The 72,089-nt window shown below is 39.6% G+C and overlaps 3 protein-coding genes across 4 annotated transcripts; all 3 read left to right on the top strand.

Annotated features, from left to right (window-relative positions):
- The first annotated feature begins 2,590 nt into the window (after positions 1 to 2,590).
- On the top strand, positions 2,591 to 32,328 carry VWA5A (von Willebrand factor A domain containing 5A). 2 transcript variants are annotated; one of them, XM_086385103.1, is made up of 19 exons: positions 2,591 to 2,620; positions 3,592 to 3,636; positions 5,986 to 6,043; positions 6,147 to 6,349; positions 6,938 to 7,160; positions 7,282 to 7,457; positions 7,746 to 7,860; positions 12,381 to 12,550; positions 12,805 to 12,893; positions 13,535 to 13,679; positions 17,282 to 17,361; positions 21,956 to 22,070; positions 22,825 to 22,989; positions 23,266 to 23,366; positions 23,618 to 23,883; positions 26,276 to 26,404; positions 28,624 to 28,754; positions 30,333 to 30,459; positions 30,982 to 32,328. In XM_086385103.1, exons 3-19 carry the CDS (start codon positions 6,001 to 6,003, stop codon positions 31,059 to 31,061), a joined length of 2,358 nt encoding a protein of 785 aa, XP_086241229.1. In that variant the 5' UTR covers positions 2,591 to 2,620; positions 3,592 to 3,636; positions 5,986 to 6,000; the 3' UTR covers positions 31,062 to 32,328. The 2 variants fall into 2 exon arrangements, with proteins under 2 accessions (XP_086241229.1, XP_086241230.1); XM_086385104.1 differs by having other exon boundaries at positions 2,597 to 2,748.
- Positions 32,329 to 42,407: 10,079 nt separating this feature from the next.
- Positions 42,408 to 43,343, top strand: LOC147342364 (olfactory receptor 10D1B-like). Its single transcript, XM_086385102.1, has one exon. The coding sequence runs from the start codon at positions 42,408 to 42,410 to the stop codon at positions 43,341 to 43,343; it is 936 nt and encodes a 311-aa protein (XP_086241228.1).
- A 22,531-nt stretch (positions 43,344 to 65,874) lies between these two features.
- Positions 65,875 to 68,093, top strand: LOC147342363 (olfactory receptor 10D3-like). The gene has a single exon (XM_086385101.1). It carries the CDS (start codon positions 66,118 to 66,120, stop codon positions 67,168 to 67,170), a length of 1,053 nt encoding a protein of 350 aa, XP_086241227.1. The 5' UTR covers positions 65,875 to 66,117; the 3' UTR covers positions 67,171 to 68,093.
- The last annotated feature ends 3,996 nt before the right edge of the window (positions 68,094 to 72,089 follow it).

Below are 72,089 nucleotides of genomic sequence, written 5' to 3'. Positions count from 1 at the left end.
GCAGGAGGAGAAGGGGACGACAGAGAATGATATGGCTGGATGGCACCACCGACTCGATGGATGTGAGTTTGAGTGAACTCCGGGAGTTGGTGATGGACAGGGAGGCCTGGCGTGCTGCGATTCATGGGGTTGCAAAGAGTCGGACACGACTGAGCGACTGAACTGAACTACATATAAAAATAGATAAACAACAAGGACCTACCATATAACACAGAGACCTATACTCAATATTCAATATCTTGTAATAATTTATAAAGGAAAACAATGTGAAAAAGAAAGCATACATATATGTATATAACTGAATAACTTTACTGTATACTTGAAACTGATACAACATTGCAAATTAACTACATGTCAACAAAAATTTTTAAGGGAGAAAGAATAGTTATATAATTTTGGGGTAGGAATAAATTTATGTAATATTTGAATTATTCTTATATTTTTTAAATTAAAACTTTATCCACGTCTTACTTAAAAAATATGACTGGAAATATACCACTATAGTTTAAAACACTTAAGAGAATATTACATTCTTTCTTTTACACATTCTATTTCTTCATCATTTTGTTCTAAATATGTATCTGATATTAGGCTATATTAATTGCATTGTTCAAGAAATATGATATTACACAGGTTTCCACTTGTAAAAAGAATATTAGAGGATATATTCTTACAAATATTCAGGCCACTAAACCCCAGAAATCAGAATTCCTTGAGGGACACTTGCTTTCATATTTCTCGGCATAAAATACTTGAACTGAGAACAGAAGTCACATTCATTTAAACCTGCTTCTTAATGTAAAGATGAAAAGGAATAACTGACATCTTTCCTCTTAAAATGATGAGATTAGGGAAAGAAAAGATACTCAGCTAGTTTCAGAGGAGGAAGGTGAGTTTCATAGTCACAATGTTCATGTTGTACAGGAATTAAAACAAAAAGATTCTAAATTAACTCCTGATTTTCCCGTAAGCTAGAGGTTCTGATGTTTGCAGGCCACCGAGCCACAGGAGTGGAGAGAAGAGCCTGTGGACACCTGTCTTAAACTCAGATGTGTAGTGTCCACTTAATGCTTAGTTAAGTCCCGTAGTGTCTAATGTGTGAATTAGTGTGTGACATCATCAGCCTCTAAAATAGAAATTTTAATACTAGAAATATTTTTATACACAATGGACAATGCACAAAATGTCGTGTTTAATTTGTATGGCAATTCTTAGAAGTATTTATTACTTATTTTTTACAGGTTAAAACATGAGCTTAGAGAGCCTCTCTGATGGATCAGATGGTACCCTGTGTACTGAAACAAAAGGTATTTGACTCGTGATTCAGTGCTGTTTCTGCCACTTCTGTGTTAATGGCTCCCTTCTTTAAAAGGGGGCAATTATTTGACAGTCAACTTTGATTTTTAAAAAATTATATTCTAGACCCGTGCTGTTGGATATTATAGTCACTAGCTAAGTGTGGTCACTGAGCATTTACAATGTAGTATGATTTTAGGTATAGTGTAAATATAAATACATTATTAATTTCAAAAATTTGTACACAAAAATGCAAAATGCTTCATAAGGAGTTTTACATCATTATATGTTAAAATATAAGTTTTTGTATATACCATATTAAATACAGCATTAAATTGATTTCAGTTACTTTTTTTTTCTTTGCTTTTAAAAAATGGGCTTCTAGGACATTATAATCACTCATGTGACTGTATTATCTTTCCTTTTCTAATTTTTTTTTTCTTTTTAGTTTTTGGCCATGTGGTATGTGGGATCTTAGTTCCCTGGCCCTGGCACATCACACCTGCACATCTTACACTGGAAGGGTGGTGTCTTAACCACTAGACCACCAGGAAAGACCCTGCATTATCTTTCTATTGAGCAATCATGATCTAGACTTCACTTTTGAAAAAATACTTTTCAATTCTCATAGTTTTAATAGTAGTATGTAGTACATGGAAATGTTTAAAAATGTAGCTTTTAAATTGCTAAATTGCTTTTGAATTCCAAAATGCACCTAAGGCCTGAATGAGCACAAATATTCTCAGTTATTTGCACTGTTAGCCCCCAGCATTTGATTTTATAGTCAGAATGAAAAACCCACAAGTAACTCATGACTGGAAGACTTGGTCTGTGGGTGCCTTTCCTTGGCTCCTCATTTTCCCCACATATTGTAGGAGGGGATACAATCTTGGAACAAATGACTCAAATGAAAAGTGAATCAATGATATAAAACCAATATAGTTTGGGGCCTAGCACAGTAAGAATGAAGAAATGCTAATTCAGTCTATTACAAAAACATGTAATTTTTGATGTTAATGTAGTTTCTTACAGTGTTTTCATTAAAAAAAAAAAAGAAAAATCCCTTCCCTTTGCCTCTCCTCTGATTGTTCCTTCACTGAGACCAGACAAGGAAAAAGAAAAGAAAACAAACGTTCCAGGGTTGAGGACTTGAACCAGAGAGAAGTGAAATTTTCAATATTCTGTGTAAGAATTTTCCATCGATCCCTTAGTCACGTAGTCACTACCTTACATCCGGTCCCTAGGAGGGGGCGTGGCTTCCTGAAAATTCTGTCTGCAGCTGTTTTCTGCCTGCAGCGACGCAGAGTGCTGGGAACAGCTGGAGGTAAGTGACTAGGGTGCCCGCGCCGGCGCTGAATGGCACCCTTGCTCCTGAGGATTGAGACCTGCCTCTTCCAACTCCCTTTCCCCATCTTTAAATCTTTCGGGGCTCGTTTTAACTGCAAGCCCAGGGTAGGGAACTTAGTCCTAGAGTGCGATGCCTTGAGGGTATCTGTGGGTTTGGTGGTTCTGGGGAATCTTGCTGAATGTGGAAGGGGGATGTAGCCATCTCCGGATAATCCCAAGACCCCTCTTTCTACCTCACTTCTCTTTTACTTCATTTTACTTTTGGTCAGCTTCTCTCGTTCTTTCTTCCTTCCTTTGTTTCCTGTGGACACTTGATGCTTTGTCAATTTTATGTGATTTTATGCTGGGGAAATGGAGCTTCAAGCCCTCTCTCTCCAAGTCCCCCCACTCCCCGCCCCCCACCCCCTCCCCAGTCGTATTGCAGCCCCTAAAGCTTTCTATATAAAAATTCAGATCCCTTCCGTTAGTATTTGGATGCTGAAATTTTAGGACTGAATAAGGACTCAGTCACTCTCCGTTTCTAGAGGAGTCCCGCTTTCACCCACTCCCCCGGATTCCGGGTTCTCCACTTCTCCCCTGCAGCAGGCTGCAGGGGTGTGACCCACTGCGCCACCGCCCGCTGCTCCTTCCCGCCCCCGCTCTGCCGGGGCTCCTGCATTCCAGAGGGTCCGCCTAGCATGAGGCCCCCCGCCCCCGGCTCAGTGAGCCATCCTCTGCTCTCCCTGCTGCCTGGGATTCAAGGCTTTGACCTTGGCCAGCCCCTGTGGCCAGTCTGCCTACCTGTTGCTGGGTGCATTTCTGAAGTGCCTTCTTGAAGGAAGAACTAATTCTGACGCAGCATCATTTATTTGGGGAAGGGTAGGGGAGAGGGTTCAGGAAATCAAATGTCTGGCAAAGAGGGATTTGATCTGGGGTCATAATCAGAAAATAGTGTTGTTTTCTTTATAGGAGACGTCTCTCTGCTTCTCTCAACCCATCTGAAAACCACCCTGGGTGAGTATCACCTAATTTTGGAGCATGGGCGGCCTGACATCTGACGCAGTTTCTTCAGCTGTTGTACCCGGTGTCGGTGTCCTTCTCCTGCTTTAAGCTCCCTGCTGGTGTGGTTAGAAATTCTTCCTGCCCCCAGCTCCAGCCTGTTCTACCAGGGAATTTAGCCCAGTCAGGAGTCTGCCTGGAAACCTCTCCTCCCTCACAGCTGCTACTGCGCTCTGTGTTTCTCTGTCAGATAGTGTGCTATTTTACCATGCTCAGTTTTTACTCAGTTCCTCAAAATAAAAACAGACACGGAAGGAAGAGCCTGTTTTATTGGCTCTGATTTTTGAGGAGGGGCACCATGATAAGAAACAGGATTGCTATCATCTGGAGGGGCAATCTGGACTTTGCTCTGGATTGTGGATAGTGTGTGATATATTTTAAATGGTGATTGGGATGAGCATAGATGGCCTCGAATACTTACAGGCAATCTCACAAATGCTTGGGTTCAGAAAAGTTCCAGGGCATCTTCAATGGTAGAACCAGCTCCACCTGTTACTTCTCTGCATAAAGGAATCATAATGTAAATCACAGTATATGTAAATACATTGATTTCTTTGTTAACATGTCACATGAAATGGTTGTCTAAGGTTATAGTAAAACTTGGAAGATATGTTTAGAATGGCCTGATTTAAAATAGAGGACATGCTACATGTAGCATGAAATATACATATATATATATACACATATATATATATACTATATATATACACACACACACAACAAATAGGTGATTCCCAGGTGGCTCAGTTATAAAGGATCACCACTATCAATTCAGGAGATGCAGGAGACAAGGATCCTTGGGTGGGGAAGATCCCCTGGAGAAGGAAATAGCAACCCACTCCAGTATTCTTGCTTGGAAAATTCCATGGACAGAGGAGCCTGGCGGGCTACAGTCCAAAGCACTGGACACAACTGGGCACAAACATGTGTACAAACCACACACACACAAACAAATGTATCATCAACAGGAGAATCCATCAGCAATTTCAATGATGAGCCACAAAAGAAAAGCTATAAGGTAATTGCTCCAAATTGTAAGGGGGTCCATTTTGAATTTGGCAGCTTCCTACTTGTCTGAATAGCATGATCAAAGTAACAGCAGAGGTCTATTTAATAGTAGTAAAAGGAATAATAGAAACAATACTTATGTCTATTAACATTGATTAACTGTTTCCTATAAGTCAGGCACTGTTCTAGGAACTTCACACATACTAATTCATATGTGCATATATGATATACAGGTATTATGGTTTTCATTTTAGCAAGAGAATACTGAGATTCAGAGGGGTTAAACTAATTACACTGATTCAATATATCTAACAAGTGGTGTATTAAATATGCTTTGGAAAAAACTGGAGCTAGCCTTTGAACAAGCCTCAGGGTTTTTCAGAGATTTCCTATTTAGTATATACTCAAGGCAATGGCACCCCACTCCGGTACTTTTGCCTGGAAAATCCCATGGACGGAGGAGCCTGGTAGGCGGCAGTCCATGGGGTTGCTAGAGTCGGCCACGACTGAGCAACTTCACTTTCATTTTTCACTTTCATGCACTGGAGAAGGAAATGGCAACCCACTTCAGTGTTCTTGCCTGGAGAATCCCAGGGACGAGGAAGCCTGGTGGGCTGCCGTTTATGGGATTGCACAGAGTTGGACACGACTGAAGCGACTTAGCAGCAGCAGCACTGAACCTTACAGGTTCCCCACCTGGGTCTGACATTTAGAAGGAGCCTTACTACTGGGTTTTCTCCAGTGGTTTAGATGGTAGATAATCAGCCTGCAATGCAGAAGACTTGGGTTCCATTCCTGGGTCAGGAAGATCCCCTGGAGAAGGGAATGGCAACCCACTCCAGAAGGGGTTGCCTAAAGGGTTCCATAGATAGAGCAGCCTGGTGGACTACAGTCCATGGGGTCACAAAGAGTCAGACACAACTGAGCAACTGACTCTTTTCTTACTATTAGCAACTTTTTCACCTATCCAGTCTTTTTTCTAGGCTCCTTCCTCCACCATTATGCCAGAGAGAAGCAAATATAATGCTGGTACTTGAGTGATTGGGCTTGTCTGGTGGCTCATCTGATAAAGAATCAGCCTGCAATGTGGGAGACCTGGGTTCGATCCCTGGATTGGGAAGATCCCCTGGAGAAGAGAACAGCTACCCATTCCAGTATTCTGGCCTGGAGAATTCCATGGATTATATAGTCCATGGGGTCACAAAGAGTAAAAACGACTGAGCGACTTTCACTTTCATTTTCTGAGTGAATAGTTCCCAGCATGTTACTCTGTTTATCATGTGTTTTTTTCCACAGTATCCCTGTGTCACCATGGTGCACCCAGGAGGCCTCCTAACCCCCCGGGAGAAGCCAGGTAAGTCTGACTCATAACTCTTACTTGCCTTTGTACCTAACCTGGCCTACAGGAGGCATTCAATTACATTCTGTTGAACTCTTGAACTCTGGTCTGTCTCCAGTGCCACTGAAGAGCATCTCTGTGACCTTGTCCATCTGTGAGTTTGTGGCTGGTGTGTCTGCAACCTTAAACTACAAGAATGAGGAGGAAGTTCCTTTGGAGGCTTTCTTTATATTCCCCATGGATGAAGACTCAGCTGTCTACAGCTTCGAGGCCATGGTGGATGGAAAGAAAATTAAAGCAGAATTACAGGACAAGATGACGGTACTGAGGATAAGTATATTACCTCCTTCCTCCTTTCCCTAATGCATACTCTTCAGGGTCTCTAGCAAATGCAACTTCACAGAAAATGCTGATGTTGAATGCTCTTTCCTCTATTCCCCTCTAACTGCTATTTTCCTAAAATCATTTGGAGGGAAAGTCAATAAGAGTCACTTAAGGTACAGCTGTGGGGATTTCCCTGGTGGCACAGTGGATAACAATCTGCTTGCCAATGCACGGTCATGGGTTCAATCTCCGGTCTGGGAAGATTCCACACGCCACGGGGCAACTAAGCCCATAAGCTGCAAGTACTGAAGCCCACATGCGAGCCTGTGCTCCACAAGAGAAGCCACCACACTGAGAAGCCCAAGCACCACAGTGAAGAGTAGTCCCTACTCACCACAATTAGAGAAAGCCCGAGCAGGCAACAAAGACCCACTGAAACCAAAAATAAAAGCAAATAATAAAATTTAAAAACAAAGTACAGGTGTGAACTTGGCAATACCAGTCACCGTTTCTCCCTGCTAGTCTTTGTCTTCTGTACCCTGTGTACCTTCACCGACTGTGTTGGCTTTCTTTCTCTGTCCTCAGGCACACACCAACTATGAGAACGCCATCATCCGTGGCCACCAAGCCTTTCTGTTAGAGGAGGACATGTGCTCCAGGGATGTGTTCTGTTGTAACGTGGGGAACCTCCTCCCCGGGTCGCAGGCAGAACTCACCTTGAAGTATGTGCAGGAGCTGCCCCTGGAAGCAGACGGGGCTCTGCGCTACGTGCTCCCTGCTATCCTGAATCCTCGGTACCAACTCTCTGGTCAGTCTCCTCTCCCTCCAAATACTCCTGGGGGAGTTGATGTAATTGGGGAAACCCCTTCAAGGCTGTAGGGTGCTAGAAAGTGTGGGAGGGAACACAGAACTAAAATAACTTTTTTTAGGATGTTCCGAGGACAGTTGCCTTAATATGAAGACTCCTGTAGTCTCTTTGGAGGACCTGCCCTACACAATCAGCATGGTGGCGACCATCAGTTCCCAGCATGGCATTGACAGGATTCAATCCAACTGCTCCTTGAGTCCTATTGAGTACCTTGGAGATAACAAGACTTCTGCTCAGGTAATTCACAAGAGAGCATTATCATTGCTGGTACCCTTTTCCTTTAGATCCTGACCTTGGTCCTCACTCACTTCTTCCTCCTTATTTTTTCTTATTAACCCAGAGGGGATCACACTGTGCTTCCTCCTCACCACCCTCCTTTAATCTCCCTAGCCTTCTCTCTGTTCTTGCTCCTGCTCTGTGTTGTTCTCCTTCGTGGAAGAAGCCTGTAGCCCTCAGCACTGACCTCAGCCCTGGGCAGAGGCAGCGATAGTCCTAACATGGCATCTTTGTCTGTTCCCAATTCAGGTTTCCTTGGCCGATGGACACAAGTTTGATAGGGATGTGGAGTTCCTGATTTACTACAGAGCAGTGCACACCCCTAGTGTAGTCGTGGAGATGGGAGAATCTACCACAAAGTCAGGTATTGTCTTTCTCTCTCGGCGGGTACCTCCTGAGGAGTAACTTGCTGATTTGGAATTATCTTCAAATTATCCTCAGTTTTATTGCCTTCTATCCAGTAGTGGGTGAAACATTGAAACAGCTTACATTATGATGTGAAAGAAATGGTTAAGTTCAATGAATATCTTGTGGTTATATCTTTTAGGGAAATCTAAGTACATCAGTACATAATTGAACCGAGGACATGAACAAATAATTCCCCAGAGGAAACACTAGTTTACAAACATGTGACGATGATCAGTCTCTACAAAGGCAAATAAAAATAAAAGTAATAATGTGACATTTTCACTTTTCAAGTTATCAGAGATTTCCAAATGATGCTTTAAAAGGTGTGGTGAATTTGGTACTCAGAGATTGCCTGAACCAAAATAATTTGGTATCAAGCTTTTGAGGGGAAATGTGGCCATAAGCGTCAAAATAAATGTTTATTTTGGTAATTCTAGGTTTGGGAATCTTACATATGAAAATAAATCTAAATATAAGTAAAAATATGGATTGAAAAGTTCTCTTCTCTTTTAATTTAATCATATCAAAGACCGGTAAGCAATCAAAATGTCTTACAGTGGTTAAATTCACTATGCTAGGTATATTTGATGAGTTACCATGTAACTACTAAAATAATACACATCAACAGATTGAAATAATATGCAAATAAGGTTTCCAAACATTGTTAAAGTAAAAATGAGTTGTAGAAGTAGATTACCACTAGGAAATAATCTATGCATGGGGAAAAACCATTTTAAAACAGAGAAAGTATGCAAGAAGTAATTGTGATTAGTTTAAAAGTAAGTTTACTTTTTAGATCTAACAGTTTCTCTTGGTTTTGATTCATATACCTTCACGTAATCTCACCTGGAATTCTTTTTTTTTTTTTTGTGGTAAATTTATATAATCAACTTTACCTTTGTAACTATTTTTAAGTATAAAATCCCATTGCCTTGCATACATTCACCTTGCTGTTCAACCATTACCACCATCCATCTGCAGATATTTTTCATCTTGTCCTAGTTACTTAATTTCTGAGACTATGTTTAGTTTCTTACTGCTTAGTTATTATTATTATATTATAATATATTATATACAAATTATTATTGTAATTTCTTTAATGTGTCTTCTTTGGGGGACTTCCTTTGTGGTCTAGTAATTAAGACTTTGCCTTCCAATGTAAGGGGTGTGGGTTTGACCCCTAGTCAGGGAGCTAAGATCCTACATGCCTCGTGCCCCAAAAACAAAAATATGAAACAGAATCTATGTTGTAACAAATTCAGTAAAGTCTTTAAAATGGTCCATATAAAAAAAAATCTTTAAAAAATATTAATAGCAATTTATCTTATTTTCTAAATTTTTCTTAATATATGTGTACTTTTCCTTATAATTATAACTGGTATAACCCATATCCATCTCTTGTTCTGTGGGGCCTTCTTGGGCTGCCAGGCCACTGGATTGCAGGGACCTCAAAGAGGTCTACAGCAGCTCCTCTTCCAGGAAGCTCTGTGCTCCATCTTTGTACATTAGTTGCCTGGCTTTGTCCTTTCCTTTTGGGGAGTTCCCCCTTGAGTGCCCCTGAAATTCTCCTGCAACAGTGACCTGGTCTTTGTGTGAGTATGTGTATGCTCATATGCTCAGTTGTGTCTGATTCTTTTCAACCCCAGAGACTGTAGCCTGCCAGGCTCCTCTGTTCATGAAATTTCCCGGGCAAGCATACTGGGAAATTCATTTCCTTCTCCAAGCTATCTACCTGACCCAGGGATTGAACCCACCCATGACTCCTGTGTTGACAGAGGGATTCTTTACTAATGAACCACCTGGGAAGCTGGACCTCATCTTTACTCAGTTATTTTAATCCCCTGGAGAAAGTTCTATGATGTTGAATCTCAAGTGATAAGGATTGAAATGTCAAGCCCTCTTCTTGCAAGCTCTATTAGCCATAGGAGGACTTCAGGGGACGCTTTACAAGTCTAGAGAATCCCGTCCAGCAGGGCCATTCACATCTTGCTTTCTAGATCATGTATTTGATCAAGATGACATGCTATTTCCATCCATACAAAGAAGCAAATGACAACTGACTGGTTGACTCACTAAAACAGTTTGTAGTTCGACCAAATGAAGCATACCACTAGATGACAGAAATGCATAGGCTGTACTTTCCATATTAAGAACATGATATTTTTAAAAATAGGATGTATAATGTAATAAAAATAATCACATAAAACAATTTATAAATAATTTTATAAAACTATTCTTAATCTAAGTTGAACCATAGGCTGAGTTCCTTAAGGGTATTACATCAGACTTCCCTCACTTAACTCTTAAAATAATATTAAAAAATTTTTTTATTGGAGTATAATTGATTTACAATGTTGTGTTTCAGGTATACAGCAAAGTGAGTCAGTTACACATACACATATATACACTCTTTTTTTGGATTCTTTTCCCATATGGGCCATTACAGAGTACTGAGCACATTTCCCTGTGCTATACAGCAGGTTCTTATTAGCCATCTATTTTATATATGGTAGTGTGTATGTGTCAATCCCAGTCTCCCAGTTTATCTATCTCCCCCACCTTATCCCCTGGTAGACATAAGTTTGTTTTCTACATCCATGACTCTACTCATGTTTCTTAAAATAATCTTGAGGCAGGTATTACTACTTTGATTTCACAGGAAACAGGATAGCAAGCAGAGGAGCTAGGATTTGAAATGCCTCATTTAAAAAAGAGGAACTTGAGACTCTGGAGATGAAAATAATTTGAGCCATGACGAAAGAATAATGGTAAATGAAATATATATATAGTATTTCCTATGTGTCTGGCATTGTTCTAAAGTTATATATTGACTCATTTCATTGTTGTGGTAACCTCTCTGACCTCTTAGTACAGTGCCAGTCCCACTGTAAAGAGTTGTCTCTCAGAATGGAAAGTAATCTACCTTGCTCATTAAAAAAAAAAAAAAAAAAAGCTACTCCTTTATATCCAGAGATCCAGGATTGTATAAAAGTTATTTTTGAATCAGTGCTCTATCAAGTATTTGCTGAGCCACACCCATTTTATTTGGAAGCCATTTTGGTTATTGAGATATCTCAGAGGTAAGAGGTTAAACTGAACCAGATCTTGTTAACATTCTGAATCCTGGGGTACTGATAATTTAAAACTGTAATCCTAGAATCACTTTATAAAAATGGGATGCTGGAATTTAATTCTGTGTCTTTTTATATTCTCTGAACAGTAAAACTAGAGTTGGTATAACCCACCCATTCTTATTTCATCTCCTGTATCTGTTTTCACTTGTTCCTCAAAATAGAATCACAGCTCTGGCTTTTGCAACTTGGTAACATAGGCTAGACGCCCATGATCTCTTCCATACCATTATTTGGATGATGCTAGTATTAGAGTGCAACACACATTTACGTACCTCTCTTTCTTTGTTCTGGAGAGTATCATAAGTGCTTTGTACCCAAATGAAGCACAGATGGATTTCCTTGTCCTGTATGACACTCATTACACTCTCAGCTCTTGTAAATTGTCAGCATAAAAATTATCCACACAGTCATCATTGTTTTTTTTCAAAGCTGTAATTAAGAATTAAGGACAGGCTTTCCTGGGGGCTCAGATGGTAAAGACTCTGCCTGCAATGCCAGGAGACCTGGGTTCGATCCCTGGTTGGGAAGATCCCCTGGAAAAGGAAATGACAGCCCACTCCAGTATTCTCACCTGGAGAATTCCATGGACAGAGAAGCCTGGCAGGTTACAGTCCATGGGGTGGCATAGAGTCGGAGACAACTCAGCGACCAAAAGTTTCTTTTCCCTGGTGGCTCAGTGAAAGAATCGACCTGCCAATCAGAAGATACCAGTTTGATCCCTGGTCCAGGAAGATTCCACAAGCCACAAAGCAACTAAGCCCATGTGCCACGCTATTGACCTTGTGCTACAGCTATTGACCTTGTGCTTTAGAGCCTGGTAACTGCAGCTACTGGGCCTGCACACCCTAGAGCCCATGCTGGGCAACAAAAGGAGCCACTGCAAGAAGTCCATGCACCACAACTAGAGAAGGCCCACGTGCAGCAGCCAAGACCCACACAGCCAAAAATAAATAAAAAAGTTATTTAGAAAAAATAGAATTAAGGACCCCATGTAAATAAATTTCCCTTTGATTTGATGTGAAGATATCAAATAAATTAGCCTGATTCCTCTGACAAATCCTGGGACATTTTAACGATGTATTTCATTCCCAACTGCTAGGCGATTTACATCCAGATATAGTATTTTAATATTGCTTGTATATAGTAAATTCTACCCTCTTTCATATCTGTAACACATCTGTATCTTTTATATGTTTGTAACTCACCTCAAACTCTTTGCCAGCAGATATGGTATAAAGATTAAGCTGTTTTAGATTTGTGTTTTCTTAGCTCCTTAGGTAACTCACTACAATTGATTCTTGAGTTCCCTTTTTCTTACCACGTCTTTATTCTTTCTGAGTAGATGGTGTGTTGGGAGATCCAGCTGCAATGGTGACTTTCTACCCGAATATCCCAGAAGCTCAGCCATCAATTGCCTGCGGAGAATTTATCTTCCTCATGGACTGCTCAGGAAGCATGCAGAGCCCCATAAGTAAACAGAGTAAATCTCAGCTGCGCATAGATGTAGCCAAGGTAAAAGTAGTTTCTTTCTTTTCCTGGTCACTTGCTCAAGTGGGAGTGAATCTTGGGGATTAAATTAGGGTCCATTGGAGCTATAGGTCTGTTCCCCATCTGAGTTACGGTTAACATGACTACTCTGAGGTTAGCCTTGGAATAGAAGGGTCTGGGGGAATGAAAGGGTGAAGACACATTCCTGAGTTAGATTAGCAGAGTCATGTGATTGAGAGGATCCTTTCTTACTGTCTTCTCACATGGTCTTCCTTCAGGAAACACTGATTTTGCTTCTGAAGAGTTTGCCTCTAGGCTGTTATTTCAACATCTATGAATTTGGATCTACTTATGAGGCATTCTTTCCGTAAGTTTCCAGAAAGTCCATAGAGAATTCAAAAAGCTACTTTATACAATGAAATATTACTGAAAAGGAACAGATTTGAGTCAGTTGTTGTGACTCCTTTCTCCCCTTACACTGAGTAAAGTAAGTCAGATAAACAAGTATCATATATTGATACATATGGAGTCTAGAAAAATGATATTGATGAACCTAGTAGGGAACAGATTTGTGGACACAGTGAGGGAAGGTGAGGGAGGGATGAATTGAGAAAGTAGCATTGACAGTATATACAACATCATGTGTAAAATGGATAGTCGGAAGTTTCTATGTAACACAGGGAGCCCAGCCTGGCACTCTTTGATGGGTGGTATGGAGACAGGGGAGGGAGGGTTAAGAGGGAGAGGATATATATATATAAAACTATGACTGATTCATGTCGTATGTCAGAAACCAACACAACATCAACGCAATTTTCCATCAATTAAAAAATAAATAAAAAATTTAAAAAGGCTACTTTAAAGAAAGGACTAAATTGTTAAAGGGGTTGCTGCAGAATTGACTTTGGCTTTGGAGATTTCAAGTTAAAGTTGTTTACAGTTCAGGGACTTAATACTGGGCTATGTCCACCAGCCTTCATTTCACTGGGGAGTGTTTGTTTTTCTCAGGAATAGTGTGAAGTATGCTCAGAGTACCGTGGAGGAGGCACTGCGGAGAGTTAAGCTTATGAGGGCTAACCTCAGGGGTACGGAAATCTTGACAGCACTCCAACACATTTACAAGCAGCCTTCTGTCCCAGGCCACCCCCTGCAGGTAAGAGTTGAAACAGAGATCAAAAAAGGGATGGAATGGAATCCCTGTTCAAGAATCCATAGCTCTGGGCTTCATCACAGGATTGTTGAAAAGTGGTAGTCATTTAGCCGTGGGCTTCCCAGGTGAAATGGTATAGAATCATTGGTGGTAGAGCCTCAGTGGTATAGAATCCACCTGCTAATGCAGGAGGCTTGGGTTCAAACTCTGGGTCAGGAAGATGCCCTGGAGATGGAATTAGCAACCCACTCCCGTATCCTTGCCTGAGAAATCCTGTAGACAGAGGAGCCTGGCTGGCTATAATCCTTGGGGTCACAGAAGAGTTGGACACGACTTAACGACTAAACAACAACAAAATTTAGCTTTATGTCCTGTAATAAAGAGACTAAGACGAGGCATTTGATGGAATTCCTCTCCCTTAGCTCCATGCTATGGACAATGGATGAAGGAAGCTCTTTTGGGAAGTGCGACAGAAGCCTTACATGAAACTAGCAGAGGAGATGATGAATATTCTCAGGGTTCTGATCAGACCATGTGAGGGATGTGAACATTAGGAACCTCATACCTGTCTGAATCACAAAAACCATAATCACAGAAAGACTAGCCAATCTGATCACATGAACCACACCTTGTCTAACTCAACGAAACTAAGCCATGCTGTGTGGGTCATGGTGGAGAGGTCTGACAGAATGTGGTCCACTGGAGAAGGGAATGGCAAACCACTTCAGTATTCTTGCCTTGAGAACCCCATGAATAGTATGAAAAGGCAAAATGATAGGATACTGAAAGAGGAACTCCCCAGGTCAGTAGGTGCCCAGTATGCTACTGGAGATTAGAGGAGAAGTAACTCCAGAAAGAATGAAGGGATGGAGCCAAAGAAAAAACAATACCCAGTTGTGGATGTGACTGGTGATAGAAGCAAGGTCCAGTGCTATAAAGAGCAATATTGCATAGGAACCTGGAATGTCAGGTCCAGGAATCAAGGCAAATTGGAAGTGGTCAAACAGGAGATGGCAAGAGTGAACGTCAACATTCTAGGAATCAGCAAACTAAAATGGACTGGAATGGGTGAATTTAACTCAGATGACCATTATATCTACTACTGTGGGCAGGAATCTCTTAGAAGAAATGGAGTAGCCATCATGGTCAACAAAAGAGTGAAATGCAGTACTTGGATGCAATCTCAAAAATGACAGAATGATCTCTGTTCGTTTCCAAGGCAAACCATTCAATATCACAGTAATCCAAGTCTATGCCCCAACCAGTAACGCTGAAAAGCTGCTGTTGAATGGTTCTATGAAGACTTACAAGACCTTTTTGAACTAACACCCAAAAAAGATATCCTTTTCATTACAGGGAACTGGAATGCAAAAGTAGGAAGTCAAGAAACACTTGGAGTAACAGGCAAATTTGGCCTTGGAGTACGGAATGAAGCAGGGCAAAGGCTAATAGAGTTTTGCCAAGAGAATACACTGGTCATAACAAACACTGTCTTCCAACGACATAAGAGAAGACTCTACACATGGACATCACCAGGTGGTCAACCCCGAAATCAGATTGATTATCTTTTTGTAGCCAAAGATGGGGAAGCTGTATACAGTCAGCAAAAACAAGACCGGGAGCTGACTGTGGCTCAGATTGTGAACTCCTTATTACCAAATTCAGACTTAAATTGAAGAAAGTGGGGAAAACCACTGGACCATTCAGATATGACCTAAATCAAATCCCTTATGATTATACAGTGTAAGTGACAAATAGATTTAAGGGACTATATCTGATAGACAGTGCCTGATGAACTATGTGACATTGTACAGGAGACAGGGATCAAGACTATCCCCCTGGAAAAGAAATGCAAAAAAGCAAAATGGCTGTCTGAGGAGGCCTTACAAATAGCTGTGAAAAGAAGAGAAGTGAAAAGCAAAGGAGAAAAGGACAGATATAAGCATCTGAATGCAGAGTTCCAAAGAATAGCAAGGAGAGATAAGAAAGCCCTCCTCAGCGATCAGTGCAAAAAAATAGAGGAAAACAACAGAATGGGAAAGACTAGAGATTTCTTCAAGAAAATTAGGGATACCAAGGGAACATTTCATGTAAAGATGGGCTCAATAAAGGACAGAAATGGTATGGACCTAACAGAAGCAGAAGATTTTAAGAAGAGGTGGCAAGAATACACAGAAAAACTGTACAAAAAAAGATCTTCACTACTAAGATAATCACGATGGTGTGATCACTCTTCTAGAGCCAGACATCCTGGAATGTGAAGTCAAGTGGGCCTTAGAAAACATCACTACAAACAAAGCTAGTGGAGGTGATGGAATTCCAGTTGAGCTCTTTCAAATCCTGAAAGATGATGCTGTGAAAATCCTGCACTCAATATGCCAGCAAATTTGGAAAACTCAGCAGTGGCCACAGGACTGGAAAAGGTCAGTTTTCATTCCAGTCCCAAAGAAAGGCAATGCCAAAGAATGCTCAAACTACTGCACAATTGCACTCATTTCACACGCTAGTATAGTAATGTTCAAAATTCTCTAAGCTAGGCTTCAGCAGTATGTGACTGCGAACTTCCAGATGTTCAATCTGGTTTTAGAAAAGGCAGAGGAACCAGAGATCAAATTGCCAACATCTGTTGGATCATCAAAAAAGCAAGAGAGTTCCAGAAAAACATCTATTTCTGCTTTATTGACTATGCCAAAGCCTTTGACTGTGTGGATCACAATAAACTCGTGGAAAATTCTGAAAGAGATGGGAATATTGAAGAGGAACTAAAAAGCCTGTTGATGAAAGTGAAAGAGGGGAGTGAAAAAGTTGTCTTAAAGCTCAACATTCAGAAAACGAAGATCATGGCATCTGGTCCTATCACTTCATGGGAAATAGGTGGGGAAACAGCAGAAACAGTGTCAGACTTTATTTTTGGGGGATTCAAAATCACTGCCGATGGTGAAATCAGCCATGAAATTAAAAGATGCTTACTTCTTGAAAGGAAAGCTGTGATCAACCTAGATAGTATATTGAAAAGCGGACATATTACTTTGCCAACAAAGGTCCGTCTAGTCAAGGCCATGGTTTTTCCAGTGGTCATGTATGGATGTGAGAGTTGGACTATGAAGAAAGCTGAGCACTGAAGAATTGATGCTTTTCTACTGTGGTGTTGGAGAAGACTCTTGAGAGTCCCTTGGACTGCAAGGAGATCCAACCAGTCCATTCTAAAGGAGATCAGTCCTCGGTGTTCATTGTAAGGAGTGATGTTGAAGCTGAAACTCCAGTACTTTGGCCACCTCATGTGAAGAGTTGACTCACTGGAAAAGACCCTGATGCTGGAAGGGATTAGGGGCAGGATGAGAAGGGGACGACAGAGAATGGCATCACTGACTCGACAGACATGAGTCTGGGTGAACTCTGGGAGTTGGTGATGGACAGGGAGGCCTGGCGTGCTGCGATTCATGGGGTCGCAAAGAGTCTGACATGACTGAGCAACTGAACTGAACTGAACTGACCTGTCTAAAGTGACATGAGTCTCTGGAATGAAATAGTTGAGGTTTTTGAAGGGCAAGTTCTGGTGTCTTTAAATATACTTCAGAGACTTGATGGATGTTTTCTTTCTACAGGTTTTTGTCTTCACGGATGGAGAAGTTACTGATACATTTACTGTCGTTAGAGAAGTTAAGAGCCACCGTCTAAGGCACAGGTATGACTTAATGTGCCTGGACCCACATAATGTCACATGCAATCTAGTGCCACCTATTAACAGTGTTCATATTCCTTTCAGACGACAGAATGATTCAAGTATTTTAGTTTTAATAGTGAAAATATTTTTCTATTTAATCTACTTCTTACTAAAAGAAAAAAGTAGTTTTCTAAATAATATCAACAACACAATGAAATCGTTATCTTGTGGTGTCTCTAAACCACAATGGAAACAAAAACTGAACAGTAGGATTTTTTCTTTATTATAAACATTGCAATCAAAATAGTACAGAAAATTACACAACTTTAAATATACAGCTGGGTGAATTATCAGAGCGACACACATGTGTAACCACCACACAAGTCTAGACCCAGAATGGTTCCTACTTCTTTATCCATTTCCATCACATCCTAATTTTATTCTCTACTCATTTTTTTCCTCTCCAAAGAGGAAATAAAATAACACTGTGGATTATTTTTGCTTGTTTTTGAATGAAAATAAATGAGTTATGCAGTATGTTTTTGTTTTTTTTTCCCTTTTTTTAAATTATTATTATTATTTTTACTTTACAATATTGTATTGGTTTTGCCATACATTAACATGCATCTGCCACAGGTGTACACGTGTTCCCCATGTATGTTTTTTATTTCTGTGTATCTGGCTTTGTTCCCTCAGCTGTGTGTTGAGATTCATGCATATTTTGCATGGAGCCATAATTTTCATTGGTATATAGTATCCCATAGGGTGATTATACCATAATTTATTTATTGATTCTACTGCTGATAGTCTTTGGTTTAGTTGTTAAAAATTAGACTTCTTTGAACATTCTTTAATTCTTTTACATGCATTTTTTGGACACGAACATGTGTATACATATATATGAATACATACATACATATCTATGCTCATATAATATAGAATTCAAACACACTGACATAGTTGTGAAATTTTGGGGGTATACCAAATAGTTTTCCAAGTTATTGTGCTAATATAATACATACCAGCATTGTATCAGGGTTCCAGTTGCCTCTTTACTTGTCCAAAATTTGGCATTATTTGTCTGTTAAAACTGTAACTGTTTTTGTGGGTGTGTATAGTACTATCTTATCATGGTTTTAATTTACATTTTCCTAATTAATGAAGTTGAGCACATTTTCATATTTATTGACCACTTGGATGTCCTTTTGTGATCTTCAAGTCTCTTTCCAATTTTTTTCTATTAGATTTTCTTTTTTTTAAATTGATCTGTAGTTCATTCTATGGTCTAGGTACAAACACTTTTTGACAAGTTCTAGAAATATAGTATTCTGTTTTATGGCTTTCCCTCAAGAGGGTATCTTTTGATTAATAATTGTTCTTAATTTGATATATTTTTCCCTTTTAGTAATTTGCTTTATGATTAGTATTTTTTTCTATTCTGTTATAAAGTCTTCTGTTATCCAAGGTCTTCAAGCTATTTGCCTTTGTCATTTTCTTGAAGATTTATTGTATTTTCTTTCACAGTTAGAATCACAGTTGATCTGAAATTTATTTTTGTGAATTGTATGAGTCAGGGGTCAGGGTTCTTTTCTCTCTCTCTCTTTATTTTTCATGTGGATATTATGTTGACCTTGTATCTTTTATTTAAAAGTTTGTCCCTTCCTCAGTGATGTACAGAGCCATTTTGTCACAAACAAGCATCTATACATGTGTGGTTTGTTTCTGGATCCTCTGTTGGTCTGTTTATTTGGACATGTGCCAGCAATACACTGTATAAATTAATGTTACTTTCTGATAAATTTTCATTTCTAGTAGAGTAAGTCCTCAGCTTTGCTCTTTTTCAAGACCTAGTCATTCTTGGATTTTTTGTATTTTATGATTAGCTTGTCAGTTTTTACCAAAAGAGGAAACATGTTTGGATATTGACTAGAATTGTATTCTCTTTATAAGTCAGTTTTGGGAGAACTTTAGTATTTGCTGTATCAAACATTTCCTCTATCTACATGATATGTCCTTCCTTTCATTTGGGTCTTTCTTTATTTTTTCTAAATATGTGTTTCCTATGTATTGTTTTGAAAGATTTACCAAACCTAGCAAATAGTTGCAAGAATAAAGCAATAGATGTTCATATACCGTTCACCCACATCCACCAGTTATCAACATTTTAACATATTGATTTCACTTAATTTTTTTTTGTCTGAAATAGTTGAAAGCAAGCCACAGATGCCATGACTTTTCTTATGCATATCATTTTGCATTCATCTTCTAAGAACTAAGAATATCTAACAAATAGCCAGAATAAAACTGCTTGGGCTTCCTTGGTGGCTCAGAGGTAAAGAAAACACCTGCCAATGCAGGAGACATGGGTTCAATCCCTGATCCAGGAAGATCCCACATGCCACAGAGCAACTAAGCCCATGGGCTACAACTCTTGAGCCAGTGCTCTAGAGCCCGGGAGCTACAACTCCTGAGCCCACATGCCACAACTCCTGAAGCCTGTGTGCCCTAGAGCCTGCACTCCACAGCAAAAGAAGCCGCTCCAGTGAGGAGCCCACACACCACAGCTGGAGAGTAGCCCCTTCTCACTGCAACTAGAGGAGAGTACACACAGCAACAAAGACTTAGCACAGCCAAAAAGAAATAAGTAAATTAAAAAAACCAATACTCAATTCAGGATATTTAGTTTTTATATAATACATTATTTAAATATAGGTCATTTTGCCAATTTTTTAATAATGTCATATAGAATTTTGTTTGTTTTTTTATTTTTGTTCAGGAGGAAATCCAATAATAAGTATTTTATTTAGTTATTATGCCTCTTTAATCTCTCTTCCTCTAGAGTAGTTTCTTGGCTTTTCATTATCTTTAATGACACTGATATTTTAAAAGAGTACTAGCTAGTTATTTTTGTAAAATTTCAATTATGTTTGTTTGACTATTTAAGTTTATGTTTAGATTAATATTAAATATTTTTGCAAAAAATATTCCAAAGTGAATTTGGGCCTGGCTGTGAATTTTGTCACTTAGTTAAAGGTGATATCTGACATATAACTTTGACATTTTTGTAAACATCTTGTTTTCAGCCAATGTTTACCCAGTAGTTTTAGTATTCACTGACGATTATTGCCCAGATTGCTGTTAGTGGTTACAAAATGGTGATTTTTTCAATTCTGTCAACTTTTCCATATTTTTTCCATATTCCATTACTTGGCATCCTACTGTAAAGAGGAATTTTCTCTTCCTGACTACCTTTGTCCACCCTCCGACCACCTTTTTTGTTGTTGTTGTATCAATGTGTACTTTTGGATTCTTCTATTATTTTTCATTTTTTAAAGATTCATTGCTCTCATTATCTATTTAGATTCTCAGAATTTCTAGGTTTGGTCAGTGGAAGCCCTTTTAACTTGCTCCTGTGTCTTTTTTCACATGTCTGTGTTTTGTGAATATGTTCTTTCTTACGAAAAACAACAACAAAAAAAACCCAATTTAGAGTTCATGTTGAGAATTTGAAGAAGATAATACCAGTATGCTGGCAGGCTGTGATCTCCGGAGGGCTTGATCACAGTTAGATTCCTACAGTTGGATGTCGGGTTCTTAGATCTCCATGTTTAGAGCGTTAATCTTGAGGCTGATATCACTAGATATGGGGATGATGACTCCCATTAACCTGATTAAAAAGAGATGGATATATAGGCCAAAATTATAGTGCATTAATTTCATATAATGATAACTTTTTTTGTCACACCCTTAAAAATGCTTGTATTTGTAGTGTCTCTGTTTATAGACAGTCTTATTTGGAAATCTGTTTGTGATTTAAAAGCTATTTGGTGCACATCGACAAGGGTGGGGAGAGGACCCTCCAGTTAAAAGAGCAGGAGGCACTTTTTTTCTGGTGGCTCAGATGGTAAAGAATCTGCCTGCAGTGCAGGAGACCAGGGTTTGATCCCTGAATCAGGAGGCTCTCCTGGAGAAGGGAATGGCAACCCACTCCAGTATGCTTGCCTGGAGAATTCCATGGACAGAGGAGCCTGGCGGGTTATGGTCCATGGGGTTGCAAAGAGTCGGATATGACTAAACAACTGACACTTTCCCTTCTCGTAAGACTAGCCTTTTGAGGGCAGATGTGGTTTCGGTACAGTGTTAGTCAAGCACTGATGGCAGTGTCTGTTTTTCCTAATTTCTGATTTCTGATTCATTCTTTGGATTGATTATTAAAATAATTGATGAGGATGCAGTCCTATTTGTTTTTTTCTGCTTCTAGAATCAGTGTAATATATAATGGTTTGCCGGGAGCATCATATGACCAGAATAGTGCTCAATGCAATTTCTGCTTTTTTGTAGATATGTGATCTTGGATATGTTTTTTAAGTTCTTCGGGCCTTAGCTCCTTACCTGCAAAAATGAGATATTAGCCTATCTCTTAGGAACATTGTGATGATTCAATTGCATCATTAATTTAAGGCATCTGGTCCCCTGAAATATGCTCCATAAATGGTAGCTCATACTTTTGGTCAAGGAAGAAAACTATCTCTTTATGTATTTTTCATCATTTTGTGTTAATTTTATAAATTCACTTTTTAGTGCCTGTCTCTAACATCTTCTTTTATAATTCCAGATGTTTTTCATTTGGTATTGGTGAAGGAGTCTCCACCAGCCTCGTAAAAGGCATTGCCCGGGCGTCACGGGGCACTTCAGAATTTATCACAGGCAAGGAGAGAATGCAGGCCAAGGTGAGGGACAGGCCTTGTGTCTAGAGGTGGCAGTATCAGCAGAGTGTGGAGCAGAGTGCGGCAACAACTCCCTGCCAGCATTCGTTTTCTTATATCCCCAAGAACTTGGGCTATATACTTAATGGGACTACTTTCAGCCTTATGCAGAAGGAGCCCAGGATATAGTTTTGGGAGAAATGGCATCTGGTTCTAGTAGTTGGAAGCCCAGAGCCAAGATGCTGGAATAGGTTAGGGCTTTAGGTTTAAGACCTAAAACAGAGAAACTGAATTTTGAATGTCATGACTGAGATTCTAGGTGTTTGCTTTAGGGCCTCTTTTGGTATTGTACCCCATCCTTTGTACAAATACTACAAAGTAAAGATGAAAGAACAGCAGTAATAGGTCTGGTAGTTTGGAAGAGGTGGTAGATTGATAGTCCATTTGCTTCATATCCACAAGGGAAGGCATCTTCCACCTCTGGTTATATTTCTAAATTCCTCTTTCCCAGATCTCTTATCTAATCCCTACCTCTCCTGGGTCTCCTTTCCCAGACATTTCCTTCCTTCCTTCATAATTATGTCATTCAATCTCTCAATGTTAGTTTCCTCATTTGTAAAGAAAGAGTAATAATGCCCATGTCCTGGTGTAGATGGTATTAAGGAATGGGTGTATCATGTATTGCATTGCATAACACCTGGCATGTGATATTCAGTTAGTAGTAGTATTGTTGCTGTTTCTATGTTTTGTGCTTATTCTGGTCTTTTTCCTTCCCCAGGCACTTAGAGCCCTGAAACGTTCTCTGCAGCCCGTGGTAGACGATGTTTCTCTGAGCTGGGATTTGCCTGATGGTCTGTCTGCTAAAATGCTTTCCCCAGAACAGACTGTCCTCTTTAGGGGTCAGAGATTAATCCTCTATGCCCAGTTGACTGGGACAATGCCGGTGAGTTCTCATTCTTGTCTGTTCCTCTAGTCAGAGTAGCTATTGTCCTAACTCTGCTCTGGGCAAGTCCATGAAAGCTGGTAGAGTTTCATCAAGAGATTTCCCTTGCCAGGTGGAGTCAGCCCGGCCCTTCTCTATTATTTCAAGTCTCTGACTTCTTGAATTGCCTGGTTCCCTATCAGAAATTTAATGGGTTGGGTTGGGGAGCTGCCCCATATCTATCCTTTCTTTTGGTAATCTCTTCCTTTGCCATTTTTACCCTTCTCTAATTTGTAGCCAGCAGAGGCAACAGGAGAAGTTTGCCTCAAGTACACACTCCAAGGAGAGAGTCTGGAGAATAAAGTGACATTTTCCCTCCAACCCAAGCTTGATGCCAAGTGAGAATTCAGTGTTCCTTTGCTATTTTCTTTCTTTCTTGTTTGGTCTCTGCCATCCTTCAGGGTTGATTTCCTTCTCTTATTTTGGGGTTCAGTAGTGGCCCTACCATCACTTCTCCTTCCTAACCCATTTGTCTCTTTTTCTTCCCCTAATGTGGTTTTTCCCTCCTTTTCAGCCTTAACTTTTGAGGGTCCTGTACAACTGACTTTTGTGTGCTTGTCCCTAAATCACAGGATTTTTTTTTTTTTAGCCTCACCATTCACCGACTTGGAGCCAAATCCTTTCTGCAGACCAAGGACATGGGCCTCAGGGAAACTGCAGCAGGTGATAAAAAAGATGTGTTGAAAGTTAGCATGGAGTGTGGAGTCATAAGCTCCCACACAGCTTTCATTGCTGTCAACAAGGATCTCAACAAGCCAATTCAGGGGCCACTGGCTCCTAGGGATGTTCCAAGGCCAATGCTGATGTATGCTGCCCCAGTGATGCAATCCTTGTCACCACCGAGGTGTGGAACTGGTAAGTTTTACCCCATTCAAACTCATGCAAAAGAAGGGCCTCTGGACATCTGAACACAGCATTTAAAGAAAAAGTTTATGAAAGGTCCTTGTTGTTCAGTTACTGAGACATGTCCGATTCTTTGCAATCCCATGGACTAGGTATCCCAAGTATCTAGGGATAGATGGCAGAGGATTTTCCAAATGAAATTAAGAAGAAATTTAATGGGAAGATAATAAATGAATGTGTATTCAAAACAAAGGATATTCAGATGGGGTCATCAAAATATTAGACACTGCAGAAAAGTCAAGGTAAAAGCTGAAAAAGAGCTACTGGATAAATATCAAAGAAGCCCTTGTCAATCTAATGAAGAACAGTTTTATTGGCTTGGATCAGGAAGCAGTCCATATTACAGGATGACAAAGGGTATAAGTGAGGCTCCTTTGATGACTCAGTGGTTAAGAATCCACCTGCCAGTGTAGGAGACCGGGGTTTGATCCCTGGTCCAGGAAGATCACACATGCTGTGAAGCAACTAAGCCTATGAGCCGCGACCACTGAACCTGTGCTCTAGAACTCAGGAGCTTCAACCACTGAGCCCATGTGCTGCAACTACTGAAGCCTGCTCATCCTGGAATCCACAACAAGAGAAACTACTGCAATGAGAAGCCTGCGTGCTGCAACTTGAGAAAACCTACACACAGCAATGGAGACTCAGCACGGTGTTGAAGGTCCAGTTTAGTTTTGATTCTTTGACTTTTTTAGTGGCACCAGACTACTAAAAGGAATCAGGAGCTTTGGTATAAGAATGAAGCAGGTAGACTGTTGGCTTATACTGCGGTTGGGGTTTTGTCAGATGGGTGTGATGAAAAGGAAATTAGGGACATAGAGTTGATATTGATAAGAGAGTAGTATAGTGTTGGACCTGAGATTTAGGCTAAATGGGGAAGAAAGTAAAGATAGAAGGAAGTGTTACATTGGAAAAAAAATAGAGGAAACAGATTTAGAATCCAGATGAGGTCAAAGACATAGAGCCTGTTATACAGAGTGGAGTAAGTCAGAAAGAGAAAAACAAATATCACTATGTTAATGCATATATGTGGAATCTAGAAAAACAGTACTGATGGATCTATTTGCAGGGCAGGAATAGAGACGTAGATGTAGAGAATGGACATAATAGACACAGGAAGGGAAGGAGAGTGTGGATCAAGTTGAGAAAGTAGCATTGCCATATATACACTACCATGTGTAAGATAGCTACCTGCTGCATAGCACAGGGAAGCCAGCCCGGTGCTCTGCGATGACCTAGAGGGGTGGAATAGTGGGTGAGGGAGGCTCCAGATGTAGGAGATACATACGTATACACACACGGTTACAACTGAATTGAATTGTTGTACAGCAGGAACCAACACAACATTCTAAAGCATTTATTCTCCAATTAAAAAACATAATCAATAAAAAAGAAAAGAAACTGGAAGAACTGGATCCTGTATTTTAAAAGTAGAATATTTTTAAAGTTTATTTTGTATAAGTGGAACAATTTGCTTGATAATAAGATTCTGACTTGGGAGGGAGTGGTGAAGTAAAGGGGAGGCTGAAGCCATTTGATTGAAGAAGTCAAGAAGTTTTAAATTAGGTGTTGGACAGGTTATCTGCATAGATAGGTGTTGACATCTCTCAAGGTGATGCAGCCTGCAATGAAGTGCAAGTCTGTGATCTTTCAGACACTCCAGTGGGTGATGGGAAGTGACAGAGAGGTTGGAGGTTGCCAGCAGCAAGGATATGAGGAGGGTAACCCAGGTGAGATTGGCAGACTGGTGACCTGGCTGCAACGATTGGGACTGAAGTGGTTTCCACCCACACCTCCCAAACCTGGGAACTTGGGATATGGCACCTCGAGCAATTTGAGGGGGTAGGGCAAGAACAGGTTTTAACAGTTTTAAGTTAAGATAAATAGTCGGAAGAAGCCTCTTGTGATGAAACTTAAGATGCAAAAGAGGTCTTTGTCCTGTGTCAAGAGTTCCAGAAGACAAAGTACAAAGCGCTCAGAGGGTGATGTTGTGTGCAGTAAGTGGGCTCATCATAGAAGAAAAAATGCACAGTAGAGACAGTGGCTGAACTGATCTGGATAGGAGGGTCTCAAATTATCCAGGGCCTTTGGCTACACCCGAACATAGAGGGCGCCTTGGTCTTTATGTCTTCACTGGTGTTTTTCAGCTCATTCAGAGGCCTTGTCCTACTTCCATCTTCCTTCTTGTCCCACTGATCATCACTCATTACTGCGGGGTATCCCACCAGCAGAATAATTGTGCTCCTGATCCTTTTAAGCCTGTGATTAAACAGAGCCTGTTATCTCTACGTGAGCATCTTTCCAGGGACTTTTTCTGACCAGTGTTTGTCTACTACCTGTATAGGACGAAGAACACACCTGGGTCTTGGTCATAGAAAAGAGAAGAAATGCACTTCCTTATCAGAGGCCCGTCTTGAGAAGCCAAAGTCTCGTGCTTGTGCCAAAAAGACCAATGTGGAAACTCATGGTCCAGGTGAGATGGGCCTCAGTCTTATCCTCTTTTCTATGGGAACTGAAGAACAGATCTTCAATTCTCTGCTATCTTGTGGCTTTCTTTGTTGTTGTTATTTAGTCGCTCAGTTGTGTCTGACTCTTTGCACGGTACCCTGCCAGGCTCCTCTGTCCATGGGATTTCCCAGGCAAGAATTCTAGAGCGGGTTGCCATTTCCTTTTCCAGGGAATCTTCCCGACCCAGGGATTGAACCTGTGTCGCCTCCATTGGCAGGTGGATTCTTTACACCTGAGCCAGCTGGGGAGCCCTGTGACTTTCTCTACCAGGAGTTACCTATTTGAAAAGCAGCAGGCAGAGGGTGAGATTTGTCCAGTCCCTATATTTGCCAGGGTCAGTCCCTACAGCTTATGACCCTGAAACCTACCCAGTAGAGTCTGAGTTGAGCCCTAGATAAATAAACCACGTTACCATCTCAGCTCACACTCCTTGCCTCTGGGCTGGGGCCCTCCTCCTGCACAACCCACCATGCGTGGGCCCCTGCTACACTGCCATTCTTGTACAGACTGGGTTTACAAATGGGTCTTCCTGATACTGTCTGATGATCGTCTGTCACCAAAGAGTGTTCTTGGTCACTGCCTTTTGTTTCAAGTAGCTGGCTTTTCATGTACATAACAAATGGAATCTAAGTACATTTCACCATGAAGGGAGGTCTTTTCTATTAAAATAGGCTTATAGGACATTTCTTTCTAGTCTCTCCGGTTTTGTAGCCAGAGTGTGTGCTGTACAATTATTTCATTCTTTAAAATCTTATTTGCACTCATTCTCATTAGATTATCACAGCTTCAGGGTCTAAGGTGGATTCAGAGCTCTGTACTCCCATTTGTTGAGTTTTAGGCAAATTAGTTCACTTATTAGCACCTTAGCTCGCTCATCTGCACAGCTTCTCACCTCCTTGGGTTGTCACAAGAACCTTCTTGGGTTGTCCAAAAAGTTCATTTGGGTTTTTCCATAAGATGTTTTGAAAAACTTTTTGGACAAACCAATAGTTTGTGTTGGTTGTCTGTAGTGTCGTACTATCTCAGTAACTTAGAATATCCCCACTCTGAGCTTTCTAACTTATGAATCCTTTTACCAAAGTAGAAAGAAAAATTACCCAGGAAAATAAGGTACTGGTTTTTATGAATTAATTAGCAATTACTATTTGTAGAGAGCTAATTAGTGGCCTTCCAAGTACTTTACATTCTTTGTCATGTGTTAGGCTCTATTGTCTTGAATTTACAGAGAAGGCTGAGATTCCTGTTAAAGAACTGTTACATTTTGAGTGTTAACAGTGCTGAGTTTCAAACTGAGACTGTTGAAATCAGAGCCTTAGGTATTTTTTTCTTTTTCCATTGGAGTGGAACTGTTTCTCTGGTTACAGTTTTTCTTACCTACTAATTTTCCAAGATGCTGTAAGTACATCATCTCATAGGATTAATAGCCAGATGTGAGATACTTTCTATGAAAATTTTGTGGCCTTTAAGCAATTTTCACACCACCAGGATTGGACACCAGGCTATTCTTTGAGATAGACTGTTGACAGCTTCCATTATATCTGCTTTCTTTGGAAATTTTGATAATTGAAACCCAAGCTACATTTGTCTAGAATTTTTTTAATATACTTAAAGTTAAACCCATTTAAACATGACTGATGCTGTGTATAAAATAGATAACTAGTGAGAACCGAATGTGTAGCCCAAGGAACTCTACTCAATGCTTTGTAGTGACCTAAATGGGAAGGAAATTCAAAATTCAACAAGGGAAAGATACAGGTCGTTAAAGAACCCACATGATGGTGCTGTTTAAGTCTTACCCAGTCCTGTTTATTTTATTGTAGAGTAGAAACTAACATGACATTGTAAAGCAAACACATGCTAATAAAAATTAATTTAAAAAATAAAAATAAAATAAACGGAACTGGGTAAGACCTAAACAGCACCGTCTTGTGGGTCTTTAGTGGCCTGTATCTTTCCCTTGTTACTGAATGTTTCAGTGCAGTCAGTATGTCACCTGAGTGGCCTGCATTGTCACAGAGAGAGGGCATGTATCCTAGGGGACATGACTGAAATGAGGATCTTGTGGTATCTGTTTAGTGCTGGGCTCTCACTGCATCCTGTCTCTGAATTCAGACCTGTCTCTCAGGATGCTCAGGGGCCACTAGCACCATAATTTCTCATCCTCTCTTTTCTTCTCCCCCACAGTTGTTGAAGATAATCGTCTTGTAGAGTTGATTTCCCTTCAAAAGGCAGATGGTTCCTGGGATCTGAATGAAGGTCTGGCTTTGGTCCTGGGTATGAAGTTGGAAGACATACAGGCTGCACTTCCTGACAAGGTGAGGTTCAGAGAAGAAAAGAGAGTGTGTATATTTTTGTGAGGTTGAGGTGAGTACTGAGAATTGGGGTGAATCATGACTCACCTGAGGAAGGAGAATACAAGAAGTCATAGACTAAATTAACTTCTGAGAAATAGCAGTTGAAGATTTTTCTGGCTGTGTTGGAGCAGAAAGAACAAGGAATTAGTCTGCTAGTAGAAGTTGACGGTTTAGAGTTGATGGATGACAGAGGGAAAGCAAAAATCCTCTTTAATTACATTTTCTGCCAGTCATCTTAGTTATAATTACTTACATTTATTGAGCAATTACTCTATGCCAGCCCCTGTGCATTGCACTGCCCTTCATGACCTTATTTATTCATCAATCAATTAAATATGGTAAATCCTACTCATGCTGTGCTTAATAGATGAATAAACCAGGGTTCAAAGAAGTATGACAATATCTTTGAGTGTACTCAGCTAGTCAGTGGCAGAGCTGGATTCAATCTAGGACTATCTGTCTTCAGAATCTATGTTCTTTCTTCTAAACAGAGTGGTCTAGAACTTAGGATAGGTGAAGTTATCTTAACCAAAGTTAGGATAGGTGAAGTATCAATAGGGACAACTTAGTTATTTCAAATGTGTTCAAGTATGCTGATGAGGACAAATTATGTTCAAGAATTTCAAGGTAACTTACTGAATCCTCTAATTGAGAAATTGTTGAATATTGAGATATATGCCAAATGAGGCATATGAGACAAATGCCAAAAACTTGAAGGACACCCATCATTCTGAATTTTCAAAATGTGGAAGGTGATTAAATAAATTTTAAATATGCTATAATTGCCTCATCTAATATAGTATCCACTAGTCACCTGTGGCCTCTAAGAGCTTGAAATGTGACAATTGCAAGTGAGAAATTAAATTTTCCATTGAACTGAAATGTACTATAGTTGTGAAAGACAAACTGATTTCAAAGGCAACATAAAAATGTAAACCATTCTTGATAATTATTTTTAAATTGATTACATGTTAAAATAATATTTTGAATATATTAAGTTAAATGTAATATATTAAATAATTCTATGTCTTTATTTTTACATGTGGCTGCTTGGGCATTTAAAGTTATATATGTGTCTAGCATTATATTTCTCTTGAAATAACTATTCTAAAACAAATAATTAAAGGGATAATTTACAAATAAGTGGAAGAAGATATGAGAATCATGAAGTTCTAACTTGGTTTCATTGAGAACAAGACATGTCTGACTAACATTTCCTTCCTTCTCGTGGTAACTGGATCAATAAATCAGGGGAATGAAGAGTCCTTCAATGAGGAATCTGAATTTTTAAAAAATACTTATTTATTTGACTGTGTCAGGTCTTAGTTGCATTATGAGGGATCTTTCATTGCAGTGCACAGACTCTAGCTGCAGGGTGCACGGGCTTAGTTGATTTGCAGCACATGGGATCTTAGTTCCCTGACCAGGAATCGAACCCAAATGCCCTGCATTGGCAGGCAGGTTCTTAACCACTGGGCCTTGAGGGGAGTCCCTGAACTTAACGTGGGGGCCTCAGGGAAATCTCTCTCTATGGTACAGGATGCGAATTCTTCAAGCTGGGCCACAGTCCTGGCAGTACTCTGGCTGCATGACAATGCTAAGGACATGGCTTGTGAGTGGGAACTTCTGGAAAGGAAGGCAGTGGCCTGGATTCACATCCACGCAGGTAGGAACCCAGTCCTAAGACCCCATCTTTCCCCGTGTTTAGGAAGCTAGCCATCATGCCAGGCATTGAGCCTCCAAGCCTGATAGAGGGTTACCAAGATAGGGTTCCCATATTTCCCTTCCCAACCATCCTGGTTCAGACCTTTCCTGATGCCCGAACTGGTTGGATGAGGGTGCAGTCTGAAATTGGGGGAGTGGAGGAGGTAGGTGCAGAGGGAAGGGGACATGGGTGGGGAGTGTGAGCTGTGAGAAGGACGTGAAGTGAGAGTGTGCTGTACTGAGTGCAGGACTGGCTGTGGAGCCCTTATTCCTTGGGTATTTATCGTTTCAATGCTGCTGAATATTTCTGGGGCCAGAGAAGAGTAAAGGGAGCCTGGGCAGTAGGGAGAAAAAAGTCAGGGGTATTGAAGACAGCTAAGTAGGGCTCAGAGAAGATGCTGAAGAGTTTAGGGGAGCCTGGGAGGAGAGCCTGTCCTCTCATCGCTGTCCCTCAGCCCTCATTTTTGTTTCCTCCTTCTACCAGGGTCCGTCAGGCACGAGCTTGTGAAAGCTGCAGTTGCTTTCATGAAATCTTCTGCGGATCCTGCCATCTTTGGCCCCTGAAGAGACCATCCAGAAGAATAAGTGCCTCTGCTTTGCTACAGTCCTTGCCTTCACCGTCTCTTCTGCTCTGATGTTTCTGTAGTTTACACCTATCCTGGCAGCTTCTTATCACACGAATAGTGGGCGGCCACACCCTCTTGCCTCTCAGTGCCAGATTCTCTTCGAATGTGCTTTTCCTTCCCCAGCTCATACTCTCAGCTGAGTGTCACGGGTCCCAGAATCTGTTCCCTTTCTTGGAGGAATTCAAAGCATTCCCAGGCTATAACGTTCCTTCTCAACTTTCCAGAATGACCACATGGAACACAGGTGATGTAGACTCCAGACTAAAGATTGAAGCAATGATGTTCAGGGAACGCTTGAATTAGAGAATTCTCTGCACTTTTTTCCTGTTTATTTTTGTTCTTAGGTACTCATCAGGACCAGACTGGACCAGGACTTTGCAGTTTTCTATTTTTAGATAGGAAGAAGAGTTGGAGGGGAGGTAGAAAGCCAACACTGGGATGAATATAAGCTTAAGATCACAAAGAGGGAGACTCAAGGGTCCACTGTGAGGTCTGGCACTTGGGGAGCTTCTTTTTAAAAAAATTTTTTTTTTTTTAATTTGGAGAATAATTGCTTTACAGTGTTGTGTTGGTTTCTGCCATACAACAATGTGAATCAGCCATAGTATACATAAGGCCTCTCTCCCTCTTGAACCTCCCTCCCACCCTCCACCCCATCCTACCCCTCTAGCTTATCCCAGAGTACCGAGATGAGCTGCGTGCATTATACAGCAACTTCCCACTAGCTATTGGCTTTACATATTGTAATATGTATGTTTTAACGCTACTATCCCAGTTCATCCCACCCTTTATTTCTTGGGGACTTTCTTGATTGATCCTGCTTGGGCTTTGCTCGCCTCTGCTACATGCCTTTCCTCCCACTGCCTTGGTGACTTGGGTTGAGTTATGTCTGTTAGAGACCTGTCTTTCTTTAATCCTTAAACATCTTAGTAAGAAAGCACTAATGGACTCCTTAGTCTTAGTCTGAACTCCTGAGGCTTCTAAGTCCAGATCTGACCCCATATAATATAGGAAAAAACAAGTTGAAGGGCAATTTTCTCTGAGACCTCAACCTAGAACACTCACCCCATGAGGAAGAAAGAAGCTCCTTGTGTTTCTGAAACTTACGTCCCATATACTCTATCCTGGTGGAAATGACCCTTTTTGATGTGTTGCCTTCTAAAATGCTATCATATCAATATTAAAATGGCCATCTCTACCCTGCACTTTGTTGTATTTGGTCTTTATTTATAGAGTTACTCACTGAACCTGCATCAGTTTTTATTATCCCTTGTTTTTTCCAGCCAACTTTTCTGGTGCCTCTACTGTTCATGCTATGTCCTTCCCTCCTATCTTCTGTTGTAGGCTGGTTTCCTATCATTTTTTTAATGAGAAATATATATATACACACACACACACACACATATATATATATATATATATTTTTTTTTTTTTTTGGTTGCATTGGGTGTTAGTTGTGGTGTGTATGTCTTTACTGTATCATGTGTAATCTTTGTTCCAGCACATAGACTTTCTAGTCGTGCATGGGCTCAGTTGCCCTGAGGCATATGGGATCTTAGTTCTCTGACCAGGGATTGAACCTGCATCCCCTGCACCACAAGTGGATTCTTAACCACTGGACCACGAGGGGAGTCCCTGGCTTCCTATCTTATATGAGGCAGGTAAAGAGCACTGGCCAGAAAACCACTGTTGGAATCCTGACCATACATTTAGTCATGTGAGGAGGGACAAATGATTTTACCTTCAGGATCTTAGAATTCCCATCCTACAACTAAGGGATTAAACTAGAATTCTATTATTACTTTCATCTTGAATAGTCAAGCATTCTGAGCAAGACCACAATGTCTGTTCACTTAGGTGGAGAATGACCTAGAGCTGAGTCCTGTTTGGCTCTTGCATGAACTGGCATTGGGAAGATTTGCCAGTGGTGACTCACCTCCCAAGACTTTCTTCCAAGTTTACTATGGCTGAGTGCAACCTACACAATATGGCTCTGACATCACCGAGAAGCTTGCTAGAGATGCAGAATTTTAGGCAACCCCCAAAACTACAGTATCAAAATCTGCATTTTCACAAGTTCACCAGGTGATTTGTACACACATTGAACTTAGAGAAATAAGGGCTTAGTCTTTTCATAAAATAGGCTTGCATTCAAGTTTGTCATCTAGATCAGAGGTCCCCCAACTTTTGGGCACCAAGGACCAGTTTTGTGGAAGAATTTTTCCATGGACCTGGGGTGATGGGGACGGGGATAGTTGGTTTCAGGATAATTCAAGCACATGTATTGTGCACTTTATTTCTATTATTATTATATCAGCTCCACCTCAGATCATCAAGCATTAGATCCCAGAAGCTGGAGACCCATGATCTAGATAGTCCCTATCAATGTAATGAGAGAAAAGACAGGTTCTTAAGGACCATGACTCTTGCACAATTACCCTCTTCCACAAAATGACAGTCCTTTACATTTATTGTGTGGGGTGACTATTCCATTCATTGTTCGTCTCTCCTTTGTCACCCTCAGCTTCCAGACTTGAGACTTAGGAACTTCTAAAACAAAAAACAGAAGAAGGATATGGCAACCCACTCCAGTATTCTTGTCTGAAAGATCCCATGGATAGAGGAGCCTGCTGGGCTATAGTCCACGGGGTTGCAAAGAGTCAGCCAGGACTGAGCAACTGAGCAAAAACCAAAAAACAAAACAAAGGATAATCTTACTTATGTCTTCTTTAAATTGCAGAATCAACTCCCATTTTAAAGTATAAACTATAAACACCCATGCTTTTATTTTTCTAGTTGTGCTCTTGTGTTATGGAATGTTGTACCAACTATCAATTCCTCAGATCTAAACAAGTGTCTATCTTCAGAACCAACAAAGATATTTTATCACCTGCACCGAAGCCCACTTTCAAGGCTGGTGCTTTGTGTTTTAGAAAAATATCAAACACCATCTGTGCTGTCAGGAACTGATGATCTGGGCAAGGAGCCTGGGAAGGAAGCTGCTCTCATACTGGTTTTCCTTACTCTGTTCCTGTAGTTGTTTCCTGGCTGCTGCAGACTTGGCCAGAAGGAAGGCAGATAACATGGCCTCAAGATTCTTCCACTCAGACTGAGTCCAGTGCCTAAGAGTCGGACATGACTGAGCAACTTCACTTTGACTTTTCACTTGCATGCACTGGAGAAGGAAATGGCAACCCACTCCAGTATTCTTGCTTGGAGAATCCCAGGGACTGGGGAGCCTGGTGGGCTGCCGTCTATGGGGTCGCACAGAGTTGGACACGATTGAAGCGACTTAGCAGCAGCAGCCTGATATATAACTTTCTCTATTCCTTTACTTTTAACATGTCTTTATAATTAAATTGGATTTCTAGTGGTACACGTAAACACACACACCCTTTTTTTTGGGCCACACTGTATAGCATGCAGGATCTTAGTATCTCAACTAGGGAGTGAACCTGTGCCCTCGGCATTAGGAGCATGGAGTCTTAACCACCGGCAACCCACTCCAGTATTCTTGCCTGGAAAATCCCATGGACAGAGGAGCCTGGTATGCTACAGTCCATGGGGTCGCAAAGAGTCGGACAAGACTGAGTGACTTCACTTCACTCGTGTTTTTAGCTACTCTGACCATCTTTGAGTTTTAGTTAGCGCATTTTGTAATCAGTGATATAATTGGCTTAATATTTACTAAGTTTGCTTTCTATTTCTTACATCTGTTTTTAAACATTTTCCCACTTCTTTTGGTTTTAATTAAGCATTATATGTGATTTCATTTTATCTCCATTCTCAACATATCGATTATATTTCTTTATATGTATTTTTAGTTGTTTCCTTAGAATTTGCAATATATATTTAAAACAAATCAGGTCCACCTTCAAATAGCACTATCTTACTTTACATGTAGTTCAGGTACCTTGATGAGTTAGAGAGTTTTCATAATTCTTTCATCTCATTCATTGTGGCATTGTTGTTCATTTCTTTATAATTATCCAGTGCATTAGTATTACTTTAAAAAGTTATCTTTTAGATTAAGAAAAATAAAAGATTTATTTCACCTTTATTTATTCCTTCTCTGACACTCTCTCTTTATGTAGATCTGAGTTTCTGACCTACATTATTTTCCTTCTTTCTGAAGAATTCCTTTTAACATTTCTTGCAGAATAGTTATCCTGGAAATAGATTTCCTCAGATTTTGTTTGTCTGAGAGTATTTATTTCTCCTTCACTTCTGAAGGATAGTTTTACTGGCTATTGAATTCAATATGCTGTGCTTAACTATTTCAACACTTTAAACATTTCACTCCACTTTTTCCTTGGTTGTATAATTTTTGGCAAGAAATGTGTTGTAATTCTTATCCTTTTTCCTTAGTGGATAAAGTGTTTTGCTTGACTCTGACTTTTTTCAAGATTTTCTCTGTTTTTGTTTTTTGTAGCATTTTGTTTACTAAGCTAGAGATAGTTGTGGGAAAGCTTGGAATGGAAAAACAAGAGTACCTCTTTGGTTACAGTGAGTTTGAGATGCCTAACATCCAGACCCCTACACGGAGATATTGAATAACAAGTCTAGAATTCAAGGGGGGAAAACTGGACTAGAAATATAAATATGTGAATGAAGACAGGATTTAATATTGTTAGAATGAATGAGAGCAAAACAGGAATGAATATAAACATAAAAAGCTAACCAATTAAACCCTGAATATATATAGTTACACACACATATATTTACATATATGTGACACAAAGATGCATCTTTTTTATCCATATTTTTTTCTTTTTTTTAAAATTTTATTTTATTTTTAAACTTTACATAATTGTATTAGTTTTGCCAAATATCAAAATGAATCCGCCACAGGTATACATGTGTTCCCCATCCTGAACCTGTATCTTTCAGGGTAGCTGTTACTAAAAGTTTTGTTCTTTCTGAACCATGGCCTACTTGTCTGCTTGTTCCATGGAAACTGGATACTGCAGTTTGCTTGACAGACTGGGCTATATCTCAAACCTGCTAGGTCAGTCATCTTTCTGCGAGCACCTGGTCTGCTCCATCACACACAGGGGCTGTTTCAGTACTGTAGCCTGCTGAGGGTACCTGAACCGTATCCCAGCAGCTGACCGGCTCTCATCATGGGAATGGGGACCACAAAGAAATGCAAGGAATCGCTTAAGAACTGGTAATAACTAAGGTGCCAAGCCACTCAAGAGAGTTTCCTGGGATTCAAGTCCCTGATATTTCTGTCATACCCGTCTCTCCCCAACAAAAATGCAGAAAGTATGTTTCATTCCTATATTTATTAACTTAATTCCTCCATTAACTGGGTTCCACTTCTTTCAGAGAAACCATTAAATTGTTAGGAAGCCCAGTAAAGCAAATGAACACTTTCTTACCAGAAGGAAAAAAAGAAAAAGAAAGGAGGGGGAAAACAGATTAAGAAATTTATGACCAAGTAAGTAGCCAAATCTTACTCTTCCATTTTGGCTCACAGTCCACTTCTTCACTGCTGAGTTTCTGCAGATGAGAGAAGGAACTTTCACTTGGTTACTCATGCCAGACCCCATCCCTACCAACAAACAATAAAGCACCTGTCACTGGACCGAGAATGCCTGGACTTAGCCCTGCTATTTATAATCAGAAAGTTCTGCTGAGTGATTAGTTGAGAAATCAGTTGTTGCAAGAATGTGCTAGTGACTTACTTGAGTTTTGGAGTAGAGGAAAAAAGGCATTAAACAAGGCAGGGCCTTTTTTCTGATTAAAACAAGAGTGATCCAAATAAGGCAAGATTTCCTACAAATAAATTGTAGCAAGACAGCTCCCTTGAGAAATACCTACTGAAATTTCTGAGACTTGATTCCTATGAAACAAGACATATTCTGAACAGGTTTTCTTCTCTTTCTCTCTCTCATATCATCTTGCCATGGAATACACGATAAAAATGGTAATAAGGCATACACTAAGAGCATACACAACACTCCTCCAAAACCCTCGAGTGAATCTATTAATTCTCTCGCACAGGGCCAGCTGCTTTCTGCACGGGGTCGTCTTGAGAAGCAGTGATAATGCACTGAAAGAGGGCTAAGCTTGGACATGACTGTGTTCTGCTGTCTAACTTTATTTTAGGAAAGTCACAGGTGCTCTGAGTCCAATGGCTTTACTTGTAAAATGCAGTTAATAAGAACTACCTTACATAGTTATTGAGAAAATTAACTTTAAAAACATGAAATTGCATTGAAAAACTCACCCACCACAAATGTAAGGTGATATTAGTTATGAAAATCAGAATTGCTGTTGTTCAGTCGCTCAGTCCTGTCCAACTCTCTGCGACACCATGGACTGCAGCATGCGAGGAGATGGTAATGTCCTTCACCATCTCCCGGAGCTTGTTTCAGCTCATGTCCATCGAGTTGGTGATGCCATCCAATCATCTCATCCTCTATCATCCCCTTGTCCTCCTGCCTTCAATCTTTTCCAGCATCAGGGTCTTTTCTAATGAGTTGGCTCTTTGCATCAGGTGGCCAAAGTACGGGAGCTTCAACAGCATTAGTCCTTCCAATGAATATTCAGGACTGATTTCTTTTAAGATTGAATTATTTTTTTCTTTATAACTCAAAGGGAAGAGTCATATCATTCTGGATCCATTAATCGACTCGATTACATTAGATAAGTCACTTAAACTCTTTGAGACTAAATTTTCTACTAGAAATGAGGGAAATAATAGTGTTTACTTAATGGAGAGCACTCAGCAGAATTCTGGCATACAGGAAGTGCACAATAAATATAAGTTATTATTAAGACTGTGGTATATTCACAAAGGAACTAAAGAGTCTCGATGAGGGTGAAAGAGGAGAGTGAAAAGCTGGCTTAAAACTCAACATTCGGAAAACTAAGATCAGGGCCTCCAGTCTCATCACTTCATGACAAATAGAAGGGGAAAATGTTGAAGCAGTGACAGATTTTCTTTTCTCAGGGTGTGGAAGCTCCAAAATCATGGCTGGTGACTGCAGCCATGAAATTAGAAGATTATTGATTCTTGAAAGGAAAGCCATGGCAAACCTAGACAGCATATTAAAAAGCAGAGACATTATTTTGCTGATAAAAGTCCACATAGTCAAAGCTATGGTCTTTCCAGTAGTCATGTATGGATACGAGAGTTGGATCATCAAGATGGCTGAGTGCCAAAGAATTGATGATTTTGAAATGTGGTGCTGGAGAAGACTCTTGAGAGTCCCTTGGACAGCAAGGATTTCTAACCAGTCCTTCCTAAAGGAAATCAACTCTGAATATTCATTGGAAGGATGGATTCTGAAATTGAAGCTCCAATACTTTGGCTACTGATGTGAAGAGTTGACTCATTGGAAAAGACCCTGATGCTGGAAAAGATTGAAGACAAAAAGAAAGGAGGGTGGCAGAGGATGAGATGGTTAGATAACATCACCAATTCAATGGACATAAACTTTCCAGTATAAATAAAATAATTTCAAAATTAGTAAGAACTTGAACTCAATTGCCAACAAAGGTCCATCCAGTCAAGGCTATGGTTTTTCCAGTGGTCATGTATAAGATTAATAAAGTTTTTTTTTTTTTTTTTTTAAGATAGTTCCAGATATCTTTAAAAGTAATTCCAGTGGTCATGTATAGATGTGAGAGTTGGACTGTGAAGAAAGCTGAGCGCCAAAGAATTGATGCTTTTGAACTGTGGTGTTGGAGAAGACTCTTGAGAGTCCCTTGGACTGCAAGGAGATCCAACCAGTCCATTCTGAAGGAGATCAGCCCTGGGATTTCTTTGGAAGGAACGATGCTAAAGCTGAAACTCCAGTACTTAGGCCACCTCATGTGAAGAGTTGACTCATTGGAAAAGACTCTGATGCTGGGAGGGATTGGGGTCAGGAGGAAAAGGGGACGACAGAGGATGAGATGGCTGGATGGCATCACTGACTCAATGGATGTGAGTCTGAGTGAACTCCAGGAGTTAGTGATGGACAGGGAGGCCTGGCGTGCTGCGATGGGGTCGCAAAGAGTCGGACACGACTGAGTGACTGAACTGACTGATTCATTCAAATTGAGAAAAGCCTTAATGGCATACCTGAAGGATGATTTGTTTTACATTTTTCTTGGATATTTCCAGACAAGGAAACAACTATATCATAAGGATTGTTTACTTCATTGATGTATAATTTCTAGTAATTAAATTTTTGGCATTGAAAATAAATCTGTCTTTCTACCAGATATACCCATGATTCCTGAATCATCACATGGAAGAGTGCATACAATGTTTATCTATCAGCCCTGGAAGCCTTTTTAAAAAATTTAAATTTATTTATTTTAATTAGAGGCTAATTACTTTACAATATTGTATTGGTTTTGCCATCAGTCAGTTCAGTTCAGTCGCTCAGTCGTGTCCGACTCTTCCCGACCCCATGAACCGCAGCACGCCAGGCCTCCCTGTCCATCACCATCTCCCGGAGTTCACTCAAACTCATGTCCATTGAGTCGGTGATGCCATCCAGCCATCTCATCCTCTGTTGTCCCCTTTTTCTCCTGCCCCCAATCCCTCCCAGCAACAGAGTTTTTTCCAATGAGTCAACTCTTTGCATGAGGTGGCCAAAGTACTGGAATTTCAGCTTTAGCATAATTCCTTCCAAAGAAATCCCAGGGCTGATCTCCTTTACAATGGACTGGTTGGATCTCTTTGCAGTCCAAGGGACTCTCAAGAGTCTTTTCCAACACCACAGTTCAAAAGCATCAATTCTTCGGCACTTGGCTTTCTTCACAGTCCAACTCTTGCATCCATACATGACCACAGGAAAAACCATAGCCTTGACTAAACGGACCTTTGTTGGCAAAGTAATGTCTACATCAACATGGATCTGCCATGGGTGTACACGTATTCCCCATTCTGAACCGCCCTCCCACCTCCCTCCCCGTACCATCCCTCTGGGTCATCCCAGTGCACCAACCCCAAGCATCCTGTATCCTGCATCGAACCTGGACTGGCAATTCATTTCTTATATAATATTATATATGTTTCAATGCCGTTCTCCCAAATCTGTCTGGGTACAAAATTCAAATCTCTGGAGTTCATCATAGTGTTGAGCTTAAAAACACTGGCTTTAAAATTACAGTCTCAGTGCAGTCAGTTTTTAGTTGTGTGATCAGTTATTTAATCTGCTTTTCAGTTTCTTTGTTATGTGGTTTCTTTGGGAGATTAAATGTAATAATAAATTTTAAGAATTAGCGTAACACTTACCGGGGTTCAATCCCTAGGTCAGAAAGACCTCCTGGAGAAGGAAATGGCAGCGCACTCCAGTCTTCTTGCCTGGAGAATTCCATGCACAGAGGAGCCTAGCAGGCTACAGTTCATGGGGTTGCAAAGAGTTAGACATGACTGAACAAATAACACTTTCACTTTTCTTTAGCATGTGGCAAATGCTTACTGTGAATTTTTAACTGAACATTAGCTATTTAGTCAATCATTTTTTGGGGGAGAAGGTTTTCAGCCAACCCCTTTATTTACACTGATCACCCTCCATGAATGTATATTTGTCTTTAGGAATATTGACCTGAAGGACAAATAATAATAGTATATATAAAGCAAATAATAACTGATGAAGTTTCTACCTGGAAAAGTGATGTTTATTAGAGATAACCACATAGTTGCATGGATATATAGATAATTTCAAAAACAGTAGACAAAGGATATCACAAGGAAAAGTTTGAAGGTGTAAAAGACAACCAAAAAAGAGATAGCATTGCAGGTGATCTAAGCTTAGAATTGGAACTCATGCTACCATGCAAATACTCCTGGAGGAACACAGACATTTCCCACTTCAGAGAATTCCTTTCTGATGATCGCACTACTATTATTTCACAGCTGGATGATGAATAAGATCAACGGACTAATTGCTCCCTCAGAGCTATCACTCATTCCCAAATAAAGCTTCAGGGGATCTGAATCAACTTCCAAGGAAGCACTCCTGGAAGCAGGAGTGTGTATAGGTCTCGAATGCACAAACCCTAAGAGATTCAATTCCTTATAAGTAGGAGAACTAAAGTGTGTTTGGCTGGAGCACTCTGTTCTCTGCTCAGAGGCAGTAAACATGTGGTCCTGTTATAACACTGGAGAATGTGACTCCATTCTCAGGTGGACTATGTGAGTGTTTCAACCTCTGCCCATGCCCATGTCTTATCATTAACTTCTGCCGCCACCCCCACACTTGGGGACCACATAAAGGGACCTTCCTGGTCCTTGAGGCTTCTTTTTCCTGAAATGGACTTTAAAAATCAAACAGTATTATAGAACCATAGGTTATTGTAGTATTTGGTACACTACTTGCTGCTATTCTTTCTTTTACTTAATATTCCAAATTCACCTTGGGACTTAATATTTCTAAGTCCACTCAGAAAACGCTAAAAGGACTAGAAGAACCAGAGCAGCATCTCCTGATAGAGTTGGGGACATTGTACCTCCCAAGTCTGGAAGGATGTAATCTGAAGAGGATGTGATGTAAGTCTATTTAATAATATTATTTCATAGAACATGTATTTGCAAATAATTTTAGAATGCCAACATTGAAGAAAGATATTTAAACATATATTTAAGAAACATAAAAATATGCTTTTCATTAGGATTTATGTTTTTCCCAGATACTTTCATAGAAATTGCATTAACTTTATTATGGCACCAGAGTATCTTTGTTGTTGATGTTTTTGCTAAGGTAATTATTATTTTCATTTTGTATATGAAAAAAGTATATGTATGGAAGATATTGTATAAATTATTTGAACTACTATAGCTAATAAGTGGCAAAGCCAGAATTAAAATTAAATGTTCTGATTCCTAACACAATTTTTTCCTGATTATTTTTCAGAGGGTAATGCATAGTGGGAGTTTGCCTCTCGAAGATATTTTGAGATTTCAAAATATAAGTGTTCCTGAAAAGAGTGAATCCATGAATTAAACAACTGTAAAGTGGTTTCTAACTTGACTGGAAAATGATTTGAATATATCTCGGAACTTCTGGTCTTGTCATAAACAACCATCAGCCTCTCAAGACATTCCTTCCAAGAGATTGATAAACTGGCTGTAAAATAGCCTTTTCTTAATACATGATATTTTTAATATATGATATATTTAATACATGATATTTTTAACCTGCCATTCATAGGAAGGCAGGTTGTTGCTTGTTAAAAACAGCCAATGTGCTCATTGGCAAAAAGCTTAATAATTTGATATTGGTGTTTAGACCTCAGTGTTCCTGATCCCTTTTCAAGGTCTGACTTCATCACAGCTATGAGGAACGCCTCGGTGGTGACTGAATTTATTCTGCTGGGCATCCCGCACACAGAGGACCTGGAGACCATGCTCTTTGTCCTGTTTCTGTCCTTCTACATCTTCACCCTTATGGGGAACCTGCTCATCCTACTGGCAATTGTCTCCTCTGCTCTGCTGCACACTCCCATGTACTTCTTCCTGTGTAAACTGTCTGTGTGTGACATGTTTTTCCCCTCTGTGAGTTCCCCAAAGATGCTCTTCTACCTCGCAGGGAACAGCCGAGCCATCTCCTACGCAGGCTGCGTGTCCCAGCTCTTCTTCTACCACTTCCTGGGTTGTACCGAGTGTTTCCTGTACACGGTAATGGCCTATGATCGCTTTGTTGCCATATGTTACCCTCTGCGCTACACAATAATCATGAGTCACAGAGCGTGTGCCATCCTGGCCACGGGCACCTCATTTTTTGGCTGTATTCAGGCCACATTTCTAACTACACTCACCTTCCAGTTGCCCTACTGTGGCCCCAATGAAGTGGATTATTTCTTCTGTGATATCCCGGTCATGCTGAAGCTGGCTTGTGCAGACACCTCAGCCCTGGAGATGGTGGGGTTCATCAGTGTGGGCCTCATGCCCCTCAGCTGCTTCCTTCTCATCCTCACCTCCTACAGCCGCATCGTCTGCTCCATCCTGCAGATCCGCTCTGCAGACGGCCGAAAGCGCGCCTTCTCCACCTGCAGCGCCCACCTCACTGCCATCCTGCTTTTCTACATGCCAGTGGTCCTCATCTACCTACGGCCAACCCCAAGCCCCTGGATGGATGCAACTGTTCAGATCCTGAATAACCTGGTCACGCCCATGCTCAACCCGCTGATCTACAGCCTCAGGAATAAAGAGGTGAAGTCATCTCTGAGGAAGGTCCTATATCAGCTGGACTTCCTTCCTGAGCAGAGGTAGAGAAATCAGTAGCTACTACCTCAACTGTACTTCATAGTTTATGGAATATTACTGTATGGAATATTCACAAACATCTTTGAGAGGACAGATACTATTATGATTACATCCATTTTGTGATGTGTGGACTAAGACTGGAAGCGATAAAATGGCTTGTTAAGGACACACAGGGTTTCCAGGTGGCAGTAGTGGTAAAGAACCTGCCAGTCTATACAGGGGATATAAGACATGGGAGTTCAATCCTTGGGTCAGGAAGATCCCCTGAAGGAGGGCACCGCAACCCTCTCAAGTATTCTTGCCTGGAGAATCCCATGGACAGAGAAGCCTGGTGGGTTACAGTCCATGGGCTCATAAAGAGTTGGACAAACTGAAGTGACTTAGCACGCACGCATGTATGCAAGGACACATAAGGAGTGAATGGCAGAAAGAAGACTCGAGGGCTGGCTTTCTGACCCTGGGACATGTGTGTTATCATGCTGCTGATAAGGGAAGGAGGGAGACCACTTTTTGCTTCTTCAGCTTCTCAAGATCTGTTTCTGTCATCCTCTTGCAGCCCCTCCTCCTCTTCTTTCCCCCTTTGCCCTGGTGCTTCTTCACCTTGGCCGCAGTGTTTGATTCCGCCAGTGTCTTCATTGAATAAGTCCTCATTTTATTGGTCTAGGAGTTGTTGAAAAAAAAAGAAAGACTTACATCCCCAAGGCTACAAGTATAGTGTATAGTGTTAGTCACTCAGTCGTGTCAGATTCTTTGTGACCCCATGGACTATAGCTCACCAGGCTCCTCTGTCCATGAAATTCTCCAGACAAGAATACTGGAGTGGGTAGCCATTCCCTTCTCCAGGGTATCTTCCTAATCCAGGAATTGAACCCAGGTTTCCTATAATGTAGGTGGATTCTTTACCACCTGAGCTACCAGGGAAGCCCAAGTAGCTGGGACCTGAGGCAGGTCTCTCACGAGTGAGGCAGAGGGACTAGTGAACTTCTTTTCTACAAACCCTGTCTGCCAGGCTCAGCTGGGAAGCAGTCCTGGCCGGAAATGTGCAGCATGTGAAGGGGAATGGGGAGATGGGGAGAATCCACAGAGCCGTGACTGCACTGTGATGCTGTTTCAGAAAATCTGGACTTGGTTTTGTATTCCTCAGCACAGCCAGGAGGCAATGTGGCACCCTAGATGTCATTGTTTTGTACCTTTGACTTCTCTGTTTATGGAAAGAATTTGAGTTTGGTCCCCATGCCCACATTTCTTTTTGCTTTGGCTGAAATATGGGAAGGTTGAAAAATGTGCTGTTTCAATACAGTTTGTTTTCACAGCTCAACTGATTGAGCATTACTATCACACTTGGGGAATCTAGTGACTAGAATAAACATTCTAACGGAGACGTAGGGATGGAAGGACACTGGAAAGAGGGTGATAAATGAGAAGGGGGCAGAGATAGAGAGGAGTCTTTATTCCTGCCTCTGTACTTCTCAAAATCAGACAGCAGCCATGGAAACTTCCAGACCAGACTAGCACTCTTGTGTCTACCTCCAGGCACTGGTGTGAGCTAGCAATCACTCCTGGATCAGAGACAAACTCTTGTTGGTCTCTTCTCTTAAACTCTTAAAAACCTTTTTATTTTTTTGCTGCTCAGTAAACAAGAGTCTAAAGGGGAAGGTTCAAATACACTTCAAATGGCTCTAAGTTTAATATATCCCAAATTTTTCTAGGTGGTGCAGTGGTAAACAATCTGTCTTCCAATGCAGGAGACATAAGAGATGTGGGTTCGCCCGTGGGTCAAGAAGATCCCCTGGAGGAGGAAATGGCAACCCACTCCAGTATTCTTGTCTGGAGAATTCCATGGACAGTGGAGCCTGGTGGACTACAGTCCAGAGGATCACAAAGAGTTGGACACAACTAAGCACACACACGTGCATACACAAACCCTTCTAAGCCTCTCTGAGTCTACATGATCTCTTCCCATTCCTCAGTTTCCTGGTTGTAACAGCTCAGAGGGTCAACCTAGCACAATTTGTAATAATAAAAGATGGAATCAAATTCCTATTCATTTTCACTCATTCAGATGTCATCTGATAGATAACTCTGCTAGGAGTAGGCAAGGCAAAGATAAAGAAGACACAGATGATCTTACCTAAATGATGTCATAGCCTGCTGGAGAAAACAGACATACAATAGTTAAATTATAACTGTAGACAGAAAAAGATGCACTGAAGCTACACCAGGAATGGAGAGACCAAGAAAATGTGATAAATGGAGATTTATAGAGCATTTATCATGTACTAAGCACTATACTAGTTTATTTGCATTATTATATCATTTTATTTTTGTAATGATCCTATCTGCCTGCAATGCAGGAGACCCTGGTTCAGTTCCTGAGTCAGGAAGATCCCCTGGAAAAGGGATAGGCTACCCACTCCAGTATTCTTGGGCTTCCCTAGTGGCTCAGTTGGTAAAGAATCCACCTGCAATGTGGGAGACCTGGGTTCGATCCCTGGGTTGGGAATATCCCCTGGAGAAGGGAAAGGCTACCCACTCCACTACTCTGGCCTAGAGAATTCCATGGACTCTATAGTCCATGGGGTCACAAAGAGTCAGACATGACTGAGTGACTTTCACTCACTCAATGACCCTACGAGCTAAATACTTGTTATTACTGTATTTTTGTATTTTACAGTTTAGAAATATGAGATTGAGCATGGAAAACTTGTTCAAAACCATACATGTCATGTGTACCTTGGCTGCCGTCCAGCCCTATGTTTGTCTTGCTGCTGCTACTACTGCTAAGTCGCTTCAGTCGTGTCCGACTCTGTGCGACCCCATAGACGGCAGCCCATCAGGCTCCCCGGTCCCTGGGATTCTCCAGGCAAGAACACTGGAGTGGGTTGCCATTTCCTTCTCCGATGCATGAAAGTGAAAAGTGAAAGTGAAGTTGCTCAGTCGTGTCCGACTCTTAGCTACCCCATGGACTACAGCCCACCAGGCTCCTCCGTCCATGGGATTTTCCAGGCAAGAGTACTGGAGTGGGGTGCCATTGCCTTCTTCATGTTTGACTTACTCTCTGTTATAGACTGAATTGTGTTTTCCCCCCAGATTCACATGTTGGAGTCTTAACTGTCCCCTGCCAGACCCCATACCTCAGAATGTGGCTGTAATTTGGAGATAGGACCTTTAAAGCAGTAATTAAATTAAAATGAGGCTCTTAGGGTGGACCCCAATTCAACATGACTGATGTCCTTATGAGAAAGGTAATATGCAGATACAAAGAGACACCAGGGATACAGTTGGAGGAATGTCGGCATGAGGATGTGCAAGAGGGTGGCTATCGGCAAGTCATCAAGGACAGAGCCTGAAATGGGTCCCTTGTCCTCCCAGAGGAAACCAACCCTTCTGTCTCCTTGATCTTAGACTCCTAGACTCCAGAACTGTGAGAAAATAAATGTCTGTTTTTTATGCCACCCAATTTGTGGTTCAGTATTTTGTCCCCATAGTCCTAGAAAACCGAGACTTCCAAGCCCAGATCTGTTCTAATGCCTCCCATATCCAACGTATGATTTGTGCTGCTGATAACAGCATGCTCTTTCTATATTCATTCCTATTAACATCACTGTTTGAGACTCAGAAATGATCTTTGTTTCCCAAAGGAGGTAATGGAAAGTTCCAGATAAGAAACACATTTATAAAACTTTTCTTACCACTTACGCCAAGCTGTAAGATTTCTCTAAGGGAATCATTGTGAAGAGAATTCTCTAGTTAATTAATCTCAAAGGTACTCACTCTTATGAGATACTTCTCCTGCTCATTATGACTTTGGCTTTTATTTTTGCCCTCTAATTTTTAGTTCTCACTTCAGAGCTGCATATCAGGGCCAAGTGGATTAATAAGATTGGGAATTGATACTGGAAGTACAAGAAGGCTTGTTAGTTTTATGGTCTGGGTTTTCTCTGCAATTAGTATTCCAGGGAAGAACTAAGTGTGAGTGTAACATACATGTGTATATGCGTATGTGTATACACACACACACACACACAAAACATACAGCCTACTTTCCACACACGTTCAGGCAAAATTTCATTCACCTCAGTTTTTCTAGCATTTCTAAGGTGAGACTGATTTCTTCCTAAATTATTGTATTAAAAGAGAGAGATTCTATGATATTACCTTTTTGTGAGAGTTAGTGATAAAAATGTCACTTGCCAGTTATGATGCAATTATATGGTCTAGACAAAGCAGTTAAAATAATTCAGAGTTTCAAATGGCTACATATTCTGAGCATGGAATCTTCTTATCTCAAAGAAGCACCATTGGAATCTTTCAATCACATTCCAGGGCTCAGAGCTGGCTTTGCCCAGCACCTAATAAAAAGCAGAATTAAAGCAAGGCAGTTAGACCAAACAGCAGGGCCAGGGTGAGCAATCTGACACTCAGAGTGAATTTTAAGATGGAATGCAGAAGGTTCAGTTTATCAGCCCTGACAGTTCTCATGGCTTAAATCAATCAGATACTTGCTAGTTCTTTCCATCAGTAGTTGCTATGAAAATTTGTATCTCATGTTATTGCCTGCAGTTTTGATACCCAAAATTTAGAAGTATTTTACATTCTTAGTTATTTTGAGAGAGCTAAGGAATATTTAATTTCCTTAAATACACACACACAAAACGCATGCACACACATACATGATACAATCAATGGAACTAACAATAATTCTGATAATATACCAACAGAATGAAATTCATTATTTTAAAGTGAATATAAAAGTCCTTTAGGGATGCCAATAAACAAACCATTTCTATGAAAACAAAGAGCTACATTCTTAAGTCCTGTAAGACATAGGAAGATAGAAATTTATGAGACCTTAAAGATCATACCAATATAAATGAAAATTATATATAATTTATGAATTATAAATTAATTTAACCAATATAAATGAATTTTATAATTTCATTTTATAAATTTATAATTTATAAATTATATAAATTTATAAATTATAAATTAATTTAACCAATATAAATGAATTTTATAATTTCATTTTATAAATGAATTTTATAAATGAATTTTATAAATGAATTTATAATTTAACCAATATAAATGAAAGTTTCAATATAAAATGAAAACAGTGATTTCATTTTATATATATAATGAGGCAACTGAATCCAGAGAGCCCAAACAACATACATAAAATAACATGGAACAAGTGAGGAAAAAGTTAGGGACTCTGTTCTCCAATGCAGCTTCACTTAAAAGGATGGATTGGTATCTAAATTAGGATCTAAATCTTATACTGAGTTTGTCTGTTTAGAATAAGTTTTAAAAATTTTATTTATTTCTTTTAATTGGAGGATAATTACTTTACAATATTGTGATGGTTTTTTGCTATAGAGTGACATGAATTGGCCATAGGCATACATGTGTTCTCCTGAATCCTCCTCCATAGTTTTTATAGTTATCTTTATACTTGTCTTCTCCACCTCGTAGCTGGTGAATTCTCTGAGAATAGGTACTGTATGTCTCATATATCTTGTACCACTAAGCCCGTCTTTGTGTCCCATGCAGTGGTTCAGCACAGAGTCTGAGCACAGCTGAAAGTCTATCACTATTTTTAATATTGAATTGGATATACTTTAGTAAGTGATGCCTGTACATAGCCTGGTCCTCAACTCTCTGGCCAGTTTATTATTTATAGAGCTAAGTCTATCTACTGGGAAGCAAATGATGAGCAGAAGTAAAGAGAGAAATTTAGACTAGGGTCCACATGAAAAGATAGTCTAAATGCAACATAGTTAGATCTTATTTTTAGATCATGATTATCAAATAGAACTGTTGAGGTGGAAGGGACCTTAGAGATCCCTCATATAAATACCTCTCCTAGAAAAGAGGAAAGAGGTCTTTGTATCTTACTGAGTGCTCAGAAGTGAGGGCACTAAACTGGGAGTTCTGTTCTCCAAGGGATCTGAAGTCTAAGTTGATTTCCTCTTATTTTAATTAACTGATGTATTAATTTAGCAAACATTCATTGAGTCACTGTTAAGTCACTTAACAGAAAGAAAAGCTGATTTGGGCAGAGGTCTTTATGTAATTAGTTATGAAACAAATTAAGTATTATGTGTCAAAAATGTAATTAAAATATGAAGTGGGTTCAAATGAGAGAGGTTTATTTGGTCTGGGAATACCAGGGTGAGCCTAAAAGAGAAGATCACATATGAAATGTGTATTGCTGGCTGGTAGGATTTAAAAATTTGAGAATGGGGATGGCCGTAAGAGGAAAATCTAGGAGTGGTTAAGGCATAGAAATGTCAAGAGAAATAGAAAAGTCATTAGTTTTTTTTCCTTTTTAGCAAAAAAAAAAAAAAAAAAATCAGTAATATATAATGCTTAATATTGTGTTATATGTTTATAATATAGCAGCTATTATTATGTATAATATGGTACGTACATACAATGTATACTATACATATATGTATAATTCATTTGTATATATATATAGTAATATGTTCTATTTTTATTGTATACTGTTAATATAGTATTTTATAGTATTTTCAATGTTTGTAGCATGGTATTATTTATATTCATTTGGCAAAAGCCATGCTAAAAGCATTGGCTATATGGTCAGGAAAAAGAGAAACAGCAGGCTTGAAATTAATTGTTAGGCTATCCATGCTCTCCTTCTGCTCTGCATTTGGTTTCCATGGAAACTTTCCAGAGGACCCTGTAAGTCAGCGACTGACTGAAGCTGGTTTGCTGAGCCCTTTGAAATGAGGTGTAAGCTTGAAGGTCAGAGAAAATGTTGCAAGTAAAATTGCACTGGCTGAATAATTTTCAAAGTCCATTGAACATAATTAGGCCTATTATTTTCCACCCGTAATTCTATTCCTAGCCATCATATTATCAGGTCCTTGACCACATCCAGATACATGTATATAACTTACATCTCTATGTATCTCTTGGGGAGTCACAATTTAAGGTCATTTCAAACATGTAAGTGGGTTTCTTAGGTGGCTCAGTGGTAAAGAACCCGCCTGTCAATGGAGGAGACACAAGAGACACATGTTCGATCCTTGGCTCAGGAAGATCCTCTGGAGGAGGAAAGGGCAACCCACTCGAGTAACAAATCTGGGAAATGCCATGGACAGAGTAGCCTGGGAGGCTACAGTCCATCGGATTGCAGAGTCAGACACAACTGAACACTCATGCAAACATACAAAGAAGATATATAGTGGGCAACTGTTGCTCCTATGGGACAAACTCAGATGCACAAAATGTAACTTCCTTTGTTTTTTCATACCTAGCTTATTTTTATCTTGCACCTCCATTTCTGCCAAATGGTTGGTAGGAAAAATATCCTAGCTACATTGAAGTCAATGAGATTCAAGTTACACTTATTATATTCAAGTTACAAACTTAGTCAATTTTGAACTTTCTACCCTCATCCTTCATTTCTCCAGGGTTGATTCTGAGCTCTGTGACTACAAACTACAGCATTGGTAAAGAGGGATGTCCATTTTTCCACTTTGATACACCTTCTTGTGGTCTCCTCTGATATGTACTGTGACCTGTGATGGTGTTTGGTCAACTCTATCTGCCCTGACATCTGCTGGAAGTAACCTTTTCCTACCATGGTCACCCAACAACATTGTTATCTAACATTGACATCCAACATCATCATCCCATGGAGACTCCCCTCATCATAAACTGGAGACCCCTTTAGATTTCCCCCCAAATCGAATTTCTGCAATCCCTTTAAATTAATTAGCTGGTAAAAATAATATATTGATGATAAGTTAAAAGCTCATTTTTAAAAGAAGCAAGATTACAGCAAGGGTAAGAAAGATAATTCAAAGGATGATTGAATATACCTCGAATAGTTTAGGATGGACAGGTTCAGTTCAGTTCAGTCACTCAGTCATGTGCAACTCTTTGTGATCCCATGAATCGCAGCACGCCAAGCCTTCCTGTCTATCACCAACTCCCAGAGTTCACTGAGACTCATGTCCCCCGAGTCAGTGATGCCATCCAGCCATCTCATCCTCTGTCGTCACCTTCTCCTCTTGCCCCCAATCCCTCCCAGCATCAGAGTCCTTTACAATGAGTCAACTCTTCGCATGAGGTGGCCAAAGTACTGGAGTTTCAGCTTTAGCATCATTCCTTCCAAAGAAATCCCAGGGCTGATCTCCTTCAGAATGGACTGGTTGGATCTCCTTGCAGTCCAAGGGACTTTCAGGAGTCATCTCCAACATCACAGTTCAAAAGCATCAATTCTTCGGTGCTCAGCCTTCTTCACAGTCCAACTCTCACATCCACACATGACCACTAGAAAAACGATAGCCTTGACTAGACGGACCTTTGTTGGCAAAGTAATGTCTCTGCTTTTGAATATGCTATCTAGGTTGGTCATAACTTTCCTTCCAAGGAGTAAGCGTCTTTTACTTTCATGGCTTCAGTCACCATCTGCAGTGATTTTGGAGCCCAGAAAAATAAAGTCTGACACTGTTTCCACTATTTCCCCATCTGTTTGCCATGAAGTGATGGGACCAGATGCCATGATCTTCGTTTTCTGAATGTTGAGCTTTAAGCCAACTTTTTCACTCTCCTCTTTCACTTTCATCAAGAGGCTTTTTAGTTCCTCTTCACTTTCTGCCATAAGGGTGGTGTCATCTTCATATCTGAGGTTATTGATATTTCTTCCGGAAATCTTGATTCCAGCTTGTGCTTCTTCCAGACCAGCATTTCTCATGATGTACTCTGCATATAAGTTAAATAAGCAGGATGACAATATACAGCTGTGATGTACAACTTTTCCTATTTGGAACCAGTCTGTTGTTCCATGTCCAGTTCTAACTGTTGCTTCCTGACCTGCATATAGCTTTCTCAAGAGGCAGGTCAGGTGGTCTGGTATTCCCATCTCTTTCAGAATTTTCCACAGTTTATTGTGATCCACACAGTCAAAGACTTGGCATAGTCAATAAAGCAGAAATAGATGTTTTTCTGGAACTCTCTTGCTTTTTCGATGATCCAGTGGATGTTGGCAATTTGATCTCTGGTTCCTCTGCCTTTTCTAAAACCAGCTTGAACATCTGCAAGTTCATGGCTCACGTACTGCTGAAGCCTGGCTTAGAGAAATTTGAGCATTACTTTACTAGCGTGTGAGATGAGTGCAATTGTGTGGTAGTTTGAGCATTCTTTGGCATTGCCTTTCTTTGGGATTGGAATGAAAACTGACCTTTTCCAGTCCTGTGGCCACTGCTGAGTTTTCCAAATTTGCTGGCATATTGAGTGCAGGATTTTCACAGCATCATCTTTCAGGATTTGAAATAGTTCAACTGGAATTCCATCACCTCCACTAGCTTTGTTCGTAGTGATGCTTTCTAAGGCCCACTTGACTTCATATTCCAGGATGTCTGGCTCTAGGTGAGTGATCATACCATCGTGATTATCTTGGTCATGAAGATCTTTTTTTGTACAGTTCTTCTGTGTATTCTTGCCACCTTTTGTTAATATCTTCTGCTTCTGTTAGGTCCATACCATTTCTGTCCTTTATCGAGCTCATCTTTGCATGAAATGTTCCCTTGGTATCTCTAATTTTCTTGAAAAGACCTCTAGTCTTTCCCATTCTGTTGTTTTCCTCTATTTCTTTGCATTGATCACTGAGGAAGGCTTTCTTGTCTCTCCTTGCTATTCTTTGGAACTCTACGTTCAAATGGGATATTTTTCCTTTTCTCCTTTGCTTTTCAGGTTTCTTATTTTCATAGCTATTTGTAAGGCCTCCCCAGACAGCCATTTTGCTTTTTTGCATTTCTTTTCCATGGGGATGGTCTTGATCCCTGTCTCCTGTACAATGTCATGAACCTCCCTCCATAGTTCATCAGGCACTCTATCTATCAGATCTAGGCCCTTAAATCTATTTTTCACTTACACTGTATAATCATAAGGGATTTGATTTAGGTCATACCTGAATGATCTAGTGGTTTTCCCTACTTTCTTCAATTTAAGTCTGAATTTGGCAATAAGGAGTTCATGATCTGAGCCACAGTCAGCTCCTGGTCTTGTTTTTGTTAACTATATAGAGCTTCTCCATCTTTGGCTGCAAAGAATATAATCAATCTGATTTTGGTGTTGACCATCTGGTGATGTCCATGTGTAGAGTCTTCTCTTGTGGTGTTCGAAGAGGGTGTTTGCTATGACCAGTGCATTTTCTTGGCAAAACTCTGTTAGTCTTTGCCCTGCTTCATTCCATATCCCAAGGCCAAATTTGCCTGTTACTCCAGGTGTTTCTTGACTTCTTTTGCATTCCAGTCCCCTATAATGAAAAGGACATCTTTTTTGGGTATTACTTCTAAAAAGTCTTGTAGGTCTTCACAGAACCGTTCAACTTCTGCTTCTTCAGCGTTACTGGTTGGGGCATAGACTTGGATTACCGTGATATTGAATGGTTTGCCTTGGAAATGAACAGAGATCATTCTGTCATTTTTGAAATTGCATCCAAGTACTGCATTTCAGACTCTTTTGTTGACCATGATGGCTACTCCATTTCTTCTAAGGGATTCCTGCCCACAGTAGTAGATATAATGGTCATTTGAGTTAAATTCACCCATTCCAGTCCATTTTAGTTCGCTGATTCTCTGAATGTCGACGTTCACTCTTGCCATCTCCTGTTTGACCACTTCCAATTTGCCTTGATTCATGGACCTAACATTCCAGGTTCCTATGCAGTATTGCTCTTTACAGCACAGACAGGTACACACTGCTAAATTTAAAATGATAATCAACATGGACCTACCTTATAGCATAGGGAACTCTGCTCAATGCTATGTGGCAGCCTGGATGGAAGAGGGGCTTGGGGGAGAATGGGTACATGTATATGTATTTCTGAGTCCCTTTGTAGTTCTCCTGAAAATATCACAACATTGTTAATAGGCTATACAGCAATATAAAATAAAAAGTTAAGAAAAAATAAAATCAAGTTGATAAATGACACATAAAACTCACAAATATAAATATATTTCTTTGATTAAATTCAGTATCAATTATTTGATTTCACATAAAACAACATAATCATTTAGATCAAATCAGTGCATTTAGGATTTTATAGGTTTTATAGTATATTTTTTGCATTTATTTTGCTTATTTCTATATAAAGGTTGAAAGCAACCATTCACATCTAGTTTCAAATTAGAGATAACAATACTTAAGAAAATGTATAGTCAATAAGAACATTTTTTTCTGATTGTATATAATTCAAGTTGAAGTACCAACAATCTAGATTCTGCATCTCACTCTGGGCATATACACAAGAGATTTGGAAACGTATGGTCAAACAGAAACTTATATATAAATTTTCATAAGAGCACTATTAATAATAATCTGAAGTAGGAACAACTGAGTTCAGTTCAGTTTCAGTTTAGTCGCTTAGTTGTGTCCAGCTCTTTGCAACCACATGGACTGGAGCACACCAGGAGTCCCTGTCCACCACCAACTTCCAGAGGTTACACAAACTCATTTCCATTGAGTCAGTGATGCCATCCAACCATCTTATCCTCTGTTCTTCCCTTCTCCTGCCTTTAATCTTTCCCAGGGTCTTTTCCAATGAGTCAGTTCTTCACATCAGGTGGCCAAATTATTGGAGCTTCAACTTCAACATCAGTCCTTCCAATGAATATTCAGGACTGATTTCCTTTAGGATTGAATGGTTGGCTCTCCTTGTAGTCCAAGGGACTCTCAAGAGTCTTCTCCAACACCAAGTTCAAAAGCATCAATTCTTCAGCACTCAGCTTTCTTGATAATACAACTCTCACATCCAAACACAACTACTGGGAAAACCATAGCCTTGACTAGACGGACCTTTGTTGGCAAAGTAATGTCTCTACTTTTCAATATGCTGTCTAGGTTGGTCATAACTTTCCTTCCAAGGAGTAAGCGTCTTTTAATTTCATGGCTGCAGTCACCATCTGCAGTGATTTTGGAGCCCCCCAAAATAAAGTCTGTCACTGTTTCCATTGTTTCCCCATCTATTTGCCATGAAGTGATGGGACCAGATGCCATGATCTTAGTTTTCTGAAAGTTGAGTTTTAAGCCAATTTTTTCACTTTTCTCTTTCACTTTCATCAAGAGCCTCTTTAGTTCTTCTTTGCTTTCTGCCATAAAGGTGCCATAAGGGTGGTGTCATTTGCATATCTGAGGTTATCTGCATTCCTGAGGCAGTAAACTTAATAACCTCAGAAACAACCCATATACCCATAAAGTAATGAATTAGTAAAAAATGTACTACATCTACACCATGCACAATTTTTTGGCTATAAAAGGAATGAAGTGCTGGTAGGTGCTATGAAGTAGATGAACCTTGAAAACATTATGCCAAATGAAAGAAGGTAGATGCAAAAGGCTACATGGTGTATGATTGTATTTACATGAACTGTGCACAAAAGACAAGTCCATAACAGCAGAAAAGCACATTATGGTGTCCTAGAGTGAGGGATGGGAAGAAGCAATGCCTGCAAGTAGGCATGAGGGATCTTTCTAATGTGATAGAAATGTTCTAAAATTGGATTGTGGTATTGGTGGCAAAACTGTGAAATCACTGAACTGTATACTTTATTTATTTATTTATTTTTGGCCTTGGAATATTGTTTTTTTTTTTTAAACTTTATATAATTGTATTAGTTTTGCCAAATATCAAAATGAATCTGCCACAGGTATACATGTGTTCCCCATCCTGGACCCTCCTCCCTCCTCCCTCCCCATACCATTCCTCTGGGTTGTCCCAGTGCACTAGCCCCAAGCATCCAGTATCGTGCATCGAACCTGGACTGGCAACTCGTTTCTTACATGATATTTTATGTGTTTCAATGTCATTCTCCCAAATCTTCCCACCCTCTCCCTCTCCCACAGAGTCCATAAGACTGTTCTATACATCAGTGTCTCTTTTGCTGTCTCGTACACTGGGTTATTGTTACCATCTTTCTAAATTCCATATATATGCATTAGTATACTGTATTGGTGTTTTTCCTTCTGGCTTACTTCACTCTGTATAATAGGCTCCAGTTTCATCCACCTCATTAGGACTGATTCAAATGTATTCTTTTTAATGGCTGAGTAATAGCAACCTAGATGTCCATCAGCAGATGAATGGATAAGAAAGCATGGTACATATACACAATGGAGTATTACTCAGCCATTAAAAAGAACTGTATACTTTAAATGGTGGGTTTTATGATGTGTGAATTATATCTCAAGAAATTTGTTATTAAAAAGTCAATAGTCTAGGTCCTTTTAACACATTATTCCAGCCACTTTTAATCATACTAATTATGTGAAAATAATTAAAATAGTGCTAATTCTTAATATTTACAGAAAGATTTACAATTCAAAGTCAAATTTGCACATACATTATCTCATGTGAAATTCATAAGACTATAATGTGAGAGGTATTATCATCTCAGGTTTACAGATAAAGAAATTTGGTGATCATCAGACAATTTGAGTAACTTGTTCATTCTCACACACCAGTCATTGTGTGGTCAGGATTTAAACCCAGATGTTATGGTTCAAAATCTTACACTTTAAGTACCAAGCAGCAATTATGAACTATAATTGTTCTGAGGTACTATAATTGTTCTGAGGAAGAACCAACCATTGAGACTTTAAATGTCAGGAATGAAAACTTTAATGTAGGATTAGGTCTTTACTTTTCATAGATAATAAGTTGAATGTTTTCCAGCGTATCTGGTAGCTCTTCCAGAATGGTCCTTGGCAAAAGTTTCATCATCTTCAATACAGAGACCAATTGGCTACATCTCATTGAAAAACAAAACAAAACAAAACAAAACAAAAACAGTATTAGATTCCTTAAACTAATTAGGGAGAAAATGATGTTATCTGTAAGCCTTAGGGACTTAAAACAGACTTCATGGAATCTGGTTCTTTAGAGACGCCAGTTCTTTTTTTTTTTTTTTTTACCATATTCTTTTTTTTTTTTTTTCTGAAAAATTTCACAATATAATGTTGATAGTTTACCATGAAGAAATTAAGAAAAGAGAATAGTTTCTTTTTTTTTTTTTCTAATTTTATTTTATTTTTAAACTTTACATAATTGTATTAGTTTTGCCAAATATCAAAATGAATCCGCCACAGGTATACATGTGTTCCCCATCCCAAACCCTCCTCCCTCCTCCCTCCCCATACCATCCCTCTGGGCCGTCCAGTGCACCAGCCCCAAGCATCCAGCATCATGCATCGAACCTGGACTGGCAACTCGTTTCCTACATGATATTTTACATGTTTCAATGCCATTCTCCCAAATCTTCCCACCCTCTCCCTCTCCCACAGAGTCCATAAGACTGTTCTATACATCAGTGTCTCTTTTGCTGTCTCGTATACAGAGTTATTGTTACCATCTTTCTAAATTCCATATATATGCGTTAGTATACTGTATTTATGTTTTTCTTTCTGGCTTACTTCACTCTGTATAATAGGCTCCAGTTTCATCCACCTCATTAGAACTGATTCAAATGTATTCTTTTTAATGGCTGAGTAATACTCCATTGTGTATATGTACCACTGCTTTCTTATCCATTCATCTGCTGATGGACATCTAGGTTGCTTCCATGTCCTGGCTATTATAAACAGTGCTGCGATGAACATTGGGGTACACATGTCTCTTTCCCTTCTGGTTTCCTCAGTGTGTATGCCTAGCAGTGGGATTGCTGGATCATAAGGCAGTTCTATTTCCAGTTTTTTAAGGAATCTCCACACTGTTCTCCATAGTGGCTGTACTAGGTTGCATTCCCACCAACAGTGTAAGAGGGTTCCCTTTTCTCCACACCCTCTCCAGCATTTATTATTTGTAGACTTTTGGATCGCAGCCGTTCTGACTGGTGTGAAATGGTACCTCATAGTGGTTTTGATTTGCATTTCTCTGATAATGAGTGATGTTGAGCATCTTTTCATGTGTTTGTTAGCCATCTGTATGTCTTCTTTGGAGAAATGTCTATTTAGTTCTTTGGCCCATTTTTTGATTGGGTCGTTTATTTTTCTGGAGTTGAGCTGTAGGAGTTGCTTGTATATTTTTGAGATTAGTTGTTTGTCGGTTGCTTCATTTGCTATTATTTTCTCCCATTCTGAAGGCTGTCTTTTCACCTTGCTAATAGTTTCCTTTGATGTGCAGAAGCTTTTAAGGTTAATTAGGTCCCATTTGTTTATTTTTGCTTTTATTTCCAATATTCTGGGAGGTGGGTCATAGAGGATCCTGCTGTGATGTATGTCGGAGAGTGTTTTGCCTATGTTCTCCTCTAGGAGTTTTATAGTTTCTGGTCTTACGTTGAGATCTTTAATCCATTTTGAGTTTATTTTTGTGTATGGTGTTAGAAAGTGGTCCAGTTTCATTCTTTTACAAGTGGTTGACCAGATTTCCCAGCACCACTTGTTAAAGAGATTGTCTTTAATCCATTGTATATTCTTGCCTCCTTTGTCAAAGATAAGGTGTCCATATGTGCGTGGATTTATCTCTGGGCTTTCTATTTTATTCCATTGATCAATATTTCTGTCTTTGTGCCAGTACCATACTGTCTTGATAACTGTGGCTTTGTAGTAGAGCCTGAAGTCAGGTAGGTTGATTCCTCCAGTTCCATTCTTCTTTCTCAAGATCGCTTTGGCTATTCGAGGTTTTTTGTATTTCCATACAAATTGTGAAATTCTTTGTTCTAGCTCTGTGAAGAATACTGTTGGTAGCTTGATAGGGATTGCATTGAATCTATAAATTGCTTTGGGTAGTATACTCATTTTCACTATATTGATTCTTCCAATCCATGAACATGGTATATTTCTCCATCTATTAGTGTCCTCTTTGATTTCTTTCACCAGTGTTTTATAGTTTTCTATATATAGGTCTTTAGTTTCTTTAGGTAGATATATTCCTAAGTATTTTATTCTTTCCGTTGCAATGGTGAATGGAATTGTTTCCTTAATTTCTCTTTCTGTTTTCTCATTATTAGTGTATAGGAATGCAAGGGATTTCTGTGTGTTGATTTTATATCCTGCAACTTTACTATAGTCATTGATTATTTCTAGTAATTTTCTGGTGGAATCTTTAGGGTTTTCTATGTAGAGGATCATGTCATCTGCAAATAGTGAGAGTTTTACTTCTTCTTTTCCAATTTGGATTCCTTTTATTTCTTTTTCTGCTCTGATTGCTGTGGCCAAAACTTCCAAAACTATGTTGAATAGTAATGGTGAAAGTGGGCACCCTTGTCTTGTTCCTGACTTTAGAGGAAATGCTTTCAATTTTTCACCATTGAGGATAATGTTTGCTGTGGGTTTGTCATATATAGCTTTTATTATGTTGAGGTATGTTCCTTCTATTCCTGCTTTCTGGAGAGTTTTTATCATAAATGGATGTTGAATTTTGTCAAAGGCTTTCTCTGCATCTATTGAGATAATCATATGGTTTTTATTTTTCAATTTGTTAATGTGGTGTATTACATTGATTGATTTGCGGATATTGAAGAATCCTTGCATCCCTGGGATAAAGCCCACTTGATCATGGTGTATGATCTTTTTAATGTGTTGCTGGATTCTGATTGCTAGAATTTTGTTAAGGATTTTTGCATCTATGTTCATCAGTGATATTGGCCTGTAGTTTTCTTTTTTTGTGGCATCTTTGTCAGGTTTTGGTATTAGGGTGATGGTGGCCTCATAGAATGAGTTTGGAAGTTTACCTTCCTCTGCAATTTTCTGGAAGAGTTTGAGCAGGATAGGTGTTAGCTCTTCTCTAAATTTTTGGTAGAATTCAGCTGTGAAGCCGTCTGGACCGGGGCTTTTGTTTGCTGGAAGATTTTTGATTACAGTTTCAATTTCCATGCTTGTGATGGGTCTGTTAAGATTTTCTATTTCTTCCTGGTCCAATTTTGGAAAGTTGTACTTTTCTAAGAATTTGTCCATTTCTTCCACGTTGTCCATTTTATTGGCATATAATTGTTGATAGTAGTCTCTTATGATCCTTTGTATTTCTGTGTTGTCTGTTGTGATCTCTCCATTTTCGTTTCTAATTTTGTTGATTTGATTTTTCTCCCTTTGTTTCTTGATGAGTCTGGCTAATGGTTTGTCAATTTTATTTATCCTTTCAAAGAACCAGCTTTTGGTTTTGTTGATTTTTGCTATGGTCTCTTTTGTTTCTTTTGCATTTATTTCTGCTCTAATTTTTAAGATTTCTTTCCTTCTACTAACCCTGGGGTTCTTCATTTCTTCCTTTTCTAGTTGCTTTAGGTGTAGAGTTAGGTTATTTATTTGACTTTTTTCTTGTTTCTTGAGGTGTGCCTGTATTGCTATGAACTTTCCCCTTAGGACTGCTTTTACCGTGTCCCACAGGTTTTGGGTTGTTGTGTTTTCATTTTCATTCGTTTCTATGCAAATTTTGATTTCTTTTTTGATTTCTTCTGTGATTTGTTGGTTATTCAGCAGTGTGTTGTTCAGCCTCCATATGTTGGAATTTTTAATAGTTTTTCTCCTGTAATTGAGATCTAATCTTACTGCATTGTGGTCAGAAAAAATGCTTGGAATGATTTCTATTTTTTTGAATTTACCAAGGCTAGCTTTATGGCCCAGGATGTGATCTATCCTGCAGAAGGTTCCATGTGCGCTTGAGAAAAAGGTGAAATTCATTGTTTTGGGATGAAATGTCCTATAGATATCAATTAGGTCTAACTGGTCTATTGTATCGTTTAAAGTTTGTGTTTCCTTGTTAATTGAGAATAGTTTCTAATGTTTATCCATGTATTGACTGTTCGTAGTGCTCTTTACTCCTTCCTGTATTTCCAAGTTTTGTTTTGATATTATCATCATTCATAAAGGACTTTATCATTTTTTATAGCTCGTGCATGCTTCCTTAGCTTTCATTTCTCTGAAGGTGTTTTCACCCCCATTTCAAAAGATACTTTCAATGAATATCTATTACAGAATTGACAGCTTTAATTTTTCAGCACTTTTTTTTTTATTTGATAAATTTAACGCCTTTTATTGCCATACCTCATTTTACTGTGCTTTGCTTTAGTGAACTTTATAGATACATGTTTTTTTTTTTTTTTTCCTTGTTAATTTTCTGTTTAGTTGATCTATCCATAAGTGTGAGTGGGGTATTAAAGTCTCCCACTATTATTGTGTTATTGTTAATTTCTCCTTTCATACTTGTTAGGATTTGTCTTACATACTGCGGTGCTCCCATGTTGGGTGGATATATATTTATAATTGTTATATCTTCTTCTTGGATTGATCCTTTGATCATTATGTAGTGACCTTCTTTGTCTCTTTTCACAGCCTTTGTTTTAAAGTCTAATTTATCTGATACGAGTATTGTGACTCCTGCTTTCCTTTGGTCCCAATTTGCATGGAAAATCTTTTTCCAGCCCTTCACTTTCAGTCTGTATGTGTCCCCTGTTTTGAGGTGGGTCTCTTGTAGACAACATATGTAGGGGTCTTGTTTTTGTATCCATTCAGCCAGTCTTTGTCTTTTGGTTGGGGCATTCAACCCATTTACGTTTAAGGTAATTACTAATAAGTATGATCCCGTTGCCATTTACTTTATTGTTTTGGGTTCGAGTTTATACACCATTTTTGTGTTTCCTGTCTAGAGAATATCCTTTAGTATTTGTTGGAGAGCTGGTTTGGTGGTGCAGAATTCTCTCAGCTTTTGCTTGTCTGAAAAGCTTTTGATTTCTCCTTCATACTTGAATGAGATCCTTGCTGGATACAATAATCTGGGCTGTAGGAGATGCCAGTTCTATTTAAGCCTCTGATACCCACTCTTGAGGAGGTTTTAGAGCCTAGAGAAAGGATCAATGATTCAATGAGCTCTAGATTGGGAATCTATTTGCACAGACCCTGACCAGCTCAAGCAAAGAACCACAGCCACACCACAAGCCTAAAGACCCCAGGATCAAGCCAGTTTGTATCCTTTCTTGACAAGGTGACCATAAAAGCGTCCATAAGAGACACCAGAAGAACAGAGAAGTGTAAAACTGTACTGACCTGGACCACAACTCTGTTTTTATGATGGTATAAGCCTACATGTTTATTATAACATATAGTTTCCTTTCTTTTTCCCTGTATCTTTTCCTATCACTTTCTCACTCCTATCTGCCCTTTCTGCCATGTAACTTCCTTATTCTATTTTTTCCCCATTTGCTTTAAGTAGATGCTAAGACATTTTCACTCTTTGTTATGGAATATAAACACAAATATATTTGTTTCACCTTAGTTCTTAACCTTTTCAGTCATAGACATTATGTGTCATTTTTCTAGTTTAGTCTAAGTAGTGATTGCTCATCATTTTGATGGCTGTGACCCCTTTTAAGAACCCAAAAATACTTATGGACATTTTCCCAGAAAAAAATATGTGTCTGTGTGTGTATGTCTGTGTGTATCTCCCTCCCCATCCCCCTGATATGACATGGTGAAAATGATGTCAAGGGATTAGGTAGAACTGATTCAGATTAACCACAACATACCCTGGACCTAAATTCTAATCCTGAATCTAAGACATTGGGCATTTTTGTCCTCTCTTGACCTTTATTTTTTCATTTACGATTCGAGACACAAACTGAGTTCATCTTTTTGTCTCCTTCCAGGTTTAGCCACGTAGGATTTACTCTGCATTAGTTATAGTATATGTCAGCTCTATGGCTCTCCTTTGTATGATGATAATAAAGATATGTTTACAGTTAAGGAATTGTGCCATAGAATTATTCATTAGAACATTATGATTTGGGCTCCTGGATTGTTAAATTGTTCACTGGCCTAACTGTTCTCATGAATTTTGAGAGAAGAAATTTAAAATAACCACTTTAATATATTTACAGTGTTCTTGTCCCTGGAGAGTCATTCAAATGACTGACATTGCTTGGTATGTCATTTCCTGGTATTCACGTCAATGCTATTATACACAGAGTAAACACAGCCTGATAGTCCTTTTTCTATCCATTTTATTTTCTGACTCATTTTACAGCCTTACAACTGCATGAGGCTTCTTTTTCAACAACATGAAACCTGGACTGAGACTTTTAAAAATTCAGAAATAATTATAGACCAACTGTAATCAGGTGACTCATGCTTAGCAAACACCTCACCAGATCTCTATTTTGGCGGGGAGAGAGAGTGTCAGAAATTACTGTCTGGTAATCATACGTAACGTGGCAAATTATTTAATCTTCTATTATGCAGTTTACTCTTCTGAGGCACTTTCATTTTCAATCGTAAGTAATGTGGCAAATTATTATTCCATTTACTCTTCTGTAAATGGGGAATAATAATACAACTACTACAGATGGTTGTTAAGAGGATTAAATATGTTAATGTATATAAAGGGCTGATTATTAGTTATTATTTATTTAATTTACTGATTTTTAGCAGTACGTTGAAATCAGATAATAATGTGAGGAGTGGTGAGGGGAAGGAATGAAGACAGGACTCATAATTCCCTAGACTTCTCAAGTGCTCCCAGTTCCTCTCTTGTGTTCTGTATTTTGTACTCATCTATATTTTCCTAAATGCAAGGAGCAATCTTCCATTTTTTGGTTACATCTTTAGCCCTGAACTTCTCTTTGGTTTCAGAGTCATGCATTCAACTCCACTTTGGACATCATCAATTACTTGGTCCATAGGTTCCTCAAAGTCAATAGATACAGGAACAATTATATTATTTACCTTAAAAATAGATTTTCATTCTATAATTCACTTAGTTCCATATTTCATTGAATAGCACTACCATCCACCATGTTGAATTAAGAGAATAATTTAGCATTATAGGAATGAGGGTTTTTTCAATGTCTAAACATTTGCTAATGTTGTTTTATTGTATGTTATAATTTCTCTTTTCTGATTTGAAAACTGTCCCCTTTCTGCTCTTGGATCAATAGAATCAATAGAATGTATTCTTTTTATTCAAAACTTCAATGAAAAAAAAATCAAAACATGTTATCTAAAAAAGGCATGGTCTAAATAAACTTTTATGATTTATTTTATCATAAAATTTTAGATATCTTATTATTCCCTGAGGCAATGAAGAAAAAAAGCTGAAGGATGTGTGTAAGATAGATCCCTTAAAGTTAATAATCTGTTTTTCTGATTAATTTCTGACTCATCACACATGTTAGTCTTGATTTTACTCTTAAAAGTTGCTTTCCCTTTGCATATTAAAAAAAAAACTGTTTAGGATGTTAAGTTCATCTGATTTCATATGGTTGCTTCGGGAGCAAAAAGTATCCTATTTCAGATAGTTCATGAAATTTGTTATTTCTGAATCTCTTTTAGAGAATACAAAAAAACCTTTCCAGAATGTTATGAAATATTCTTTATTTTCAGTGATTTACTTTATCCATAGTTTTTGAAAATGTTTTGTATGTACATTTGTGCAATGCTAGTTGGAATACTCAAATTTAGTTAAATTAAAAGAATTATAAAAGTTGATCCATATATCTTCCCTACTTAGATCAGAAATAGGATACATAATATATCCAAATATTTTAGTAAAGAAAAACTTACTGCCATTTTAGGCAGTTTCTTTTACCAATATCTTCCATATGGATGTAGATGAAAATGTGGACACTATACAACACCTTATGATTAAAGGAAGGGCATGCTGGAAAGAATACAGTGTATTGTGTATTTTTGATGACAGTCCAAATACACAAAGATGTTTTGATAGGCTTGGGTGATGGGTGAATACTAAAACTATAAAACTGGACACCTATAAATTATATATGTAGGAACCTGTGTTTTCATAAAAAAAGACATAAAAAATGTTTTCAGCACTAAATAACAGAAACCAGTGTGAAAACGTCTTTTTAGCTTCACATGTGAATAATTCAATTTCAGATCACAGTGTTCTCAAAGTTGCTTTGAAAGTTCATGAAATGTATAAGTGCACTGACAGAAATAGAATAAGGAATGCAGGGTAACAGCTCTCATTGTATAACTGTCTGCAATGTTTAACAATAATAGACAGGAAGAGCACAGTGAGACAAAAATTGGAAAGGAGGGACTCAGTGACAACTTGGCAAAGGTGTTTATGGAGAAATCTAAATTTAAAAAAATGAATGACCAAGCCACATTGTCTTGTCCTCTCAGTTTAGAAAATACAATAATATTTTATCTTATCTGCATTTCCATAATTATTTTTCTTCTTTTCCAATTACGGTATAATGGATTTAGAATCCTTGGAGTCTAATTCTGGATCTTCCATGAGTTATATATGAGAAATTCAACAAGTTACTTAATCTCTCTGAATCATAATTTCATCATCTATGAAATAGAAATATTATTCCTATCTTATATATACAACTCTGTTATTGTTTAGTCACTCAGTCGTGTTCCATTCTTTGTGACCCTATGGACTGTAGCCCACCAGGCTCCTCTGCCAGTGGGATTTCCCAGGCAAGAATACTGGAGTGGGTTGCCATTTCCTTCTCCAGAGGATCTTCCCTTATCAGACTCTATTAAGGCTTAACTCGAGAATGGTCATAAAAATTCTCTGTAAACTATAAACATGCCTCATTTTTTTCCTTTTCTTTTCTCTACTCTGTTTTCCTTCCCTTTCCTTTTTTTTTTTTTTTCGTTCATCAGTTTTCAAGGCTTCTACTCTCTTTGTCACTTGCTCCTCTCTCTCTGATAATAATAAAACAATGTCTGTCCATATACCAGCCTGCCTTCAGTCCTCACCTCAGAGACGGCACCTCCTTCTGGGGTATTTGCTATTCTTGATGTCTCAGTCACAATAAGCATTATCCTTCCATGAATAGAACCTATGATCGTCTTTCCTTTTATGAATCTATTGGTAGCAAGCTGCGGATTTTGGTGCTGTGGGTCATTAACTTACTGTCACTTCCCCTCTTTCCAGGACAAAAATCTAACTTTTACAGAGATAAGGAATCACACTTTGGTTAAAGAGTTCATCCTGTTGGGCATCCCTCGAACCCAGGGGCAAGAAGTTGTGCTGTTTGTGGTGTTCTTCATCTTCTATGCCTGCACTCTGCTAGGAAATCTGCTTATCCTGCTAGCTGTGGTGTCTGATTCCTGCCTCCACACTCCTATGTATTTCTTTCTTTGTAACCTCTCTGTGCTGGACATTGGTTTCTCTTCTGTGAGCACCCCAAAGATGTTGGCCAACCTGCTGGTGAAGAGCCGGGTCATCTCCCTGGATGGCTGCATGTCCCAGGTCTTCTTTTACCACTTCCTAGGCTGCACGGAGTCTCTGCTCTACACGGTGATGGCGTATGACCGATTTGCTGCAATCTGCCACCCGCTGCGTTATGCCATCATCATGAACCGTCAGGCGTGTGCCCTGCTGGTGGCTGGCACCTTGGCTATTAGCTCTTTCCATGCCACAAGTCTCACTACACTGACCTTCGAATTGCCATACTGTGGGTCTAATGAGATAGATTATTTCTTCTGCGACATCTTTCCTGTTGTCAAATTGGCCTGTAGTAACACACTCGTCATTGAGACGGTGAGCTTCACCAACATTGGCCTCATTCCCATGATCTGTTTCCTCCTCATTGTTTGCTCCTACTTGCGCATCGTCACTGCAGTGCTAAAGATGCACTCGGCTGAGGGGCGGCACAAGGCGGCGTCCACCTGTGCCTCCCACCTCTCTGTGGTCACTCTGTTCTTTGGGCCCTGTGCTCTTGTCTATACCCAGCCGTCTTTGAGTGAGGTGCTGGTCACTCCAGTGCAAATCTTTGCAAGTGTAATCACTCCCATGCTGAACCCCACAATCTATACTTTGAGAAACAAAGATGTCAAGGGCGCCCTGAAGAAACTGGTTGGGGGCCAGATCGTTTCAGAAGGAGGTCACTAGTCACTTGTGGGTAAAGCTGACTTTTTTCCCCTCCTCATTTGTATATTAAATTAATTTTTAAAATATATCTATGACAGTTGTAAAGATCTTTTTGCAATAAAGAGAATGGGGAAGCAACTCTAGCTGATCCAAACTGGTGGCATTTCCCCCATCTCAGAGACCAGGCATCAGCAAATATTTTTTCTAAAGGTCCAGACAGTATGTATTTTAGGCTTTGGGAACCAGAGGGTCTCTATCACAAATACAAGATTCTGCTATGGTAGCATGAAAACAGGCATAGAATGAATGAATAAACACAAATGAATGAAAAAAGAGAAGGCTTGATCCAGTGAAATTCCATTTACACAAATAGGCTACAGGCAAGATATTCCCCACAAGCCATAGTTTGCTGATCTCTGTCGGAGGTTACTTGAATTTGAAATCAGTTTTTTTCCAAGGCTACGTTGATAGTGCTTCAAGACTGGACTTTGATGTGGGCTGAGTCCTACAAGGGCACAAGCTGAACTATTGATCAAAGATGGTCAAGGAAGGGATGGGTGTCAGGAACACAGGGAGCACACAGCATCTCAGTGAGACCTGTTATCGCTACAGGCTCATCTGAGTATAACCCATGCTAAAGTTTGGCCACCTGATACAAAGGAGAGAAACCCTGATGCTGGGAAAGATTGAGGGCAGGAGAAGAAGGGGGTGACAGAGGATGAGATGTTGGATAGCATCACCGACTCAATGGACATGGGTTTAAGCAAACTCCAGGAGACAGTGAGGGACAGGGAAGCCTGGTGTGCTGCAGACCATGGGGTTATAGAGAGCCCGACATGACTTAGTGACTGAACAACAAACAGTGCCAAAAATAACGGGCTTCCCAGGTGGCTCAGTGGTAAAGAATGTATCTTCCAATCAGGAGATGCAGGTTCAGTCTCTGGGTCAGGACGATCCCCTGGAGAAGGAAATGGCAACTTACTTCAGTACTCTTGTCTGGGAAATCCCATGGACAGAGGAGTTTGGCAGGCTACAGTCCATGGGGCTGCACAGATTAGACATAATTTAAAGATTAAACAACAGCAACAATGCCTAGAAATGTACTGATATCTTTGGTCTTGGTACTAGAAATGGTTTGTGGCCAGTTTTCTGAGGCTTGAAGGTCATAGAGGTCATTATTAGTAGTAGTGTTAGTCACTCAGTCATGTCCGACTCTTTGCGATCCCACGGACTGTAGCCTGCCAGGCTCCAGAATTCCAGTCCATGGAATTCTCCAGGCAAGAATACTGGAGTGGATTGCCATTTCCTTCTCCAGAGGATCTTCCCGACCCAGGGATTGAACCCGAGTCTCCTGCATTGCAGGCAGATTCTTTATCGTCTGAGCTATAGGGAAGATGCATAGAGGTCATTACTGTTGCTTATAAAAGCAATTTATGTTTACCTCAGAAATTGCTCAGCTTCCCTCTGTTGGTATCAACCACTCCATTAGCATCCCAGCTCTAAAGCCCCAAAGGTGACTGGGTGGGCACCTTGGAATATTCTGTTGAAATGACTACCAAGTTTTGTCACAAGATAGGATTATTTTATCTCTGTTTAGCAGAGTTGTCAACAGCGTGAATCTCCTCCTGGAACCTTTAGTTTTTAGACTCCATGCTCAATGGTAAAGGACACAATATGTGTGTGTGTTCATGTGTGTTACTATATTTATTCAGCAGTGTGACCAGCCCCTCTGAGGGAGCTGAGAGGGAGCTGAGAAGTAAAGATAGTTCTCTCATTGGGACCATGGACTTTGCATGTTTTATTCACACTCCATGTATTCTGGGAACCTGTGTAAGTTCTTGTTTAACTAACTGAGCAAACTGTGTTATTAGGTGGTACAGGCAACTCGAGCCGGCCTCAGCCTGAGCAGATAGAAAGATATAGATAAAGCCTTCTTTCTAGTGATATCGGGCCAAGTTCTTTTTTTCCCATTTCCACATAAAAGCAGATCCAACAAAATCCATGGTGCCAAGCCCCCAGAATATTTAAAGTGGCTAGTATATTGGAGGGGGCTTTCCTTGTAGCTTAGTCGGTAAAAAATCTGTCTGCAATGCAGGAGACCCGGGTTCAATGCCAGGGTCAGGAAGATCTCCTGGAGAAGCAAACAGTAACCCACTCCAGTATTCTTGCCTGGAGAATCCCATGGACAGAGGAGCCTGGCAGGATACAGTCCATGGGGGTCACAAGAATTGAACACAACTTGGTGACTAAACTACTATTATAGTATATTGGAGAGACTTCCCTGGTGAACCACTGGTTAAGATTCTGTACTTCTTATACAGGGGATATGGGTTTGATCCTTGGTTGGGGAACTAAGATACCACATGTTGTGCAGAGTGGTCAAAAAAATAAATTAACAGGGGCTTAGTATACTGGAGCTCCTCTTTTGCCATTCCTAATTCTCCTCTGTTAAAATATAAAATACAAGTTTCTTCCAAAGGACAGAATCCAACTGTTATAGACACACTGGCAAGATCACACCAACTTCTGATTTTGACCTTTTCTAGAAAGATTGTCATTAACCATGGTTCTTGTGGCATGGGTAGAAGTCTGTGTGATTATTACTCTTAAATTGATATTAATTTTATATATTGATACATTTGTGTATTCTTACCTTCTATTTTTGTGATTATTCAACAGAGGTTTGGAAAAGGATTGAAAGTGTTAGTTGTTCAGTTGTATCCACCTCGTTGTGACCCCGTGGACTGTAACTCACCAGGCTCCTCTGTCCATAGAATTCTCCATGCAAGAATACTGGAGTGGGTTACCATTTCTTCTCCAAGGGATCTTCCCGACCTAAGGATTGACCCTAGTCTCCTATATTGCGGGCAGATTCTTTACTGTCTGAATCACCAAGAAAAGAACTATCCATCTGAAATCTTGGTGTCTAGTCTAAGAAGTAAGAAAACTAAAAGAATGACTCAAGAAAAGTTGCCTGTATATGGAAAAATAATACTGAGAGGAACTTGGGACAATTGGGAGTTGTCAGGCTTTATCCTCACATCTGTTCTCAAGTCCATTGAATTTTTTATTTATAGAGGTTGTTTTTTTTCTTAAATCTGTTACTTTCATCTCCTGAGAGGGACCATTGCCTTACATCTCCTAGAACATACTGTTTCAAATGAACTAATAGTGGAGAAACTTTGACAGCATTTCTAATTCTTTCTAATATCATTCTATGATGTCACATTTTATAAGTATTAAAATCCCTTCTTAGTACAGTTGCTTATTTTCCCACTAACAACACTGTGTTCGTCGTACCTTCTGTTTCCTCTAGTACATGCCATAGGTAGTACTGAGTAAAGGATGTCATCCAACAAGTCCTAGAATATGAAATTGAAAGGTATCAATCTGTCTTTTATTTATTTTTAAATTTTATTTTATTTTTAAATTTTACAATATAGTATTGGTTCTGCCATATGAATGAATGAATTGAATCCGCCACAGGCATACATGTGTTCCCCATCCTGAACCCTCCTCCCTCCTCCCTCCCCATACCATCCCTCTGGGTCGTCGCAGTGCACCAGCCCCAAGCATCCAGTATTGTGCATCGAATCTGGACTGGCGACTCGTTTCATATATGATATTATACATATTTCAATGCCATTCTCCCAAATCATCCCACCCTCTCCCTCTCCCACAGAGTTCAAAAGACTGTTCTATACATCAGTGTCTCTTTTGCTGTCTCGTATACAGGGTTATTGTTACCATCTTTCTAAATTCCATATATATGCGGTAGTATACTGTATTGGTGTTTTTCTTTATGGCTTACTTCACTCTGTAGAATAAGCTCCAGTTTCATCCACCTCATTAGAACTGATTCAAATGTATTCTTTTTAATGGCTGAGTAATACTCTGTTGTGTACATGTAGCACTGCTTTCTTATCCATTCATCTGCTGATGGACATCTAGGTTGCTTCCATGTCCTGGCTATTATAAACAGTGCTGTGATGAACATTGGGGTACACGTGTCTCTTTCAATTCTGGTTTCCTCAGTGTGTATGCCCAGCAGTGGGATTGCTGGATCATAAGGCAGTTCTATTTCCAGTTTTTTAAGGAATCTCCACACTGTTCTCCATAGTGGCTGTACTAGTTTGCATTCCCACCAACAGTGTAAGAGGGTTCCCTTTTCTCCACATCCTCTTCAGCATTTTTTACTTGTAGACTTTTGGATCACAGCCATTCTGACTGACGTGAAATGGTACCTCATAGTGGTTTTGATTTGCATTTCTCTGATAATGAGTGATGTTGAGCATCTTTTCATGTGTTTGTTCAATGTGTCTTACTATATCAAAACTCAGAGCATCCAAGGTTAATCACAGGAAGGAAAATCTTTAGTCCTTTTACAAAAGAGTCTCAAATTTGTCCCTCTGTGTCTCACTTTCTCCTTGTTGGCTCTCACCCTTTGATAAGTCAGAGGTACATGTTGCAGGTTGGCAATCTGAACCTGGTTTAGACAAGACATTTTTTTCTCTGATTAAAAAAAAAATGATGTTATTAGAAGGATAGCAATAGAAACAAGGGATATGAAAACTGAGAACGAGTAAATGTAAAAAACAGATTGAATTGTGAAGGCAGATATCACTGTCTCAGCAATGACTTCTTCATGAAAGCGCCTTCTCTTGGGGAAAGGAAAACACCGGTTTAAGATGTAAGAGTGTGCTAGCAAAGAGATGTGGTCTGAAAAGACAAACCTCCAGGAAATGAAGTACTAAGAGCAAGATAGGAGCTGTCACTGTTCAACTAGAGAATGTGTATGGGGGAGGTAGAATGAATTTCCAGACATGAATAGCAACTTTAGTCCAACACAAAGAAATACAAAAGGTGGAAGAAAGAAGTCATCTATTTGTTCAATAGACGTTTATTGAGCAGTCTTATATCCAAGGCACAATCTAAATGTT

Source organism: Bos grunniens, chromosome 29 (assembly GCF_055505025.1).
Source record: "Bos grunniens cultivar Pamir isolate PY7600 chromosome 29, Bosgru_T2T1.0, whole genome shotgun sequence".
In the NCBI taxonomy this organism is placed as follows: domain Eukaryota; kingdom Metazoa; phylum Chordata; class Mammalia; order Artiodactyla; family Bovidae; genus Bos; species Bos grunniens.
Note: the sequence above shows the minus strand (reverse complement) of the source record. Positions and strands in the feature narration are given on the sequence as shown.

What these genes read in the sequence shown, in the direction of transcription:
- VWA5A (XM_086385103.1), top strand. Translation starts at nt 6,001, where the DNA reads ATGGTGCACCCAGGAGGCCTCCTAACCCCCCGGGAGAAGCCAG. An exon ending in ACTTATGAGGCATTCTTTCC is followed by an intron (nt 12,894 to 13,534) that starts GTAAGTTTCCAG and finishes TGTTTTTCTCAG; the next exon opens with GAATAGTGTGAAGTATGCTC. An exon ending in CAACCCAAGCTTGATGCCAA is followed by an intron (nt 23,367 to 23,617) that starts GTGAGAATTCAG and finishes TTTTTTTTTTAG; the next exon opens with CCTCACCATTCACCGACTTG.
- LOC147342364 (XM_086385102.1), top strand. Translation starts at nt 42,408, where the DNA reads ATGAGGAACGCCTCGGTGGTGACTGAATTTATTCTGCTGGGCATCCCG.
- LOC147342363 (XM_086385101.1), top strand. Translation starts at nt 66,118, where the DNA reads ATGATCGTCTTTCCTTTTATGAATCTATTGGTAGCAAGCTGCGGATTT.